This window comes from Carassius auratus, chromosome 12 (assembly GCF_003368295.1).
Source record: "Carassius auratus strain Wakin chromosome 12, ASM336829v1, whole genome shotgun sequence".
Classification (NCBI taxonomy): Eukaryota; Metazoa; Chordata; class Actinopteri; order Cypriniformes; family Cyprinidae; genus Carassius; species Carassius auratus.
In genome coordinates this window covers 6637593-6706024 of record NC_039254.1, presented here as the reverse complement: position 1 = coordinate 6706024, position 68432 = coordinate 6637593, and the positions used below count along the sequence as shown (strand labels likewise).

Genomic DNA, 68432 nt, shown 5'->3' with positions numbered 1-68432 from the left:
TATTCTTTTCGGTTCATTAAAAATTAATCTTGCTGCTGCATCCACTACAAAAGTGACAAAAGATATTCATACAAGAGAGAGCAGGAGACACTGACAGATGCTCACATGCTTACAAAGAAATTCCAGAAGACATTCCTTCCAAAACTTTTCAAAAAAGTCTGTTATAGTTTTCTTTTTCTGAATGTCTATATTAGAATGCTGGATTAAAACACAAACACACACGCACAAAACCTTTTAATAACACTAGACAATAAATAACCTATGTATCAGGACGAAACCAAATACTGAAAGTTTTATATTAAAAACAAAGTATGTCTGTATGGATGAAGTGCAAAGTAATTTATAATTATTAAAGATTTATGTTTTTTTTTTTTAAATGAAGTAAAACTGTAAAATTTAAAAGTAAAATTTCTTCAAATATGTTTTTTTAATAAAAAATAAAATTACAGTTCAGTACAGTTGCTCTGTCCTTAAACTAAATGTAATTATCTATGAAGATTCGGGAGGAGCGCGTCAGATACTTAGCCTAATCATCACAGGTGGACCACAATCAAGTAATCAATCCCACAGTATAAATATCGCTGACTTACCTCTATCCATTGACGGTTTATCAGCATGCTGGTTCGCTTCGTCAGTCACCTTATCACAGACCCAATTTTCGTACCAACGAAGAGCGCTAAACAGGGGATTTATAAGACCCGTTGCTTTTGCCGGACCCGAGATCATTTCTACCCAGCCAAACATGGCCGTTGAGCAGCATTAAGCGTCATCGCGACAGCTGCTATCCTCGCCAAGCCACACATCGTGGCCAATAGACCGTGCAACTCCGAGCTCGTCTTGCTCGATACACGATCGTGCCGCCCGAGACCGAGCTCTCGTAGAGCGCTGGATTGCAGCAGAAAGAATCCAACCACGGCTCAGCCTTTCACCACGGCGTTCCGGCCGAGTGGCAGTGTGAGGCCGCTTCCTCTAGCGGCGCAGACTAATACATTTCCAGGCGAAGACGCTAAAAAACAGGTTCTTCTTTTTCTTCATTGGATTTTTACGGCAGTTCGCATTCAAAGTGTTGCATCTAAAAGCAGTTTTGCGGCTAAAGTTTTGTTAAACTACGTCTTGACGTAGTTCTGTCTTCTTCTAGTAGCGTTTTATGGCGGTTTCGGCAAACCAACGTAAAGGTGCATTACCGCCACCCGCTGATCCGGGGTGTGGATCCCGCATAGATTTGGACTACAGATCCACCGTTCCGTCGGATGATGATGCCACTTTTAACCACGAAGCCAAAGGCATTAGGTTAGATTATCGTAATGCCTTGTTCTCAGGCCTTCCAGCTAAATCGTTGAGCAAGCTTCAGTATTCTGCCGCACGCTTGTACTTCTCCTCGCGAACACATTACCGGTTCTTTCACAATTACACGGGCTTCCCGTAAACGTGAGAATTGATTTTAAAATTTCTATCTTAACATACTAGGCACTTCATGGGACTGCACCTGAGCATCTTTGTGAACTCATCAGTCCTTATATTCCATCACGCTCTCTTCGCTCTACTAACTCTTTCACTTCACCAGCCATAACGTGAGCTAAAGACCATGGGGCAAAGAGCCTTTTCATATTAAGCACCCAAACCTATGGAATGTAATTCTTCTGCACGTCAGAGATGCACCTATGTTGGGTCACAAGTCACATTTATTCAAGACTGTCTGTCTTTAATGAATTGTTGTATTGCTTTTGGTGTTCGTTTCTACAAATAAAATGCATTCTTATTATTATTTACTATTATTGTTACATTCGCCTTACCGCGCACGTTTAAACCTCGCCGAAATGATACAGACATAAGTTCAAAAAAAAAAAAAAAAAAACTTAAGTCTCTGTATAAAAGCGCCTGCTAAATGCTTAATTTAATTTTAAAATTTTAATTTCCATGCAAGTCTCCTGGTAGGACCAAATCATTTAGGGACCTATTTTACCATTCACTGGCGTGATCACTCAAAATTAATCTAAAACGCATCTGCCCTCGTGTTTAGATGCAGGATAGCAAGTGTGAGTAAAATTACCATCGCCTTTTAAGGACCGTAATACGAAAAAACCGGAAAGTAAATCTCTTTAGAAACCACTTGGAAGCGAATAGCACATAACTGCTGTTAACCCATTTGCTGCAAGCATCGCCAACGCCCCCAGTCTACGTTTCATTTTTACAGCACGTTAAACATCACTCTCTTACTTGATCTGGATAAACCGCGCATCAATTGAAGTCCAAAGACTTTGGCTTTTATATTTGACCAATATTTCGATAAAACATAATTCCAGTGATTAATTTTCCATCATGTCAGGAAAACTATTCCTATTCCTGAACGGTAAACGTCAAAGTGTTAGCTCATGGACAAATGTTGATCATGGATCTAGTCAGAAAGAATCATGAACAGAAACATCCTTATTTTGGGTATATAATTTCTGCCTCCATGCCAAAAATGGGGGGTGTCTGGTAAGGGGTTAACGTTACTGCTATAATCATGTCTTTCGGTACAACGCCTTAAAAAGACTAAACATGCTCAATCGTTTCCAAAAAGCCTCTGTTTCCACAGTCCATAATACAACGTGAAAACAGCGTTCCAAACGTATCCGCTCGGGAGTCCGTCTAAAGAGCCCGGAGGCCAAATGAGAGGAAAGATGCTTTTCCAACAGGAACATAATAAGGTGGACAAGGCCTGAGGAATTGTCAAATCAGGCATCAAATTGCTAAGCTGGTAACACAGTAGGCTACCCATCCATTTTTAGCTTGCCCCATCAAATATTACTAACACTTTTTACTCTTCCCACAGCCAACATCTACAGCAGCCGAAGCAAGTAGCCTTTTATGTACCTCCTCACTGCCGCAGCAGTGTCTGCTCCCGCAGAAGCCTTTCCTGTACCTCCCCACCGCCACTGCAGTGTCTGCTCCCGCAGGAGCCTTTCCTGTATCTCCCCACCGCCGCTGCAGTGTCTGCTCCCGCAGGAGCCTTTCCTGTATCTCCCCACCGCCGCTGCAGTGTCTGCTCCCGCAGGAGCCTTTCCTGTATCTCCCCACTGCCGCTGCAGTGTCTGCTCCCGCAGGAGCCTTTCCCATATCTCCCCACTGCCGCAACAGTATCTGCTCCCGCAGGAGCCTTTCCCGTTCTCCCCACTGCCGCAGCAGTGTCTGCCCCCGCAGGAGTCTTTCCTACACCTCCTCACTGCCGCGCAGTGTCTGCCCCCGCAGGAGCCTTCCTACACCTCCTCACTGCCGCGCAGTATCTGCTCCCGCAGGAGCCTTTCCTATACCTCCTCACTGCCGCGCAGTGTCTGCTCCCGCAGGAGCCTTTCCTACACCTCCTCACTGCCACGCAGTGTCTGCTCCCGCAGGAGCCTTTCCTATACCTCCACACTGCCGTAGCAGCCCCACTGCTGTAGCAGCGTCTGCTCCCGCAGGAGCCTTCCCTACACCTAAATATATATTAAAAAAAAAAAAAAAAAAATTAAATAAATAAATAAATAAAAATAAATAAATAAATACCACACATCACCTCTGCCTAAAGGCATGCAATGCATCCGAGCTTGCGGTGATAGCATCATGTATCGACAATAGCCAAGACGATATTAGGCCCATTTTCCAACCAACGTTTTTATAATAATCATTAGGCGGCCTACCTTAAATCGGCTATCAAACTGCTCCGTTATCCCATCTCAGCACTGCATTTCCCGCTCGCCCGTGCTCTCAAAGGATGATGTGAGCCCGTAGGTTAAAAAAAAAAAAAAAAAAAAAAAAATTCACTGGACAAGCGAGATGACCGTAGTGCCGACTACATGACCTAGCAGTATTTAAATATAGTACTTATACTTAATACCAGTGTATCAGTACGTCCGAAAGTATATATTTTTTGATTATTGGTGATTCCATAGGCTCTTTTCGTGCACCTGCATGGTCAAAATGGTAAATAGTAAGCTCAGAAAGTATAAAGAATCTTTCTCTTACTCCACCCATGCACGATTACATCGTCGATATGTACCATCGATCTCACGTGCTGACAATGACCACATTGCCGATACATGGCACCTATTTGGGGTACACTGGCACAGGAAATCCAATTTATTTTTGCACTCTTAATTTCGGATACTATGACTGCACCAAGATTTTTTCGGACTCATTATCGGAAGCAGCTCATTGGATTTGCTAAACAATTATTCAAGTAAGCCTCACAGCGTCTACCCTCGTAGACAAATAAATCTTTAGTATCGAACTCCCTGCCAGGCCCTGCAAGAGGGCTCCCGGTTGAACCAACCTTTGCCTTCTCCATTCAACTATCAGCAAAGCTTACTCGTTTGACATCGCAAGTATTACAATCCTGCCAGATGCTTTCCCACTTAATCAATCTTGGACTTTCCATCCGACCACCAGCGAAGCTTACCCGATTAAAATAGGCCGATTAACAAAAAAAAAAAAAAAAAAAAAAGACATTTACCTATCGAACACCAATGAGTACATTGCAGCCCAAACAATTTTCCCTTCGATGGCAAGATGTACCCATCCAATACCGCAAGTTACGCTTTCGCCGAACACTAACGAGCTCTTCGCAGATAAAACAATCTCAATTTTCCCTCCGATGGCTGGAGAGACTACCCATCTGGTGTCGCAATTTTAATAAATATAATAAATAAAAATAAAAATAAATATAGAAAATAAATAAATAAATGATAAATAAAAAGACACCGGATGCTGGCCATAGCCTCCCGACCAGATAACCTTACCTTTTTCAATCCTATGGCCGGCAAGGCTTCTCTCTTCGATGCCAAGAGCTTGAGCTCCCATCGGATGCTGACGAGAGCCTCCTGGCCAGACAACCTCACCTTTTCCATTCTGCGGCCAGCAAGGCTTACCCGTTCGTTGCCAGGAGCTCACACTCCCTTCGGACGTAGGTGAAAGCCCCCGGCTACCTGCTTTTCCATTTCTGTCTTTCGTACGGAGAAGTTTACCCGCCCAACGCATGGAGTCAAGGCTCCCATTGAACGTAGGCGAGAGCTTCCCGGCTAGACAACCTTACCTTTTCCGTCCTTTGGCCAGCGAGGCTTAACCGTTCTATCCGGGAGCTAAGCTCCTGTCGGACGAAGGTAAGAGCCTCCCGGCCGGACAACCTTTTCCGTCCTTCAGCCAGAGAGGTTTACCCGTTCGATTCCTGGAGCTAAGCTCCTATCGGACGTCGGTCCGAGCCTCCTGGCTAGACAACCTGACCTTTTCCACCCTTGGCCAGCGAGGCTTACCCGTCCGATGTGAGTGCTCCCATCGGACGCCGGCGACAGCCTCCTGGCCAGCCAACCACGACCCTACTGTGTGTTTCAGGTTACTAACCTACAAGCAAGCTGCTTAAATGCTGCAAGTACCTAACACACAATAAACTCTCCTTCCTTCCTATGGTCACCAAGGCTAAACCGTCTCTTGCCAGGAGTAGCAAACTCCCTTAAACGCCGACGACAGCCTAACGACCACGCAAACTTACCTTTTCCAACCTACGGCCTGCGAGGCTCACCCAGTTTGTCCCCGCCGGACGTTGGCAAGAGCCTCCTGGCCACCTATCGTTACCTTTTCTGTCCGCCATCCGGAGAGGCTTACCCGTTCGATGCGCGTGCTCCCTTCGGATGCCGGCGAGAGCCTCCCGGTTAGACAACCTTACCTTTTCCTTTTCTATGGTCAGCGAGGCTTACCCGTTCGATGTGTGTGCTCCCTTCGGACGCTGGCGAGAGCCTCCTGGTCAGACTTGCTTTACGTTTCCACCCTACGGTCGGCGAGGCTTACCCGTTCGATGTGTGTGCTCCCTTCGAACGTCGGCAACAGTCTCTCGGCCACACAACTTACCTTTCCATTTGACGGTAGGCGAGGCTTAACCGTCCGACGCCACGAGTCTCGTCCTCTCGCCAAATCCTGCAAAAAAAAAAAAAAAAAAGCTACCCTCAGCTACTCTCACATCTTTTAACCCCGTCTGGCGAGGCTTACCCGTTCGATGTTCTGAGTTTGAGGCCCCATCGGATGCTGCGAGAGTCCTCCCAGTCGGGTTTTCCTTTCCAACCCTCCCCGTCCGCCGAGGCTTACCCGTCTGTCGCGTGCGCTCCCTTCAGACGTCTGGCGAGAGTCTCCCGGACGGGCCTATGCTTGCCAGCCGCAAGTGAATCTCATCCAGCCGATGCCGTGAGTCGGGATCTCCCTTCGGATGTTGCCAGAGTCCTCCTTGTCGGCTGGCCCAAAAGCTTTTTATCTGCCTAACCGAGAGGACCCAGACGTCCGTCATCCTGAGTCTCAATCTCCTGTCGGAGGCTTCATGGGCCCTCTCGGTCAGCGTTAGGCCCTTCACCCACTGAATAGCAGGGGCTATCAGCCAGTAGGGCCCGTACGCCGACACCGTGACCTATTCCGGTCGAGGCAACTCGGGTCCTCCCGGTCGGGCACCACAACCACGCCGCTCCTCCTCATCGGCCGGCAGGGCTCACCGATCCAACGCCAAAAAACTCCAGTTGAGCATCGGCCCGAGCCCTACCGACCGGGCGCCAACAACCACGTAGTTCACTAGCTGCAGCTGGTAGGGCCTACTCTCTCAACGCCCAAGTTGCTCCCTCCGGAGTACGTAGGCCCTTCCAGCCTGCCAGCGAGATAACTTCTCAGAAACCAAATCAGCCCCCGCCAGTACTCTGCTTTTTGGGGGGCATTCTTTAAACTGGCGGCTGTCCTCCTGTACATTTGCCTTTTTGGGGGGTACTCTAGCTTCGGGCAATTCCCGAGCTCGGAGCCCTTCCCCGGACAGCACGCCAAATACGCATACCATACCTCAGCTAATTATATGTAAGCGTGAACTAGTGAAATGTAATTATCTATGAAGATTCGGGAGGAGCGCGTCAGATACTTAGCCTAATCATCACAGGTGGACCACAATCAAGTAATCAATCCCACAGTATAAATATCGCTGACTTACCTCTATCCATTGACGGTTTATCAGCATCCCTCCTCCACCCCATCTCCTCACTTCAAGTTCACTTTACAATATACGGGGAAGGGGGGGTACTCTAGCTTCGGGCAATTCCCGAGCTCGGAGCCCTTCCCCGGACAGCACGCCAAATACGCATACCATACCTCAGCTAATTATATGTAAGCGTGAACTAGTGAATTTGCTACTAATATTGCTGCCCATCATAGAGAGTTATATACACAAGTATTATCTGACAGTTGTTTTTAATTTAAAAGCTAGATCATGCTCTTACAAGCCTTCTATTTAATTGTATAAATGTTTAATTCTCTTGCTTGTGCTGTGTGACAGAATGGTGTAAACGCCTATTCCCCAGAATTTTTTAAGAGATGGTGTCCAATATCAGGCAAACATTTGAGCTACTACAAATAGGGAATAAAGCATCTCTCAATAATAGATGATCAAAACACTTGGCTGAGTCTGTATGACAACTGATCGGACCAAAGAGAGATTTCTTTTCAAATATTTTCAAAGGCTACAACACTCCTATAAGTAGTCATAAATTTACTAGACAGACGTACAGTTATGAGTCATGTCATGAATCCCGTTCTCATGTTCTTAATTCTATCACTCCTTTTTTTATATATTACTTCAATTAGGCACTGAATAAATTTAGTATTGAATGTATGTGAACATAAAAAACTTCTGCACTACCTGATAGAATTTAACTTTTTTCAAATATATAGACTTGTTCAAATTTATATCTTGTTTGTAGTTTACAATTATTGCCCAACACGTCATGCTAAGCAATTTAAGACACATTTCAAACTTATGCAATCACAAACTTAAAACAAACACAGCATAATTTGGCTATTATTGTAATGCATACACCGAACATTACATTGTCATTTAATTCATACTATTACTTTTTATAAGAATCACATAAAAAAATAAAAAAAAATATTCCCTAAACTGAAACACACAGAATGAGAATACGCTTCAAAAATGAAGAAAAGGATGGTTTGTGCGAAAAAAGTTTTACTGAGAAGAGTGTAGTGTGGAGTTACAAAGTATAATAATTAGTGTTCTCATTCACGATCATGTATGATTCTACAAAAATATATTCTAGACCCACCCCCAAAGAAAACGCTAAAAGCATTTCAGGAGACAGTACCAAAATATTTCCTTGGATCAGAAAATACAGCCCTCCGTAAAAGGAACCCAGCATTCAAAACGGGGTATGAATTTTCATATACACATATATTAAAACATTTGACTACAATATTTTAAAATTACATTCCTAAATTACATCATTCATTATTGGCATAACAGAAATGCTTTACATTAAAAACAAAATAAAAACCTAGCCCCTCAGAAAGCTGTACACCCTAGAAACTACAGCATATGAACTACACAGTAGTGTCCAAGTACCTATAAGAACTTTGTCTAGTCACTGTTCTCATTGGTGTGGACGGGGAAAGGCAACACTACTTGTTCTGGAATACTCAGTAGGGTTTAAAATGTGGATGTGGCTTATTAGCATCTAGTGCTAATGTTGCCTTGTCGTCCTACCCTAATTACACAGCTAATGGTGTCTTTATCCAGCTATAATAGACCATCTATGGAAATTTTGAGGTTCTCAATCTGACAGAAAAGAAAAATCATGCATTTAAAATAGTTAAAAACAAGATTGGCAGTCTATCAAACGCCACTGCAGTGAACTGTGCAGATGCAGATGCAGATGCAGTGAATGGCGGTTGGTCAGCATGTAATGGGTTTAGTGGAGATACAGTGTTTGGTCGTAGCAGGCACAGATGGTGGTCCCTCGCTCTCCTCTCTCTGGGAGTAGAAGCTCTTGAGTGGGAGGTTATCTCTCCAGGGCAAGGCTTTCTCATGGTTCAGTAGTGGTTCTAGCAGTAGTGTTCAGATCGGAAGCAAGTCTGGAATGAAGAGCGCATCCAGAATCATTCAGGCACTGGGAATTAAAGGCTCAATCTGTGGACACAGCAGCAAGCAGAGAGGCAAAATAAACATATAACAACTGGTTACATTTTGGATGACCATTTCAATTAAGTATTAGAAATAATTATGACATGGCATGTGTCAGTTACAAGTGTAGTGCACAAAGTAATAGATTCACTTAAATAGAAAATGATTTTCTCATACATAACGCACAACATGGTAGAATACAATTAACAACACTGTAAAAATCAACAATAAAATTTTTTCTTGGCTATTTACACAGATTTAACATCAAATTCTCTTTTCAGTATCATTTACATTCACACTAATGTAACCCAGCTGATCCAAATAAACAAGAGTCCAAAATCATTTTCCAAGAGGAGTTACATTTATTAACTATTATTATTATTGCCGTCTCTAAGAGAAATTCTAGTGATATCGTGATCTACTCATCTACTCCGTCTTTAAAAATATTTTTTAGACAATTTTCCATTCACACTGTAGGCTATGGAACCCAGTCTTTTATGTATCAATTATGTCACCCAGATCTTATATTAAATTATTATTATATTATCATATGCAAAGTATTATTGTTATTTTATTGACAAAAATATATATATTTTTAAAGACAGGGGAGAATAGAACATTTCTTTGAGACAGTTACAATAATAAATAATAAAGACAGTAATAATAATAATAAAACATTTCTTTGCATGTGATAATGACCTGTTCCAACCGAAGAAATGTAAAATATGCCGGAAGACATACAGGAAGATCTGCATTATAAACACTGCTAAAACGCCCTTCTTTGAAACTTGATCACCGTTCTCTCAAATACTTGCTGGTTACCATATTATTATTCAAATGCAGAATACCAATTTATGCTAATCGGGAACAGAAAATAATTACCTCCATTGCTTAGCACATTGCTTGCTTTTGGCTTCGTCTTGAGATTGTTCTCTAGGAACGTCCTTTAAACAAACAATTGGCAGATTATTCAAACCGTACGGGTTTTAATGCATATTAATAAACATTCAATTAAACCTGCTCACGTTTGATCTCCTTCTAGAGACTTCTGGATCTCCTGAAGCACTCCTGTGTTAAAGCAAGATGTGAATCAAACAAATACACAAAGACTTTCCCACAAATTCTATTCAGACACTATAAAAGCTAATCCAGCAAACACTGTCCTCAGTGGAAAATCTAGTTCTTCTGTTCATAAACAACAAATCAAGACTTTTCCACAGGTATTAATACAACAACATTATTGTGCAGGCAAATGGGAGTGTTACAGATCATGCACACATGACTGCACAGATAACTGAAAACATACAGCATGTTTAGATTATTGGTTCAGGGCATTTGCATGTCATCTGCATGTCACACATCCACAGCAAGCAGAGATACAAACAATCTGACACTGCTCTTTACTTCTAAACTACTCTGTCTAACTGCTGATCCTCGTGTACTCACTCTCATCGTTGAGCAAAGCATGCTCCATTACTTGTCTAGCAGAATTCTCTGGAACACACAAGCACATTGATCAGTCAGGCCAAAGCTTGCAAACACTCAGGAGTTATGAATACAATTCATAATTGATGCAACTGGCAAGCCACATTATTTATAAACCGTAATGTATTCATTTATATTTCGAATTCAGATTTAATTTTTTATATTTTTAGTTTTAGTTTCCTTGAAAAGTGATTTGTAAAAAAAATTCTTAGTTTTTTTTTTTTTTTTTGTACAAAAATAACAAAATTAAAATTGATATAATATAAGGAAACACTGCCTTGCACCTGATAAACTTCTAACTTTAGAATACTTGATCGTGATTGGTCAGTTTGTCTAATCATGTGCAAAACTCAAAATTATGAGTTCACTTAAAAGCTGAATTATAATTAGTGCCGTCAAACAATTCACCACATCCAAAATAAGTTTCTTTTTAGAGTATATTTTTGTATATATAAAAACACAAATGCATGTATATTTAAAAGAAAAAATATACATGTATAAATAAATTTAATTTTATATATAATGATATTAGATTTTTCTTATATACACGTGTGTGTGCGCCCATTTATATATACAGAATACATTTACACACATAATTTCTCACAAACACACATACAAACATTTATTTTGGATGTAATTAATCATGATTAATTGTTTGACCGCACTAATTATAATGTAAGATACCAGTATGTTTTTGGGGCTGATAATATATACAACTTTTGTTTTTACCAAAATTCCAAGTATTAATGTGGCCTTGTGTCATCAATTACGGATTGTGTCCGTAAGTACAGACTAAAGTCTTTTGCATGAGTGACTTCAAAGCAGCACTAAAGAACATGCATTTTTTAGTATTGGATGCTTAGTTTGCACAATTCACACAGATTTGGAAAAAGCACACTGAATCTCACCATATCCTTCACTCTCCCTTTTTACATTTCTAGAAAGACAGAACAAAGAAACATCAATATAGAAACACTTGTGTCAATCCTTAACAACAGGAAAGGAATAAGGGATTCTGAACTATAACACAACTACACACACACACACACACCTGTGTTCAGTAGGTAGTCCATCTGGCTGGTCCCTGTGGACGGGACTCGATGGGTTCTTGGGCCTCATCTGGAGTGGAGCCTCAACCAGACAGCGCGGCTCCACCACCCAGCGGGTGGAGAGAGAAAACCGCTCAAACTCAGAAGGGGACATCAGATAAAATCCTGAAAGATGACCAGACTAAGAGTTTGAGAGGAGATTCATGTTTAAATGCACTGTGTAAAAGTGAGCATTTCCTACCTTGGCCGTATTTGGTGAACACACAGGATGCGATTCCACTGACGTCTTCTCTTCGTATGCAAGGATAGTGGACCATCATTTTGATGGAAGGCAAAGAGATGACGTGTAGCTCCCCCTGATTGGTCAGCACCACCAGGCTGCTCTCTAACTGTTCATCGGTCCGAGAGCCAAACCAAGCCACACCCACACGGCGAACACGAGAGCCGTCCACCGCTGTCAGCTTCAGCTTTGATTTACTGCTCACTTTAGGCAGAGTAAACAGCTGTGTACACACAAATACAATAAGACACAATCTATGTCGGCAATGGAGGAAGAATAAGTAGTGTGGTGTAAATTCTCACCTTAAATTGCTCCTCTGACACAACCAATAGATGATGGGAACCGTGCATTTCAGGACTGCGCGCCAAATCATGGGCCACCTCCAGAGGCTCGGGCAGAGGGGCACCCTTGCCATCCAAGACCACCAAACCCACGACTGGAGCACGATGCATCAACTGAATCTCTTTAGCTGGTAATAGAGAAGCACTTTTTTATAGAAGATCTGTTTATGTAAACATTCAACTTTTTATATAATGGGTTTTGTGCATACTATGGTTCAAAACTTTGGGGTCAATACAATTTATGCGCACCAAGGCAAAATGTATTTGACCAAAAACACAGGAAAATAGTAATATTGAGAAATAAAATAAATAAATAAAATAGCCGTTTCTCTATTTCAGTATATTTTAAAATGTAATTTATTCCTGTGATGGCAAAGCTGAATTTTCAGCTGCATTTACAGTCTTACGTGTCACATGATCCATCAGAAACATTTTAATATGCTGATTGTGCTGGTTAATATGTTGTGGAATCCAGGATTTTTGGATAAATGGAGAGTTCAAAGGAATATATATATATATTTCCTGTGTCACAGGAAAACCGTAATACTGAGAAATACTTTTTACAAAAAAAAAAGTTTTTCGATTTTAAATTTTTTAAATGTAATTTATTCCAGTGATGGCAAAGATGAATTTACTGTATTTAGTGTCAAATAATCCATCAGAAACATTCTAATATGATAACTGTGCTGATTAATATTTTGTGGAAACTCATACTTTGATAAATAGAGAGATAAAAAGAACATGACTTATTTAAAATAAGAAGGTATTAATAATATAAAGCATTTAAAGTATTTATTTCTTAAAAAAATATTTTTAACAATAGTATTAGTGAATATTTGTGGGTATAAAAAAAAAAACCTCAATATGCAAGAATTCACACTTTACTGTAACCCTTTACTGTGGTATAATTACTAACACAAAGTCGTAATGTGGTTTATTCCTTTTCCAAACACAAGCAACAATGTTATTCATAAAGAAACCAATGTTCAATAGATACATTTATTAATTGATTTATTAAAATCTTTGTCTTTGTCCATCTGCATATATATATATATATATATATATATATATATATATATATATATATATATATATATATATATATATATATATATATATATATATATATATATATATATATATATATATATATATATATATATATATATATTATAATTTTCCATTTACCTGCATGAGCCACCACTGGATCCTCCGCCCTTCGTTCCAATGATGGGACACGGAGGACATACGCAAAAACAGCTCCACCATTGGTTCCTGCCCACAGCGAGGGCGTACTGTGAGAACCTGAGAGAGGGAGAAAGATCATGAAGGTCTTCTGCTAGTCACACACTTGCCATGTGAGAGGACACAGTAATAATGGGAAACATCATAACCCTATATTTAAGGATTAGAAACATTGCGGTACTCACTATCACTAACGAATGTATCTGCAAAGTAGAGTGTCCTGACGAGGCCTGTGAAGGAGTCATCAGAGGAACGGGCTTCAATCTTTCTCTGTACAGGTGCCAGCTCCATCTCCTGCAGAGCTTCGGCCTCCAGCCTGGCGTTGATCTCTTGCAGCTGCAGAAACATTGCTGATATTCACCACCCTTTTTAACAACTCTGAATTATGCAATGCTAACCGTAGCTGAAATAACGGCATGCATGAAGTCTGTTAATTTGTCGGGTGAATGACTGCAGCATTAGAGAAAAAGAGAGCTGAGACCTTAGCTGCGTTGTTAGTGTGGTGTTTTCGCATGGAAACCCGGCTGCGGCGAATCCTGCGGAAGGACTGCCGCAAGGACTTCTTGATGGACTTAACGCGTGAGAGCGGTCCCTCCATGGCCACCTGGTCACTGGGATTTAGGGTGCACCTGCAAATGGACAGCAAACAACTATTAGCATGCTCAAAGTCTGCAGGGAAAAAAACACAACTAATAGAATTTATGTTTGAAATAATCTTAACAGAGTCTTGATCCAAACAATTTAAATGTAAAGTTTGGGTTCAGAAATAAAAGGCTTAAAATTATTTGAATATGGACAATTTTGCTACAACATAAAAAAGTAAGATTTACATTCTTTTAAATTGATTGATATCAAGTCAAAAGGTTGCAATTTTCAAAACCCTATTATTTTTATTTAGATTTTTTTTATTAATACTTTTATTAATAAAATGCATTTAGATGATCAAAAGTGTTATTAAAAGACAATGTAACAAAAGACTTAAATGTTATTTGAACTTTGTTCATCAAACCTGGAAATTTTTTTTATCACAGCATTCATAAAAATATTAAGCCATTTTCACTGATAATAATAATAAGAAATTTAATAGATATATTAAAAGAGAAAACTTATTTTAAATTTGTGATATTAAAAAATATATATATATTTTGATCAAATGTAGCATCGGTGGGCATAGGAGACTTTTATATAAAAAAAATTAAAAAAAATAAAAAAAAATAAAAAAAACACCTTAAACCAAACCTTACTGAACAAACTTTTGAATAGTTTTATTTTTGGTCAATAAAAAAAAAAAAACAGTTTTTACTACTTTTCTATTAATTTAAAAGTGCAAAACATTACATTTGACCCGCATCACATAAGAAATATAAATAAAACAATATGGTTTAATTATTAACGTTTAATATACATTATTTAAATAAAAAGCCAGTCCATCATATGATAAGTGAGTCAGACGGCTGTTTTTCCATATTTATCATATTTTTTTTCATAGTTATTCCCCTTTTATCATGATAAAAGTACACCATGGTGACTAACACTGTAGCTATAATAAAGACTTCTCTTTTTCAAGGGAACGTTTCTTTAATTAGACTATTGTGCTGAACATCATGAACACTCATCATCAGTCTGAACCAAATAAAACAACATAAGTTTGAAGTTATCTTACAGGTTATTCCCTAATGTTCATTTGTGGTAAGTCTGCTTTTTTTTAATAGTTACAAATCAGTCTTTTGAACTGATAAAACTGGAATGCTATTTAAAATGTTGTTCTTCTCACTTGACCAAGATGTTGTTCCTCTGGTGGTAGTCATAGAAACCAAAGCCATGGCTGGTCCCGAAGGCCACCAGTTTCCACTCTGAATGGAGAGCGATTGCTGTGACCACAGCGGGCGGCTGGCACTGCACTAGAGCGAAGGGCTGGAAGCCTGGAGGGAACAGCACCGGCTCCTCCCGCACGTCTAGACGCGCCTGGCCCTTCCAGCGGAAGCCCTCCTGACCCTGCAGCAGGTCCACCACTGTAGCCTCCACCGTCTGCTCAGCAGCCTCGTCATTCAGCTCCAAAACCAGAATCTGAGAGGGAGGAAGACAAAGAGAAATGATTGTGACAGTCACTGTTCATACATGTCCTTACAGCAACATTCACATTTCAGTGGTTCGGTCAAAGGACAAGATCCTGAAGAGTGGTTTTCACCAAGCTCATTTCCATATGTGAAGTGGACTGTTAATAATCAGTTAAGTGCTTCAGTCAAGTTCTCTCTCGTGATTAATTATCAACAGCCAGTACAAATTCTGAGAACTGGGTGAACTGGAAAATAGATCAGATCTTCAGCACAAGGAAGTCAGAATAAATTCTATAAATAAAGTCTGCTCTCTCTCCCTTGCGCATATTAATCAATTGACACGATGGGTGTCGATGTTTAAATCATTTTAAATGAGAATGTAAGTGTGCTCACCCCATTTTTGTTTGTAAGAAAAAATTTGATTAGATTTCATATCGCAATATATATCACAGATAAAATATAAAAATGTCATTTTTTCCCAATATCGTGCAGCCCTAGTTTCATTTATTTTTTTCTTAGCAAGGATTCGTTCAAGTGATCAAAATGGACTAAAATGACATTTGTAATGTTAAGAATGATTTTGATTTTAAATAAATGTGAATCTTCTAAAACTTTAGTGTTTTCAACATTGACTACGTTTACAAGCTGTTAAAATTCGGGTTATGGTCGGGTTAAGGTCACTATCAGTCGCCAATATCGCGATGTAAATGGCGACGCACGGTTAGCGTCTGGACGTAAGACGCAATATGCGTCATTTCCGATTCTTCTTCCTGTATCCAAAGACTCAAAAGACCAAGATTCCTTGCGAACAGAACATGCGCAGAACACACATTTTGATGGGGATATGCCAAAACGCGTTTACAAGACCAAATATTTGGGTTAGAAAAGGGGTACCCCAGGTATAATATCCCGGTTTTTAAAAACCGGGATATGAGCATATCCGGGTTTTTGCCGGTGTTTACATGGCCGTGCGCGACCGGGTTATTGCTAATATCCCGGTTTTGAACGGGTTATTGGCTGCATGTAAACGTAGTCAGTGATTAAATGCTTCTTGAGCACCAATTAGGCATATTATAATGATTTCTGATTAATCATTTTACACTGAAGACTGGAGTTATGATGCTGAAAATTCAGCTTTGATGTAACAGGAATGAAGTGCGTGTTAAGCTATATTTAATGAGTAAGAATTTCACATTATTACTGTTTTTACAGTGTATAAATGCAGCCATGTTGCAGATGTAGTAGTTTATGTAACCACTGAACAAAAGGTAACATTTGAATATTGTTTTCTTTAATGATGTATATCTTCCCTTAAACTCCCCCATTAAAACGCACTTGTCCTGCAGTTCCAGCCACTGTGAGATATCCGCTGTATTTACACAGGTGGATCTTCTGAATGCCAAGCCGAGGGTCGTCGCTATACGGGTCAAAGCAGCCCACCTGATATTTATAAAAACAATAAATACACAGAATCAAATGCCTGATGAAATCATTAAACAACTGTGCCAAGTAGTGTGAGTGATAATCCTTCTAGAAGTAAGTGTCAGTCAAACCAGACCTTGCGGAACGGAGGCCACTCTCCCTCACTGCCCTGGTTCATGTTGTCATTTGGGTCGGCGTCTGTGAGGAAGACTCCCGCTGTGCTGAGCTTGTACATGGGGTAAAGACAGACCCCTGAGGCATCCCAGAAACGCACAGTGCCATCTTCATGCCTTTCAAAACAAAGGAGGATACAAAATATTTAAAGTGAAAGGTAAGTTCCATTTTAATCATCAATTCCTCATTCCCTACATGCAAATCCATTACAGCATCTTAACACAACATTCTTCCTTGTTATTTACACGATTTTCATGAAAAGGGAAAAACCCAGCAGCAAACATTTTAAAAAGGGTCCAAGTACCAACAGGTTGTTTCAAAGCTATGAACAACTAGCTTGGAAGAAAATAAAAGTAGAATTACTGGAATAATACTCAGCTTTTAAAAATTAAAATAATCCAACAGGCAAAATAAGAACAAATATCTGAACTTTCCAGTTTTTATTATCTGATACAAGTGATGTGAGCGACTGAAAACAGACACAAACTGTCTAAGAGAAAAGCTTACCAACTTCCCAAAAAAAAAAAAAAAAAAAGTCATTTTGTTTTACTCATTTTATATTATTTATTTATTTATTTATATATTTATACGCGCTGAGTGAGCGAGCAGTTCATGCACGGTACGCGGTGGCCAATGCGTTTAACAGACCAGAAATAGAAGATCCTCCAAAAACCAACAGGTCTGGTGTTTGGGTGCACTTTGGATTCCCTGTAAGCCATGGTGATGGTAAGAGAGTGGTGGATAAAAAAACAACGGTATGTTGCATCTACATGACAATAAGGTACACCAGCGGGGAAAAAATAATAAAAAAAAAAAAAAACACCAGCGGGAATACTTGAAACTTGTCAACTCATTTATGCCGACATCACCTTAGTGTGTCAGTATCTGGGAAAAGACGAAAAAAAAGGAGCCGCAGCATTTAGGCAGACATTTCCAACTGATTCAAACAGGGTAAAAGACTACATTTACGTTACATTTATGTTATAGCCGCGGATATGAGACCTTACTATTTACCATTCATTCTATCATCACCATTATAGCTTACAGGGAATCCAAAGTGCACCCAAACACCAGACCTGTTGGTTATTGGAGGATCTTCTTTTTCTGGTCTGTTAAACGCATTAGCCATTTTGCAACAAGCCTTCAGTGCGTACTGAGTGAGCGAGCGCACTCTGTAGTGGAAAACGCAGGTTTTAAGAACATGCTTAATGTAATTGAGCCCCGTTACAATATTCCTTCACGAGCCCATTTCAGCCAGACCGTAATTCCTGCTTTGTTCCAAAAAACATAAGCCCTATAGAGAACCAGTTGAGTAAAAACACACTCAATATAAAGAGTTATAGAGTTCCATATAAAAAGTTACATCTTTGTATTTGTTCATTACTATTAAAACAATATAACATTCTTTTTTTTTTCTTTATAAGAAGCTGTTTTTGTTTTATACAGTATGCTGCTAAGAAAACACCATAAAAGATGGGTAAAGAATAGCTCCATCATTGTTCAATGTAAAAAAGTTTTAATAAATAAAACATTTTTTAAAAATCAAGGATATTTATCTGCCAATTTTTTCATTTTGCTGCATCTAAAACGTACCGAACCGTGACACCAGTGTATCGTATCGAACCGTGAATTTTGTGAACCGTTACACCCCTAATATACACAGTTTCCACAAAAATATTAGACAGAACAGCAGTTTTCACTGATAATAATTATAAGAACAACTTTATCCAGAGCAGAAAATCAGCCTATTAGAATGATTACTCAAAGGATTATGTGAAGGCTGGAGTAAAGGCACACCAAGATCAATAGCATTAGCTTACACAGGTCTACTTACCCTGTCAGGAGCAAGTCTCTCTGGGGAGGGTCTGGGGCAAGATTCTGGCCTCCATTTATAGGCCAAGGCTACAAAAAGACAGGATTTACAAGAATCTAGAATTGAATGGCTCAATAAAAGTGAAAAGTGATTAAGAACAGTGTTTAGAGACATCTATGGTGCTGCCACACAGAATCAACACTTGACACAGTTGTTGAAGTCTTCTGAAGCCAACTGTAGTTAACATTTAACCCAGCAACTGGCGGTTGAAGTGAGCACTCTCTTTCTGGTAAATGGTTTTATTGGGCAACATGTGATCTGTGCTAAATATTTCTGTATTTGTGTGTGCATATGGTTTCGAACCTTCTTGGAGTAGTGTGTATTCTGCTGGGCTCCCGCAGCTTGCACTCTCTCCCACAGTTTGAGCGGGATGGAGGAGACGTGGTGCGAGCAGGTGATGGCTGAACAGTGTAATGGCACCAGGTAGGGCGTCTGGATGACGGGCCACCCCTCAGTCTGCAGATCCACCACAATCAGCTCCTCCTCCACCAAAACCACAAGAGCGCTCGGCTCACCTGTGACACAGACACACAGTTAAGACCACTCAGAGGAAGTGAACCTATAGTAGCGCAGATAAAATGTGATTTAGAAACATGTAAATGAACCAAAACCGTGTGTTTGGGAGCATCTCTCTTTACCTCGGTTGTCCTCTCCCTCGCGAATGACAAAGAAGTCGATAATGCGTGAGGTGAAGTCCAGCGCCTCGTGGGTTTTGCTGTGGATGACTGAGATGCAGTGTCTGTCCCCGTAACTGGCCCTCGGCATCCCTCCGCTGAAGATGAGGAAAGGGGGACTTGGGACGGGGAAAGGACAAAAGACATTACTTTGGATAAGGAATAGTTTACTAAATGAAAAACTCTCCTTGGCTCTTCCAAAACTTTCCAAATCAGCGGTTTCAAATATTGTAAAGAAAAAGAGAATAAAGCAACATTATGATAAAACCGGATAGAGATTATCAGTAAAAGAAAAATCATTACTGTGGAGCGGAACATATGAACGTCTATGGAAGGTTTAAATATTAACCACATGGACAGTGTGAGTCATGGTGAAGCACTATGGGTTAGTGACACCACAAGCAAACACACCCGTCTCAACATCAGCGAGTGAACACTCACAGTATTGTCTTATAAAGAATATACTCACCCTTGTTTTGATGGCAGCTGTATAACTTTGGATATGGCCTTGCAGGGGAAGGAACCTGTGTGAAGATATTGTTCATTAAAGGAATTAAAGAAAGACAGCTCACTATTAATATATTTTACAAGTGGATAACAGAGGCTTTGTTCCAAAACCTAGTGAGCTTACAATTAAGCAAACATTTTAGGCATAATATTAAGCAACAACGTTATTCCACTTTTTTTTTTACAGTTAGGATACTATGAAGGCAGGAGACTTCAAGGCTTCTCATTAGACCAGAGCTTGAATTTCCCTACTTCCCTATTCGTCATCACTAGTCGTCATATTTGTAAATGGAAACGGACAGAGATATGGCAACCATTGTAGGTCATATTACAGATCCAATATGGTGGAAATACACTACCATTCATAAGTTTGATATCAGTAAAAAAAAATTTCAAAAACATTAAGAAATTTTATATTATATTATACATACATATATATAAAACTGACCCCAAACTTGCATAGAGTAATGTAGTACACCCGCATGTGACTCTTCTATTATAGAACATTTTATTGACAGTTCTTCATTAAATATAGTATGTAAGGCAGATATAGAAAATTTCAGCTACAGCATAGGTTCTGGAACATGTTTACTGTTGTAACAGAAAACACAAGTGACAAGCGAGGTCTCACCATACGGCGTCTCCTGTTTCTCAGGCTCCGTCTGCGGATCCTCACCGGTCACCGTCCACTGGCAGTAGCTCCCATCACTATGAGAACTGAGTATGTTCCTACCGTCCTCCATCCACCAAACACTCTCTAGTTGCTGCAGAGGACACAAAAATAAACCATTACAAGCCACCTCTTAGAAGTGATAAAGATTACAATTGTACTGTTACTTCCGCTACAGCAGGGTTTCCATAATCCATAATCCTATATTGTAGAAACAATTTTCTGTAAAGCTTTTTTGCAACAATTTCTATCCTGAAAGGGCTATACGAATAAACTTGGATTGAACTGAACTGAATAAAGAAGCTATAGCACTGCAAGTACACGGTACCTGTGAGCCTAGAAAGTGTTGGATGGGACGCTGTCGGTCCAGATCCCACAGTACCATCAGGCCTCGGCTGTAGCCAATCAGCACCTGCCGTGGGTTGAGTGGGTTCTCATGCAGAGTCTCCACACACTCCAGGTTCCTGCGGCCAACATAATCCTCTGGAATTCTGGAAAAAGTAGCGGTGAACCGTTCAGCGATCACAAAGCGTGACTGCAACAATCGCCTCTGACATGTGAAACTCTTGCATAATACCATTCCACTGAAACTATTTAAAGAATGTACATTCTATGTGTAAAATAATTAGGAGATTATAGAGCTGAGGTTAAATCTATTAAATATGTGCGTTTTCAGTTTGTCGTCTTTAAATTGTGTTCATATGCAAAATGACCAAACCTTGTATTTTGCTAGATTTTGTAACGGGTGTTTTGGGCATGAATTCATAATTCAGGTCATCATGATGTCTGACCTGTTCTGTACATCCTCCACGCTGATGTTGTTCTCCTCCAGCTCTCTGAAGCCGGGCACTTCCACAACAAACACGTGTCCTCCCTCAGTGCCCAGCAGCAGCAGCTCACCCGATGAGTGTGCCAGGACCGCCGTGACCCGCGTCACACTGGGAGGGGCACTGTCAATGTTTCACATCAGACTCGAGTCAAAATGATGCTAGTGATTTCTTTTTTACTACTATCCCACTTAAATTTATATTAGACACTGGATTTAAACTGTATGCTGGCATATTTTTAGTTTATCTACATTGTTTTTACTTTTCTGATATAATGCATTATTAAAAGTTTTTACCCATGCCTTTATAAGGCATATAATGTATTTTTATGTATTTTTATCAACAATCATTATCAATTACATTACCAATAAACACTAAAACATGAATATTTTAATTATAACATCTTATAATTGGTTTCATGTTTTATAAATCTTTTATTCTCTCACAATATTTAATTATAATTATTTTTAGGCATAAATACAAGACTACATAATGTAAAATAATTAGGATTACAAATTTCATACACATGTGGCACCACCAAAACATATCTGATGCTTAATATTCTGCCATGTGAAGTGATTAGACAAATGAGATTTCTTTGTGGGCTGTGCTACCAAAATCCAATACTGCATCTGAATTTGCATACTTCCATACTATATAGGGGGGCAAAAAAACAGTATGTGTGAATTTACAGTATAGGATTTATGAAAGGCAGTGAAGCCATGCAATTGATGCTGGTATGTCACATGACAATGGTAACATGATGAATTTAGTACACCTGGATTACAATCATACTAGAAGTACATACTACGAGCATATGTGATTTCAGATGCAGACTAGGAGATCAAAATACCCTGTCACTTGTTGCTGGATAATAACAGAAGTATGAGCAATAATAGCCATTCATGGGAGGAAAGAATATGACATCATAGGCTGCAAAAAAAGCTACTTTGAATCATGGAAGTCAGCTGACTGCATGTGTACATCTATGTATGGATTCAGAGCACAAGTGAGTATCAGTCAAGTCTGGGTCAGTGTGAGTCAGTGCTCACGTCTCATTCGCTGGGTGTGAGTGCATGAGCATCCCAGCAGGTTAAAAAGATCTTCAAGCATGATAATATTAGACTGAGGTGTGTGTTCCTGACTCACCCAGGTGGACCAGAGAGAGTGAAACGTCCGATCTCAAGCAACTCGGACATGCTGTTATGTGCCCGAAGCGTCCACATGTGCAGACTGTTGTCATCCAGTAATGTTACCAACTCCACCTGCAATTAATAAATAAATAAACACACACACAAAAAAAAAAATGCAAAAAATACAAATAAACATCTATTCTTGTAATTAAAAAGAAAATATAATTAAATGTATTTAATTCACAGTGGATTATACAAAAACTGAAAAATAAATAAATAAATATATATATAATTTTGTTGAAACGATGTATACAGCTAATGATGATATAAAATAAACTCCACTGTATAATATTTTTCTGATACCCCCCCCCCCCATTTTAATCTCTGCATATTAAAAAGTTGCTTTGTGTTATACATTTTTGTAATAAACAACCTCACCCAAAACCACTGATGATTCACTGAATCCCGGAGCCCAAAGATTAAATTAGATGGAAATTAAAAGACAAAAAATTGAATATAAAGCCATACCTGGTTTGGCAGGAAGTGCACCTGTGTAACCGCTGCATTCTCGTCGTGAAGTCCCATGAACTCCACACCTGGAGCTCCATACCTGGAAACTGGTTAAGGAAACCATTTACACGCCACCCTGCTTTTTTAAATAAAATATCTTGAATTGCAAATAACTATTAAATACCAGACACACAATGTTATCCACATACCAGTTACTCATTTCTATTTCCTTTTCTGTAAATGACTAACAGAGAAAATTACGCAATAGTATGGGAAAAAATGTATCAGCGCTACGCACTAATATAAACTGTTCCGCCTTTCAAAGTACCTGCATGATGGGTGTGTACCACTGAGCCACTAGAACAACCCTGAGATGAGCTACAGGAAATCTCAGGACATTATTATCATTTCACATTGTAGTCACTCTGCCCTCAGGATTCAGAGACAGGGGAATGGAATGTGATACTCAAGAGTTACGTTATACACAAATCAAATAACCCATAAATGTGGAAATGTCTTCTGGTTGTTGAAGGATACAGTTTGATTGCTCCTAATCTGGTACCGATGGCCAGGAGCTGCAGGCTGGGGCTGAAACCCAGAGCACTGGGCTGATGGGGGAAGCCATGCTCTACCGTCTAAAGCAGAGGGGGGAGAAATGAGAGTGAGAAATGCTACATCATATACAATGGCTCTGCTATACGCTGGTTACATGTGCAGTTCACATTTTAAAAATATCATAGTCATGCCGTTTTAAACTCTAATCCAAAATGGAACATGTACAATTATGCTGCTTTTAAAGATGCCTCATTTTGGGCATATTATAAGGCAGCATGATTGCATGCACCCTTCACAGGGAAGGCAAAAACATTCTAAACTGTAGGGCTGCATGATTAGCCAAAAATTCACACCAAAATTGCATTAAGGTTTAGTGCAATTATCAAATCAGAAAGGCTGGGGTTTAATTATTAAAATAAATCCATGCACTGCACGTTCAGAGTGAACCGTGAAACTGTGTTCTTTTACATGAAAAAACAACTCATGATCCAGTGTTTTCAGTTTCTCTGATCATCTCCGTTTAGTAAATGCTGCTCCACATGAACTCTGCTCTGAGTTTGGGTCACTTGTAACAAGCATTTGGGCACACAACTTGCACCAACCACCTTAACATACTTGTAACAAGCAGCGCTTATAAACTAGCTGTTGTCCATAAAAGAGAAGCGTTAAGGCATTCCTTGCAGTTTTCTGCCAATATGAAAGCTTAAATGGTTTAACATTTAAAAAAGAAGAAATAAATCCAGTTGTAATATAATTTACAATTGTTAATATTATTTTCCTAAATACTCTTCTTTTTTTTTTCTTTTTTTTCATTGAAATGGGCAATACTGAAATATTAAACATTTTGACCAAATTATCCAGTTCTATCAAAATGGCAAGGAAAGAACTAGAACCGCTGACAAAAAAAAAATACATAAAATACAAGAAATTCCAAAAAAGATCATACATTTGTTTAGTAATTATAAAATCAAATACAGTCAACAAGAGAGCTCCTTTACAAATAGCACAAAACCAGTATTGTGTATGTGTAACAGCCAAGCAAAAATCCAACAGAAGATGTGGAATTGATCACCTTGTTGAACTGATAGAGATCCTGTATGTGCTTGTCCCTTTGAGACTCATGCCCATGACGCCTGAACCTCTTCATCGTCCCTGGAAGTGCAGGGACCTCGCGCTGCCCTCTCGCACGGTTCCTCCTCAGCCACCTGACAAGAGACGAGGGGTACAGGGTTAATAATCACTGGCTTTTCAGACAAAAATAAAACCATTAAATGTAAATACATTACACCAATGAATAGTGATGACAACGAAAAGGAATAATCAAGACTTAAAGTCACAGTTCATCCGTAGTTTACTGCTCTTAACAGCCATGGTCACCATTCATATTCATTGTATGGAAAAGAGCATTATCCAGCTTCTTTTGTGTTTCATGCAACAAATTCAGTCAGGTCAGGAATCACATAAGGGTGAACTTATTTTATTTTTGGGTGAACTATGCCTTTAAAAATGCACAAGTTGAAGCAATGTAAAGGGTGCACAACTCAAACTGACTTTGCAAAGGGTTACTATTCCGCACAACAACAAAAAAACCCACAATGGATCTGATAGCATCAGGAATTCCAAGGAAGGAGTTGTGGATTGTCTGACTGAAACTACCCCCCGATTCCTCTCTTTGGCTCTCTCTGCCCAGCCCCCACGGGGAGACCGAGGATCTCTGCAGTCCTGACTGAAGCAGCTTTTGTTCAGAGATGAACGCTATTACAGTCCTCTCGTCATCTGAGCAAACAGCACCTGATGAAAACACCTGTTGCTCTGGGGAAGCTGAATCAGAAAGAGCCTCTTTCAAATGGACAGAGAAAGGAGGGGTGCTACTGGCTTTTCATTAAAGAGACCACTCAGAGTATAACAATACAGAATAACCTGTGAATGGACGGCAGTTTCTCTCACCCGAAGCTTCAAACAGTTTACATTTGTTGTGAGTGGAAACAAAGCTGCCATTGGCTATTTTGCTCCTTAAAAACAATTTTGCTACGGCAACCGATGCAAGCATACTAATTATTATAATTCATGTTTGTTAACTGAAATTGACATATTAAACTTCAGCACATAACTTCAAAACACAAAACATCGTTTTAGCTACAGACATTAATTATACCTCAAATCATGTAGCTTGTTGATAGAGTGTTGTGAGACAATAAATTGGGTAAAAAAAATAAAAAAATAATAAATCCAAAAACTCCAAGCCAAAAGACTTTTTAGGTTAGATAAGGTTCAATTATTGGCTAATATAAATTTTAATGGCACAATACACTACTATTCAAACTCTGGCGTCTGTATTTTATTTTATAAAAAAAAAAAAGCATACTTTCAAAAAATAATTAATAATAATAATAATAATAAATTTTTATCCAAGTGATACTGAAAGATATTCATAATGTTTTGTTTTTATTTTTACATAAATGTCTTTTCTATTGAAAGAAACCTAGAAATCTGTCATGTTTTCCAAAAATATATTAAGTCATTTTAAAAAATTTATAAATGTTTCTTGAACACCAAACCAGCTGAAAATTCAGCTTTGCCATCAGAAGAATGAATTACATTAACAGATATTTTAAATTGTAATGATATTTCACAATAGTACGGTTTTGGCAGTAATTTTGATCAAATATAAGCAGACTTCATGAGCAGAAACTATATTAAAAAATATAATAATAAACATCCTAACCCCAATTTACTGAACTATAGTCTGCTTGTACAATACCCATAAAAACTACACAATTATGGTTACCATGGTACATGTTAAAAAGGGAAGTGGTCCTAACGTTCTACATGCAAATGTTTGCATACATAAAACACATCGATACAGCATCAGCAGCTAAGAAAAATTCTGCAAGGAAAAAGTGAGGCTACAAGGATGCAGCCAAGAAAAACAAGAAGAAAACAAACATTGAGTCAGAGTCTTCAATATTGATTATTGACAATAAGAACTGCATTCAGAGTGACATATCCAGGTAACATTAACGTCACATCACACAAGAACTCCACTGAGAGCATGTCTAGACAAGAATGCCCTCATAATTTAATCACATTTTCTCCAGGCTGATCACATCAGCATATCAACAGCAAAAGGGAACTTTTTCACAGCCACAGTTTTTAAAAGCATAACCTTCCCAGTGACTCAATTGCCCCACTCAGCTCAGACACATATTTCAACGATTATTGCCATTATTAGCCAAGAACATTTAGTCATCAAGCATGTGGCTATAAACACTTCTAGAGAAGGAAAAGAGCTCTTGTTTCCTTATTTTTAAGACCAGAAATCCAAGGATTACAGGACCCCGAAGAAACCAGCCAACAAACTAAACAAAAAAGAGAGAGTCTCTGTAAAGCTTAGCTTAAGGGACAATGGTAAAGTGGGAGGTCTTCTACTTAAGAGTGAGCTTGGCTTTATGAGGGAAAACTCACAGCAGGAGAGCTGGAATGGAGTGAAGACGCGATTCATTCACAACTTAAGTAGCCAGAAAACAAAACAATCGCTGAACACCATATTGATCACTGGGATCCTTTCATAAAGCAGTTTCAGATAATTTTGCTCTCAGAGATCAGTATTATACCTCCATCCAACAAATCCCAAGTTAATTAGAGGTAGAAAAAAAACTAACCGCAGTTTGTTTTGAATCCTGCTGGGAGGAATTATGGCGGAGGTGCATGTGAGGACATTGATGTGGGAGTAGCGGCTCTAGCTCGTCTAAATTAGAGGTAGGAGGCCTGTGTGAAGAACTGATAGACTTTATGAGGAGAAATGGCATGTGGAACTAACAATCCACCAAAGAAATCCTCTTCGTAATCAGCTCAACCATACAGACAGACGACAGATTGATGGCAGTGGAATATAAAATGACATGGTGCATTAACAGAGGAAGTATTGATTAAACTGCAGCTCTAAAACATGAAAACATCAGTTTGAAGCATAGAAAGAATCACCTACTGTAAATATGGCAGAATTACATAATACTAGATTTTTTTACGTAACGATTTTTAGAGTCGCCATTTTTTTTCTTTTCTTTCCAATACGCTGTCCTTTGAGTTACAGCCTACATGCCAGGTTTCAATGTGAAAATACAAATTAAAACAAATAAATGTTCATTTCAGTTTGGTCTAAGCCACAAGGTTAATGTTCAGTATTAGTATTTTATTTATTGTCTCAACTAGAGATGTTAATTTTCGATCATTTCCATGACTGAACGTCCAATTTTTCATGAATTAAAAATTCGTCCGATTTATAAATTTGTTCACTAAATTCAGTTAAATCATGGGTTATGGAACAAAATTAAAGAAACATGAACAGTTTCCACTAATTAAGTTGTAGGAATAACTGTGTCCCACAGCCCTGCAAAGCGCACGACATGAAATGATTATCTGGTGAAATTACTTCGTTACTACATTTCTATTGCTTTCCATGTTGAAAAAACGTTGTGTTGTTTCTATTTTAATGTACTTTAAAGTTTAAATCACATTAAAAGATTAATTAGTACACTGTGAATTAATGATGCATTTATATACGGTCACCGTCACTCACAGCCTCTCGCACGTGTTCTGCGCACGAGCCGCACGCAGCCCTACATTAAATCAGTTCACCGACCATCGACAGCCTTAATCGATCAATCGTTGACATCCCTACTGTCAACAACAACAATGACTATTATCATCATCACCATCATCATCGTATTATATAATAAATTATTACGATTTTGTTCTTAATATTATTAAAATAAATAATTGTATCATTTGTATTATATAATTTAGATCAAAATAATTAGGAATTAAAACTTATTTTCACAGAAAGGTTACAAACTAAGTAATAGTTACTACATCCCAATACACACCAATTTAAGGAAGACCTCACCAATAACAGGTGCTATTTTAACGACCAGTTTTATCATCCGTCAGGTGAAAATAATAATTAAAATTGAGTAGAAAGGAGGGATTTTTAAAAGTTGAGAGATAGAGAAGGACAAAAAGTGTGGGACAAGTTACACCCAGTCTTACATACGATGAGTTTGGGGTTTGGTTGAATATCCACACACCATACAAAGAGCAATTTTTTTTTAGGTCCTTGTATGGTTGTCAGAAAGCTAATTTACAAAAGGTGTTTTTTTTTTTTTTTTTTAGAGAACCAGTTCTGAAATCCCTGCAGTAAACAGTGATACTGCTGAAGAATCGATGCTTGGAGATTCCTCTGTTAAAGGTCACGGTGAGGGGTGACATCACATTACACAAACACCTCAGCATGTTTGACGACTAACTCGTTGAACTGTTACTAGCCAGGACTCGGCCTCATACCCTCCGGACGGCAGCCAAAAAACAGCACCCTATGGTCAGGAGAGGTCAACTGCTTTTTAGTTTAAAAACAGCCTGTGCAAGCCCACAGTAAATTGGAGACCAACAACACTCTCTCATTTCATGACACAGCACAACACAAACTGAGCCACGCTGCCAGAACCAAAACGTCCCACCCAACTCGACGACTGTTATTACGGGAGGCAACTATGTGCTACTCCTGAAGCCTACTTCTATTACTGGTTGCACAAAGCAATCATTAAAAGGAGAAGCAACAATTTAGGTGTTAAAGCTTCAGTTTCTGATGGCCAGCTTCAGCAGAGCAGGTTCCTCTTCTCCATGATTTCACTCCATCACAAAGAGTTCTCTGTTAAAGAACAATAAAAGGACAAGGGCTAACACAAACAGACCTGCAGCTAAAACCTAAACTCCTAGACATTATAACTGAAGTAAAAAAAAAAACGTTAAAATAATAATAATAATAATAATAATAATAATAATAATTAGACAAGCAAGGACAAATAAAATGTTAATTAAAAAAAAAAAATCATACTCCCATTCAAATGTTTCTTATTTAAAATATATTTTATTTTATTCAGCCCGCATGCATCAAATTGATAAAAATTTACAGTAAAGACTTTTAAATTATATATATATATATATATATATAAACGTTTTTCTCATTTTCTATTGTATCAAAAAATACTGGCAAAAATGCAGCACAACTGATAAAGACAAAACTTTAAGCAGCACAACTGTGATGACAATTTTTTTTTTCCTATTAAAATAATTTCTAAAGGATCATGTGACTCGAGTAATAACAGCTTTTCCATCACAGGAATAAAAAAACTATTACTTTATATTGTGATAATATTTCACACACACTACATTACTGTTTTTATTGTATTGGTGATCAAATAAATGCAGCCATGTGAGCGTGCAACACACACACACACACACACACACACACACACACTTACACATTAACAAATCATAAATAGAGGGATTTTTCACCTGTATTATCATTTGCAAAGTAAAAATTCTAATTGTAAACTATGAACAATACTAACTGTGCTGCCTCAGCAAGAACAAATTAATAAAATAGCAGTTTTAACCTGCTTTCTGTCTTTTATACCTGGAATACTTCATCAAATTCAACTAAACAGTCAGTTTGACAGCAAATCGTATCACTGGTGACATCACTACATTCTCCGCATAGCATCCCACAGGAAACAAAGATCAGAGGAGAAGGCAAGAGGTGAGAACCTGCCCTGACATGAGCGTGAACTCTCACCACAGACGCTGTCCCTCAGCGGCATAACCTGGTTTCACACAGCACGCTAAATATGTCATGCCGATCAATCTGGGAAATCGAGGAATTGAATATTCCATTTTTAGACTCGAAATGGGAAAAAGGGCACTAATGAATCAACTAAATGATCTTTGAGGTCAAGAAAAAGACAGTCAAGTACAAATAGGTCAAGCTCTGAAATAATCATCAGCTACACCCAGATTAAGTGAGAAAGCACCATGCAAACACAACGAAAACCAGTTCAACCACCACGAGATGACGAAATGGACAGAGAGAGTATTGTATTGGAAAGAGCTTTATTTTAAGATCCCATGAGTCAATGGGTTTTTTTCTTTAAAATAAACATTGACACTCATGAATCAGGGCTAAATAAAAAGAATGGCTCTTCAGTATTTTTTTTGAAGTCTCTTAGTTTAATATTTTGAAAAACATTAGAAAAAATTTTTTTGTAACATTTTGAATGACTTTACTGTCACTTTTGTTGAAATGTAACGTGTAGTTGCTGAACAAAAATATTAACTTATTTTTTTTAATATTATGACTACAAATCTTCAATGGTAGTGTACAGCAACAACATATTTTGGCTTTATTAACAATATTTAAAACTTAAGTATTTTGTTTGTTTTTGCATTTTCTTCACAATTATAGATGAAGTTTATGCGTCAGAATACCTGTAACAAATGACGCCAACATTAAAAACCCAAACATGTCAAGTCAATACTGTAATTAAAGATATCGCAGCTACTCATAAGAACAAAGTCCATAATGAGTAACTTATGACCAGCGGTATGATAACAGATGTTAGCCGTTTATTTTGTTTGAACAAAACTGTCCATCCCGGTCAGACGTCCAGCAGACAAAAGTTCATAGTGCTTAAAAAAAAAAAGAACAGCTGGAGAGGATGAGGAAGTGCTGGATGAACTTCCTCTCATTCTTATTGGTCATTGTAAAGCTGCTATCACCCACGCTAACCGTTTGTTGCAGTGGAAGTGAGAAGCCTTTGTTTACCTTCTCTTCCTCTCTGTGTAAATGTAAAAATAAGATCTTGTCTTTGGCTATGGGGTGTGTCCCACCACAGGATGTCAGTCCCCAGACTCAAGACTTTCCTGTCTTCTCTGAGAAGAGCCATGAAGTGCAGCATAAAAAAAAAAAAAACACGTTTACACCCAAATGTCTCAAAGTGATACATCAGAATGGTAACCGACTTAGCTGCAGTTGATACAGGACATCAATAAAAGGTAAATACTGAGACGGAGAGCCACCACACCTACAAACGTCTTCTGTAAACAGTCATCGTCTGTCTGCAGCTCTTCATTAACTGATGGCAACAAGTTCAAGTTCCCTGGACCTCAGAGACTAACAAGAAATATGAAATAATAGACATGCGAACGAGGAAGAAAATTAGTGTTCTTATAAAAGAGTTCTTATAAAACTGTTAATGAAAATTGTAATATTGTTAAATGATTTCAATTTAAAATGACAAGTAAAAAAAAAAAAAAAAAAATCTTCCTTGCTCAATGCATCCTCACTTAATAAATGTATTAATTTGATGTATAATATTATATATATATATATATATATATATATATATATATATATATATATATATATATTCATACTGACCCCAAACTTTTGAATAGTAGTGTATGCATACCTTATTTTTTTTTTTTTTTTTTTGGCAACAAGCTGAAGACATCCTGGTAGATTAAAATGTGTTTTTTGGGGGGCATTGTGTTTCACAAAAACATCCTTCTCTGACATGTATTTCAGGTCAATCCTTGTGTAAACAAGCATGACGGATTTGAAACGAAGGCTACTCGTCACATACATTTACACAATTTTAAACGTGTTATCCGAGATCACACTGTACAAATACTTTGCATTGGTTCTCCACGGGGGCAAAGCTCAATCCGGCCATACATTCCTGGCGACTTCTGAATGAAATGACCCAGGATTAATTACACTTAATGCCAACAGTCCAAACCAGAAGCCGAAGTCTGCAACAATACGTTTAATCCACAAATTAACTACGAAGGCGAATGACTCAAATTTAGTCGCTTTACAAACTAGAGAAACAGAACATCGGGAACATGGCTAAGTGTGAAGCAACATGAGAGTCTGAAAGGCGGAGGCTTTATCATTCTCGATTCTCAACCTGTTAGACCGGTAGGACAGCCATTCACCAATCTATGCCAAGGACAACCAATTCCCCAGTCCTTCCCAAAGCACTTACACTTTACACTCAAAGCCAGGAGCAACAATATAGTCTCTGATCTGAAAAAATAAAATAATAATATTTAATTCATGTATTCTAGCAAATATAACAACTTTTAAATTAGCTGGTTCTTTATGGTCTGAACTACTAATAACAGAACAATTTGGCAAGTCTCATGATGATATTTATAGGTCAAATAACTTAATTTAACAAGTGGACCGAGCCTCATGTGGAGATCATAAATAAACTGTGTGTTTGTTTTTATATATAGATTAGTTGGTGTAAAAAAAAAAAAAAAAGCGCAATATCAGTTTATAGCTGCTACACACACATATACATTTCTAACATACTTAGATTCAGTTTGGCATTTGAGTCTCTGTGGACAAAGTGGAACACCATTTTTGGTGCAATCAACAAAATAAGTTAAATGCCACTGAAACACTTGTGCAAATTAAACGTATCAGTATGAGACAGTATGTTCGTAGGAGGGACAGATATCTGTTCCACACTCGCTGACTGAAGTAACCAGAGGACTAACAATGCATTCTCTGTTCTCTCATTCAGAAAGGTGTAGTTTTATGATAGTGCGGGCAACAGTAGACAACACGGTCAGGACTAGGAGTTAGTTTCATTTTAGACTGAACGTTATTCATTAGTTAGATGGACAACCCTCAGAATGCATAAGAAGGGATTAAACATTAACACATTAATCTGCAAACAGACAGTATGCACCCCATTACAAAAACATGTTAAGTTCAAACAGAGCTGTAAATTAGAATTCACTGGTTGTGCCTCAATGCGAAGAGTGCTTCCTGGCTAGACAGCATTTGTAGGTATTATATGAATATTCGTTTGCTCACTATGTAGACAGCTTAGTACGTTTTGAGACACATCCACAGAGTCCGGTGAGTGGAAACACCTGTGGCCGGGCAGCAGTCGACGGGCCCGGGCAGGACTCACCTGATTCACCGCGGCCTGATGTCCCGGCACTGTCCACGATTCAAGCGGGTTTGCTCAATTATTCTGAGGTGAAGAGGAAAACCACACCGAGCGGTTACGAAGAGCAGGCTCGAAGTGTGTTTCCCTCGGCTTCGAGGTCTGTGTATGGACACAGTGTTTGAGGATTATCAATGAAGTGTTTCCTGCTGCGCTTGCTGCTGATTTGCGCTCTGGCTCCTCCCTGAGCAAACGCCTTCCGGGACAGTTCACAGTGCGGCCAGAAGGGGGCAGCCAGCAGACGCCTGAACTCATTAGAGCACGCTCCACTTAACATTCATCAGAAAATGCAGATTAAGCGTATTTTAACCCTTGATCTCCACATACACATTATATATATATATATATAAAATACGTCTCCTCTGCTCACCAAGTCTGCTTTTATTTAATGAGTACAGCAAAAACAGTAAAATTGTGAAATATTTTTACTATTTAAAATAAATGTTTATATTTGAAAATCTTTTAAAATGTAATTTATTACTGTGATTTTTAAAGCTGATTTTTTTAGCATCATTACTCCAGTCACATGATCCTTCAAAAGTCATTCTAATATTCTGATTTGATGCTCATTTTTTTTATATGTATCATATTGAAACAGCTGACTAAAATTATATATATATTGCCTTACAATATGTTAATAAATGAGTCACCACTGAGAATAAAGGGAAAAGAAAATGCTTAAAATAACTAAAAGTGATTCATGTTTAGTTCTTCATCTTTGCAATGCAAAACAAATTAAATTTCAATATTTTTATTTTGGAAATGTCATTATATATGTTAGGTACACACACACACATTCATATGTACTTGCTAAATTTAAACAATACATATGCTTACTGTACACTGTATTTAATCATAAAACACTCTCTATATTTAAATTTTTTTATTAAACACACATTTATGTCCTTGCTATGTGTATGCTATACTTATGCTTATTGTATATAAACACCATTATCACTATTAAGTCAATAAAAGCAAACAACTCCTTTATTAGCCAACATAAATCCTCTTGATTGAAAATGTATATATATATATGAGAGAGAGAGAGAGAGAGAGAGAGAGAGAGAGAGAGAGGGAGAGAGAGAGATTCTGATTAGTGTATACTGATTAGTTATAAAAATGTAGATCACTGTAAATTTCAGAGTTATTTGAAAGAAAAATCCCTGGTTTAGCACTGGTTTAAAACCACAGACTGAGAGCATGAGCTCCTGCTGATGGGGTAGTTGTGAAGAAAGTTGGAGATCCATGATATTTCTCCTGTAGGGAAACAGAAAAGTATTATTATCTTGGTCTTACCTTGAATTCCTGTTTAATACTCATTAGCTTAAATTCATAGACAATATGAAGAAAAGACAAGAGCAGGTACTGATCTCCAAAATCTGAAAAAATAATCATAATTCTAAAACACCCAGAATACTCAATTCAGACATTTCTTTGGATGGAATTGTCAAAAACTTATACACAGAGCATCTTAAACTTGTAAAAACCTGAATGTGTTTGACTGCTCTCTCCGTGGCATGAGCCTGAAGCAGAGTAACCGTGCATCCACCGAACCCTCCCCCTGTCATCCGACTCCCGAACACTCCATCCACCTCCAGTGCTGCCACCACCAGCTCATCCAATTCTGGACAGCTGACCTCGTAATTATCCCTAAGACAAACAATATTAACCCCAGTCCTTGAATGCATGATTAAAAGCCATGTAACTGACAGTTAACTCCACCTAATCAATAAATGAGTTAAGCAAATAACATATCAGTCACCGAAAAGCACCTCTAATCCTGGGATGTTTAAAAGGAGTTGACTTCTGTAAGTCTTCCAATATGATAATCTTGCTTCGATTATAGATGTTTACCTAAGAGAGTTGTGGCTCTCCACCATCAGCCTCCCAAACTCTTTGTAATCCCCTCTCTTCAGTGCCTCGGCAGCTTGCGCTGTGCGCTCAATCTCCTCGATCACATGACGTGCCCGACGGTACGTCACACCCTCCAATCGATCCTTGGCAGCTAAATTCAGATTTTATTATGAAATTACCTTGATTAAAGACATGCATTACGGTGTCTGTTCAAATGTTTATTTTCTTCCTACCCTCTAAATCTTGTAAAGTAGCCTCTCTTAGACTTTTCTTGTTCAAAGCGGCCGCTGCCTCCTCACATTGCTTTCGTCTGGTGGGATACTCGCTTCCTGTGAGAGAATGTCTAACGTTGGAATTTGTGATCAGGATTACAAGTCCAGGGTCAGCCAAAGGGACGGCAGTGGCCTCCAAAGACCTGAAAAGATTACATTTTAATTGTATTAAAAGCTGTTTTGATATTATATTTGCATATAGAAATTGGTAAAACTGATTATTTCTAATCTGACAGAAGAGTGCAAAATCTACTTACCTGCAGTCAATGAGCAAAGCGTGGCCCTCTTTACCCAAAACGGACACAAACTGGTCCATGATGCCACAGGGCACAGCAGCATGAGTGTGTTCAGCCTGCTGACAGGCCACTGCCTTCGCTACCTGATCCCCATCATCTGTGGAGGGCCAGAAAACATTATTTATTTGGTCAACACGAGTGCATTTATTTGATAAAAATTTTGTGAAACAGTAATATTGTGAAATTACAAATGTACAGAAAGTTGCAACATTTTAAATAACGGTTTTCTATTTTAATATGCTTTAAAATGTATTTCTGTGATGGCAAAGCTGAAATTTTAGCCATCATTACTCCAGTTTTCATTGTCACATGATCCTTGAGAAATTATTCTAATATAATGATTTCTTATTTTTATCAGTGCTGAAAAACACCTTTGCTGCATCATATTTTTGTGGATTCTTTGATAATATAAAATTCAAAACAACAAAACTTATTTGAAATAAACATCTTGCAACATTAAGACTCTGTACTGTCACTTTCGACTGTTTCAATGTATCCTTCCTCAATAAAATTATTAATTTCTTTAAAAAAATCTTAACCTCAAATATTTGAACAGTACTGTATATAATGTTTTTTAATAATAATAAATAATTTATTTTACATTGCTTTATTTTAAGAAAATAAAAAAATCTAACCAATACTACCAAAATCATTTTAAACATAAAAAAAAATCTAAATTATACAACATATGCTTATAAAATATTATTAAATAAGTAAACAATGGGTTTTTTTTATGCAGTTATATGCTGTTCTTTCCATGGTGACAGCAACTTATAGCAATAAGGGCAGAGCAGTTCTTTACTGGAAATTCAACACAATTGTTTGGAAGTTGTAAAGCTTGTTAAATTAGAAGCATAACCCATCAAATAACAACCTCAAAGCTAATGGTAGTTCTGTCCTGAACGTTTCACATGTTATCAGTCAAGCAAATGCTGTATGGAACAAATGAAGGGATTTTTACTTCTGTAATTGTTAAGCATGACAGACAGACAAAGTTCTTACCTGGACACAACTGCTGCAAGAAGGTGTACACAGCCACTTCCAGTGAAGCGGAGCTGGAGAGTCCTCCTCCTAGTGGCACACTGCTGGCTATTACAGCTCTGAAGCCAGGGATGGGACGTGCTGTGCAAACACATAGCCATTTGTGAAAGCTGATAAATGCATGAGATTAAAATATAATCCATTTGAAGTATATATTCAAGCTATATTTACTTTTAGAGTAAGACAACAGTGACAGTGCTCAGCAACTATTCTGTAAGTGTTGCAAGTATGGTATTTGGAAAATGCATTAAAAAGTTAGCCCAGAGACCAGTTCTCAGCATGGGCCCCTAGGGTCCCATTTCGTGCTAGAGGCAGACTAAATGTAAACTTCCTCATTACTTCCCTTTTTTGCCATATAGGCAAAAATAATAGCAAAAGATTACCTCTATAGTGCTGTACAACTCCCTTTACATAATTGGCCCAGTTTGGCTGCCCTCTTAAAAGTGGGGTCAGTTCATTTGGGAGATCAAAGTCCACCATCCTGGGCTCATCAGCAGCTTCGGTCAGAGTTACAACACAGCACTTCTGGCCAGAAGTTTTGCTGCCCACTATAACTGTTACCATCGGCAAGGCCTGCGATCATTCAAACAAACAATAAAACAGATTGTCAGTGCATTAATGCAGTGTGTTTTGATTTGAAAAGAACACTTGTTTGTTCCTATCATTAATCCCTATTTATAAGGAGAGATGGGAGTGTGTTGGCCACATTTGCATTATTGTTGGCCACATCTACTATCTCTACAATACAAAATATCATCAAGGATGTAAAAGGACAATCCATCGTTTCCATTGTTCAGATATCCTCTTTGCAGGGTACAGTATTTTGCATATGGACATAGAAACGTCATAAAATTGACGTAACACTGGGTCACTTTGCATTAGTGCAGGTAAGGATGATTCATTTACAGGTATCGGTTCTTTCGGACAGTCTGATTCAAATTACTGGATCAAAATAAGAATAATGGAGCGTAGGCTATTTTATGTCACGACGTAATAACTTCAAAACATTTTTAAAAGTATAATAAATTAAATATAATTTTGCTTTACACTATAGAATAATTAAATCAATCTACTTAACTCAATATCTTGACAAAAAAAGCTTCATGTTATATGTTTCAACAAGATGCTATTTTTTTAAACCAGCTTTTTCAAATGTGTGCGGGTGTTGATAAGTCGTAAAAATAGTTAGTATTTAGTAACTAATAGTATTAGTCAGTAACTACTACTGATTCGAGAACTGTTAACAAAAAGTGCCATTACCATTGGGAGGACAAATCCTTCATTATAATCTGTGTGTTCTCCGATTAAATTCACACGTCCTGGGGCACAAACTGCAACATTTGCATCGTCCCCGTGAAACGTTTCCCGGTACACACGACGAGCTTCAGAAACTAAATCTGCAACATTTGTAATTGGACAAATGTTGGCCATTGTATCGCAGTAGAGATACTTCACAAAAAAGTAATTCTAAGTGTTCGACAGATTCCCAGTAGCTGCAGACATGCAGCTTAAATCCCCGAGCGAATAATTAATAGCGCTCAATAAAGAAAATGGAATAAAATAGTTTTAATCCATGGAGTTTATGTAGAGGAACAGAAACTAGTAATTCAGGCTCAGACACTTCCTACATATACAAGAGTCCTGATTGGTGCAAGAAGTCACATGACACGTTTCGCTGCAGCGTGTCAAGGTCCTGCTCGAGTCTGGAACAAACAGCAAATATCAATGAAATGTCATTACAAACTTGTTTTTATAGATCGAATTATAACAAGTGCATAGACACACACACACACAAAGATTTTAGGTTATAAAAATTCAAAGCATTGCATTATGAAAGCTCTGTTTTAAGACATTCACAGAGGGTGATGTTGTTTATGAATAAATTATTTTTATTGTATTAGACCTCATATTAGTCACTTATATTTATAAATAAAATACATTTTAATAATTAATACAAAAAAAATGTACTGTACACACATACTTTTCAAACTATTTAACCATTTTGGGTGGCTAAATTGCATCTAAGATTCCTGTGGGAAATACAAAGCCAGTGTAAATTGTAAGTGCAAGACTAAATTATTTGGCTCTATTGGATCTTTATTTCCGTGCTGTGTGTGACCAGGGTTTAAATGTAATTGCTATTCGACTTTAGTATATAAAGTATATTAAGGCAGACAGATTGAATAGCTAAAAAACATAACATTGACTCAACTGTCAGAAATCAAAATACACAGAGATAATTTAGATAAGCAGAAGATACAAATCCTTCAAAATAATTTATTAACACTTTACACAGCCTCCTTTAAATAGCTTATTTGACACTTTTCTCCTACAGTAACAATGACAAACAAACAGAAACAAATCACATTTAATTTTTGGACATTATCCATAAAATGTAGTTACATTGATGAAATGTATGGCAGGATCTCTACAAATGCAGCTTTAAGGTCCAGTATTTAAACCGTCTTTAAATCATCAAATACTGGTTTATAACTCCTACAGGAAAACTTTTGAAAACAAAAATATGTTGGACTTAAGTGCATATAAAACATAAGTGGATCTACAAAACTTTGCATACAACTCTCTACAAGATCTAAAAATACTTAATATGAACATTCATTCAGTGGCATTTACTCAGTAGCAAAAATGCAGTAAACACCATAACATTACATTTTCATGTATTAATCATACAAAGAATGAATTCCCTGAGCTACTGATCATTTCCTTCTCCATCTGTGGTATGTTTTAACGCTGCTGCCCCCTTAATTGTCTTTGAGGTCTTGGCTTTGGCAGGTTTGGGAGCTTTCTCACTTTTTTCTTTGAGTTCTGTCTCCTCTATTTCCTCCGTGCCGTTATTCTTGTCCACTTTCACCTTCCGAAGCTTCTGCTTTCCCTTCACAGGCGCAGAGAAGGTAAGCGAGGCTTTATTAAATTCTAAAGGAAAGATCCCAACATCCCCGTCAAAGCGGTTCTTGGCCACCTGAAGGGACCTTCGGCCTGGACACGTCACCAACTTCTTCTCCTGAAGGATGAGCACATTATCTGCCTCCTGACTGGCCTGATAAAGGGAAATTATGCATTATAGACTTTTTATAGATAGATACATAACATTTTCTTATAGATAGAATATAATTTGTATCTCAAGTTAACAGCTGAGGAATAAACGTGCACACAGCCTGTATCTACCAACCTTGGCTGTGCCAAAGATGGATGCTGTCTGCAGTTCTTTATCATCCTCTTCTTTCCGAGGGTGGATAATTAAAGTCACATGACAACAGCTGTTTGTGGCAAACTTCCTGAAGGCTCCAATGATGTGGTCTTGTACAGCAAACCTGTGGGGGGAAAAATATCAATAATAATTTTAAATTTGTAAAACATCCAGTTATCTGACTATATCTCACAAACAATAATAACTAAGAACTACTATGCTCACTATTACCGAGAACTAGAAATTATTATTGACTACAGAATTTCAATGTCTAATCTAGATTTTATAATTTTATACTTTCCAATCCTGGAAATCACAGTTTTGAAAAGATCCAATATTTTTTCAGGACCATAGAAACTCTGTAAAATAAATAGCATATTAAAATTGTTGCCTTACTTGTCCAAAGACAGGTTCTCTTGACCCATCATAAACTGCAGGTTGTCAATGATCACATGACTGATGTCATACAGGTAAACGGCATGCTGCATGGTATCCAAAACCGTCCTGTGCAGGGTGCAAAAGTGCCGTTCATATTTAAAGATCATGAGAAAAACCTGGTCCTCTCCTTTGCAACATTCAAAGCCATACTTGCAATACAGTATCTATTACAATCAAGCAATTTATTAGATTTTATAAAAGGAATGGCAATGATTTACTTGATGTTCTGCTGTCCATGGAAGGTCATGAAGTAGAGGGGCAGGTCCTCAAACTTGTCAGCCCACATGTCATATTGATCCAGGTTCTCCTCCAGCCTTTGCTTGGCAAACTGGGTCAGCATAATTTTGGCGAGACGCACATTGCTGATTTCAAAGCTGCCCCATAATGTGTTGACACCCTGCATGCATAAATCTAAGGCAAACTCACTGATGAAGGTGGTCTTTCCACTGCCTGTTGGACCTGTATTTACAAACACATGCATGAGAAGAAATACAAATATTCTATTCTATTCTATTTAATATTTATGCACATTATATAATAATAATGTTATTATTACTATTTTAATTACATTTTTATTATTATTTAAGATTTATTTGTTTTATATATTAAAGAATTAAATTAATAAAAACCGCTATATGGTGTGTGTGTATTTATATATATATATATATATATATATATATATATATATATATATATATATATATATATATATATATATATAGTACAGTAAAGTACAGAAAACTTTTGCATAAGGCAAAGTTCTGCTCTATATAGCTGTGTTGGCTATACCTGTAAAAACTGTCAGCTCCCCCTTGCGATGACCTTTAAGGATCCGATTAAGCTCAGGGAATCGAGACCACTGTATTCCAGCCACCTGCTCCACATTAGCCAGTTCCCCATACACATCCTCCCTGAGCTGCTTGAAGGACACAATGGACTTGTGGGCAGCAGGGATTGAAGCCTTGACAATCCGAGCCAAGTTCCTGCCCTGGGCCAGTGCCTCACTGGGGCATGGCTGAAAGTCCCCTGGTCGGATAAGAGAACAGCGCTTCAGTCCAAGTTTCCTGGAGAATATTTTTGAGGCTTCCCAGGAGCGCATATCTCCCCCCAGCCACAGTGTGACTTTCTTGAATTGCTCCAGATAAGGCAGGAGGAATGGAGGCAGACAGCTTACACCTCGTGGCAAGGCCAAAGACGGAAGACCGGTAGCCTGATTCACTGCCATGCTGTCTACCTCACGTCCCGTGAGCACAACCTCACTGTCCTTCCGTCCTATCAAAGGCAGGCCGAAGAGGTTGTGGTAGCTGGAGATTTTTGGAACCGTAGCTTCAGTGTAGACAACCTGTCCGTCACCTTTCACGGCAGCAGAAAGCAGCTTAACACCACGAAGGCCCGAATCATGTCCACTAAACCAAGGGAACACCAAACTCTTGGTGGGCTTGAAGAACCTGACCCCAAATTTCTTCAGTGTGGCGTTGGTGAGTTTACCAATCTGAAACATGGTTTTAATGAGCTGCACTTCCTCATCCAGGAGGTCGGAAAACGGCACAGAGCTGCTCCATATTCTTTGCACCTCCTTCATCTCCATCTCTCTTTCTTCCTGCTCCTCCATGCTCTCAGGAAACCCCAGCAGCACGTTAGGACTGATGGAGGTCTGATTCTCATTCAGCATCACCTCAATGCAATCCTGGAGGTCCTCCCAGCTCCCCTCCACTAAAGTCTCCTTACACAGAAACTGTCCGGTGGTTTTATCAATGAACAGTGAGTAATTCTCTTTTCCAGACCCTTCAGTTGCTGGTTCCATAAAAATACTAGGAGCATGTAAGCAGCTGTAGCCATCGTAAAAAGGGATATCTTTGGAACGAAGATACTGCTTTATATCAGTCACGGTGAGGGGCTGGGCAGGAAAATCGATGACAGACTTTGCATCTTTTCTTAATGTTCTGCAGAAATATAAAGCAACAGCAGGTCTTATTCGGTTTTCAAAACAATACCAAATTGGTGCCCTAAAAGAACGCTGTAGGACTGGATTGAGGCAGGGCTGGTAAAATGATAGATATCTCCAGGGAGGAAGATGAGAGGGTTTACTTGGAATACAGCCTGCCTTCTGCAAGAGACAGCCGACCCCCCTGAAAAGCCTGCTCCTCCACATCTGCTGGTAATTCAGGACATCAGACCTGCAATGATCGCAGAAAATTTGCACAATTACAATATGCAGTTTAAAAATGCGACTTGATCAGAACGTGTCATAAATATGGGTCATTTGTGTTATGATCTATCTTTTGAACTTTTAAAAGTAAACATACTGTAAACATAAAATACAATAAGAATAACTTAATTGTTAATTATATTTCAGGATGAAGACTTACTTGATCGATAATCACTATTTAGAAAAAGCATGTTAAAATGTATCAAATATTTTAAATTACGCTTTCTTAGGAACATTTATTTGGACATCTCTCACTCACCACTTTATTCCATTGCAATACATGTTTAGCTCCCCACAACAAAATGATGCACCTTCTCAAAATCAAAGTAATAAAATGATTTGCCTTTTACCTTTTCTGTTATATTATGGTTTAAAAAAGTATTTAAATATATTAAATTGCAAAAGACAATATATTAAGTTGTTTATGTTGGGGACATGAAAATGTAGTGCGTAACAGTGTGGCATAAATGACTTAACTACGTTAACATTAATAGCGCCACTTAATACATTATATAAATATTAGTAGATCAAATAGTCGAAAATGCTATTTATATACATTCATATAAGAATGTGCATGAACTACTGATGTATTATAAAGCTTGCTACGGATTCATTAATAAATGTAAATATAAAGCGTCACCAGAAAAAATAACTGTAACATCATATTGTCCTATGCATGACCCTTAACACTCAAATATACTGCACGTGTATCTGTAAAATTAAAAAAACTACTGAAGAAAAACGGTGGCGGAAAATATGTATAAGAAACATATATACCGTAAACATTTGAAATAACATACTGTAAACATACAAAAACTTACTAATCTGCAAGAAGCGCGTCAAACTGTTATCATGTGCACGTCCTACAGAACACGAGGTCCGCACTCCAAAATACTTCCGTGTGAAACACAAAACTCTTGTCGTAGTCAGTCAAGACAAAGATAATTAAATTATGTAGCCTCAGATTGTAATACGAATATATTCATATATAATTACGCTGCATCATGTTTAAATTTCATGTAACAATGCAATTGGGAACTTTCTGATTGTTACAAAACTGTATTGCAGTTACTTCTAATGCGTAGCTTCTATTTCCACCCGGACGACAATTTGTGACGTACATGACATTACACATGTCTTCTGACGATTGTCCTCTACATCTAATCATTAAAAGTGCGTCATTGTACTCTAATCTATACTGACAGCATTTAAAGAGTGTGGTGAATTGAATGTAGGATCTCTGAAAAGGTGAAGATGACTGCTCGAGGAACACCGAGTCGTTTTTTACAGAGCGTTCTTCACAATGGAGTGGGCCGCTATGTTTGTCAGCTGAAGCGAATATCTCTGATCTTCTCGAAGAAAGGCCAGGGCTCTTTAGGAGTCAGGTATGGGTTTACATCATCTGTGCTGATCATGTGTAATTAAACACTATATATATATATATATATATATATATATATATATATATTACATAGACTATTTACTGTGCATGGAGAACCAGGAATTTATTATCATTTGTTGTATTTTATTATTATTTGTTAGTTTAATATCACATATTATGTAAAAAGAAATATTAAAATGGATTAAAATACTTATAGTTTTTTTTTTTTTTTTTTTTTTTAAATAAATTATTTTGCAATGAAAAGGTGAAAGCTTTTTTAAATTTGATTGGGCTTAGGATGAGTTTTAGTGCAGCTGGTGTTAAATTAAGTTTGTGGTAGATTAAGTACGATGTTTCAGTGAGAACATTTGACATTGTGCATTATTTGTGTTTTGCTTATTGTAAATCATTTAGTCACTTAAAATCACTTCTATTCCTCCAGGGATTTCATTGAAGAAGGGGTGGTGGACTTTGCCAAGAATAATCCAGGAACTGTGGTTTATATCTCCCCTCAGTCCTGCAGAATTCCAAAGATAGTAGCTGAGTATTGTAAGCCTGACCTTGTTGTTTCCTGCAGTATTACTAAAGGTTTATGATTTGAAGTTATAAATGTAAAAAAAAAAAAAAAAACTATATGCTTACTGTAGTTATTTGATCTGTGCAGTGAATGGTAATGTGAAGGAGGAGACAGTCACCAACAAAACATCACAGGAAATTGTAGAACTTATAACCAAGCTGTCCAACCAGTCAGGCCTGGACATCATCCGCATTCGTAAACCCTTCCACACAGACAGTCCCAGTATCCAGGGCCAGTGGCACCCCTTCACAAATCGACCCCTCAGCATCCATCCAGTCGGCCCACAGACAAAATAAGGACTTTGCATTGTATTTATTCTCTGCTTGATGTTCTGACCTATTGAAGAAGACCTGAACTTCTGCCACAGCACCAAATCAACATAAATACAACGTTTTCAGTAGTGACCTGTTATTAGACATTTAAAATCAAGTTGTTTCTGTTTGATGAATTATGACAAATTATTTGTTGCTTGGTAAAGTTATATAACAATGAAATTTTGCTTGAATAAGATTAACTGCTTTTCACATTTATGTTGGCCCTTTAAAAGATGAGAAATACAAAGCTTTCTTTGGGAAATAAAATTCTGAACTGAAAATATGACTCCATATGATTTTTTCCTCACTTGTTTGGAATTTTGTTACCCAAATACCCCTGCACTAATAAATCTTGATATCTCGGAAAACTACTTTGTTACTAAGAACTTTGTTAGTAAGGTATTGTAGCAGCTGCAGTTATTATAGTAAACAAAACATGGTAACACTTTATTTTAAGCTGTTTTTGTTACATGTTATATGTACTTACTATTATAATAACAATAAATTCTGCATAATTGCATGCAAGTAACCCAAACCATAATTCTAATCCTAACCATATGTGACCCTGGACTACAAAACCAATAAAAAAGGTCAAAAAGATGATTAAATAAGCTTTCATCTGATGTTTGGTTTGTTATGATAGGACAATATTTGGCTGAGATACAACTATTTGGAAAATGTGGAATCTGAGGGTGCAAAAAAAAGATCAAAATATTGAGAAAATTGGGAAAATTAATTCTTAGCAATGCATATTACTAATCAAAAATTACGTTTTGATATGTTTACAGTGGGTACTTTACAAAATATCTTAATGGAACATGATCTTTACTTAATATCCTAATGATTTTTGGCATAAAATAAAAATAAATAATTTTGACCCATTCAATGTATTTTTGGTTATTACTACAAATATACCTGTGCTACTTATGACTGATTTTGCAGGGTCACATTTAGTAAGAACATATAGTTAACTAATATTACTCAGTACTTAAATGTATAATTATACCATAACAAAGATACCTTAAAATAAAGTGTAACCAAAAATTTAAATAAAACTAATAATAAAAAAAAAAATCAGCTAGTTGCCAGGGAAACATTTCTAATTAGATTTTTGTTTCATTTGTACTAAACAAATGATTAAAACATGCATAGTAGTACTCTAGTTATATTAAAATAACAGGAAAAAAAACCAGGAAATAATATTATTGCAAGACTATAACCACATATTTATACGTTTCATATTTTTGTGGTTTACCAAATGTAATGATTTGACAATAAATGATCTCCTCGTTGGCTGATTTTTATTCTTAATATTAGGGCAGAAGTGTCCCCCTCAATATCTCTGGTGGTTACAGTCCTGTTGATTCCAGCAGCTGAGAAACTGACATGAATTGTGTGCGTTTAATCTACAGTGACAGCGACACAAAGCTTTTCTCACTCCCACACATCACTGGCAAAGAAGCAATAAACACAGTATGCCACAGACCTCGATCAGGTTGGGGGCGGGAACATTAGAATATGTTGGCTGTAATCATGTATTAACGGTTTGGCACTTCATTTAAAAAAACGGCAAACTAAACTCTGTAAACAAAATGTTAGTGACAACTACGAATGACACAACATGACTAGCTGCTTTCTTCTGGCTGTCGTTTGAACATCAATGTGGAACAACTGAGCTTCCACAGAGATGAACCGGTTAGTAACCCAGCAAGATAACCCGAGGCTGAGCATTTAATCAATGTAAGCCATGCTTTAATGAATTAGTTCACAAGAGAGATGTATATTTATTGTGTCCCATTTATTACAAGCAGATGAGACCAGTACTCCGATCACATCTTTTTCCCCAGTGGAAACTAGCTTGACCTATTATGTGGATTAAAGAAAGTTCTAAATTAAGAGCGGTGTTGCTAAGTAACAGATACTTTGGGGACATACCAACAGGCCTGATACAGATGGGGATCTGGTTAAAATCTCCTACTGTGACACAAAATTAGGTTCAGGTTAGTCAGAGGTTTCTTTTTAGAGGACTTGCATGCAAACTGATCTTGAACCTTTGGGGTGCACAAGATACAGAAGCAGTAGCAATTATAATAAATACTTTAATAGGATGTAAACATCAGATATCATTTTGTAAATATAAGCTCTAAAACAGTGAAACGATATATCCACGGATACAGAGTGTGGCTGACATGTAAGCATAGCAAAAACCTTGGGAAAATATGAAGTGCAAAACGTTGTGCGATTATAAGGCAGTGGATGTTCACAAACACAATGACAGCAGACCCTCTAATATTTTCATCATGATGAATCACAGTTTATGACTAGAAGTACACCATATGCATACAGCACTTAGTCGACATGAAATCAAAATGATTTACTCTCCACATGTTAATATTGTGAACAATTCACACTATTCCAAAGAAAAATGTCTGTCTAGGTAGTCGTTCATGTGCTCATCAAGGATGCATTTATTTGGTCGAAAATACAGTAAATACAGTACTATTGTGAAATTGTATTACTCTTTATAACTATTTTTTTATATATTAATCTATTTTAAAATGTAATTTATCCCTGTGAGAGCAAAGCTACATTTTCAGCATCATTACTCCAGTGTTCAGTGTCCTTCAGAAATTATTCTGATTTGCTGATCAAGAAACATTTCTTATTGTCATAATTTGGCAAAAGTTATGTTATTCTTATATATATATATATAAGGATAATTATTTATATAAATAGACATCTTTTGTAGCATTTTAAATGCCTTTACTGTCACTTTAAAAAAAGCAAACGCATCCTTGCTGAATAAAAGTATTAATTTCTATAAAAACGGACCTTAAATATTTGATCAGCAGTACCCTGTTTAAATTAGTCTTGTATAATGTATTTATAACAGAGGACCAAAAAGGCAGAATCTTATTTTTACTGATGCTCATAAGCAGCGCAAATACGTCTCATGGAAGACTGATCAGAAATGTTCTGTGGATCTTCAGACAAGTGGTTGAAGTGCATGGATGGAAAATAACACCTGAATGAAAGAAAAAGTGAGAGAAGGTGAACAAGAGTCGAGCTGAAGCACATAGAGTCAGTGTGACAGCACACGTGTATCCAAGCTTCACGACAAGCACATCATGTCTCTCCCTACTCTTTCTGCTGCTCTGAGAAAAGACTCTCTGCATCTTGATTGAGTCCTTGCTAAGCAGCGCTGTTCCTGTCAGCAACACTGAGTAACACGAGCTCAAGCGCGAGCTGGGAAAGCCACTAGGGAGAAACGACAAGAGCTGACTCAACACGGCTCTGTGTAACACTGTTTACAAACCAGAACAAAACCAGGGACACAATACACACAGCAGAAATAAGATATGCAGCCGTATAGATATTAGGCCTGTCCGTTTAAACATAAGCTAATTAATTACAATATGCTGATTACTGAATCAAATAAATGTCAGTTACTCCGTTGCTGAGAAAAGCCCCCCAATTAAAAATTATTCAATTATTATAATAGCAAATCAGTGATTACACATTGTGATTTTATTGTCATATAAATTGTCTTTTATTGTGTGAATTTGGATTAGGGGGAATTATTAATTGTGTCAAAAATGTTATTCATAAACAGTTCACTACTGTTCAAGTTTGGGGTCAGCAAGATATTTAATTAAAAAATAAATAATAATAAATCCGTTATTTTGAACTTTTGATTAATTAAAGAATCCTGCAAAAATATGTATTATTTACTATTATTTAGTATTACTGTTTCCATAAAAATATTATGAAATATTTCTTGAACACCAAATTATGATGACACAATGATGCTGAAAATTCAGTTTTGCTTTTCCAGGAATAAACTGGATTTGAAAATATACTATAATAAAAAACAGTTATTTTAAAAAGTTGTAATATTTCACAATATTATTATTTTTGCTGTATTTTAGATCAAATTAATGCAGCCGTGGTGAGCATAAGAAATTCACCCCAAACATCTGAGCTGTAGTGAATAATTTTTTTTTTTATTAATTTTAATAAATTACAATAATAAACTGACAGCCCTAATATAAATACATTTATTTCTGGAGTTTGAAATGGTCACCTGTTGTCATGCATTCAAAATTACTAAATGCAAACTCACCAAACTTCTAAAGTTTTTGGGATTTTACTTCCCTTTGTGAGCATCTCTTCCTTCATTTAAATATAAAAAGGATATTCTGTCAAAGCTGGACAGCATTTGACAGGGAAATTGTGTATCAGAGAGAGCGTTTCTTCCATTTTTGAGATCTATTCACTCTTTCTGACGCACTGCCAAAGAGAAACCCAACTCATCCCTGAAGGAGGCGTTGAATTCTACAGCCGAGTGGCTCTGAAAATGACCGCCTCTGTATCTGTAGATGTCAACGATTCATGTGCTAACACTCACTGCTCCTACAATCTGACTGCAATCTAGTGTGAAATTGCGTTGTTAAAAAGTCCAATGCTCAAGAACACTCATGAAATGTTGCCAAAAGGCTTGAAAACCAAACTCTTTCTGAATGATTATTAATCGAGCAAAGCAGTTCCGACTTATTATACTTTGATAATAAAATGATTGTTATTTACATCAGGTGCAATTAGGCAAAAACAAAAAAATCTGTAAACGTCTGCATTTGCACAATAATTCCACATTAATTATGTACAAATATGCATTGCTTTGCTGAGAAAGTCTTTGGACAGTGTTCTCAAGTCTCTTACTTCTCCTTTAAAACAAAACAACATAACCAAATTCAGTCTCGGACGTTCTCAATTGAATCCATCTTGTGATTTATACACTCCGAGGTCCACAGTCTAGGTGTCTTTAGCTACATCTGATGTAAAGTCGACCAATATGTTCACAAATATATTTTTCACAAGACGATTCTCAATGGCGCCAAACCAAACAAGTTTAAGTTGAACATCGAGATCACAAAGAACTTCACAACACACAGTTCTCTTGGCTCTTGTACAAAATGTAAGCCTCCACACCACAAGGGGGCGATATAGCAGTTGTGCGAGATCATGCTACACTGAGCTCTCATCTGGTTGGATGTCCAACTGTGTGTGTTTCCTCTTTTCTAGAATCCTGTTGAGCTCCTCGGTGAAAGAGTGGTAAAGCGGAGACGTCATTTCCGAGTCCGTCTGCCCCAGGAGTACGTAGCTATTCCCGTTCATCTTTCTCAGCACGCTAGGCAGCGTGGCTGACAGTCCGTTGGCGTACTCTGATTCGGGCAGGGGCGGCGGCATAGGAAGTGGTGGCGCGGGCGGAGGTTCCTTACTAGGTGTGGTCTGGATGTCTGCTGGAATCATCTGCAGAAACTCTCCGTCCATCGACAACGCTCTGCTACGGCCCTCCGCTCTGCCATTGCAGTGGCTGGAGATGGTTTTGAGCTCAAAGTGCGAGCTTCTTTTTCTTTCGGTTGCTGTGGTTATGGACAGTGCTTGCTGGGAGTACTTTCTGGAACTGGGAGAGTTGTGTGCACCACAGAAGCTAACATACAGGAGGACCACTGTAAGAACCAGGCAAAGCCCGCCGAGAACAGCCACCAGAGAGATATACATGGCCTCCATGTGTCTGTAGGTCTGTAACTCCGGTCTCGAAGGCAACAGAGCCGGTGGAGGCGACAGAAGCTGCTCCGCAGGAACACTGGAAGGACTCAGAGTTGGCGCAGTTGTGGTGGTAAAGAAGTTTTCAGGTAAAGCCGTCGGGCTTCCTGAGAGATGCGATGCAGGGGGCAGAACGGGTTGGACTTGTACCATATAGCTGCGAACGGGAATCCAGACGCCGTTCTCTACTGCGTAACAGCGGTAGTGTCCACTTTGCTGGTTTTGAGCGCCAATGATGAGGAGGCCGTCAGTGCCAGTGCGGTAGCCGAAGTCTACGCCGTAACCTAGCAGCTCCCGACCGTTCAGCGTCCAGCGAGGGGTGGCCAGGTTAGAACGGATCTCACACTGTAACAGAACATCATCTCCTGCCATCACTGCACGAGTCCGGTGCATGACGAAACCTGACAAAATGCAAGACATTATTAGTCTACGTTTGAAAGTCACCTGACTAGGCTGCTCAGAAGTTATTCACATGCAAACACACCATCGCTTGTAATGTTAGTACAGCCTCTGCTTCCCATCTGGACGTCCTGGATGAGACTGGACCTACGGGAAACAGAGGTGCACTTATTAAAGCCATTCATCGAAGCGTGCAGAAGATAATGTGAATGTGTTTTGGACATTGTGTCTGAAAATTAACACCAGGAGACTAGTGAAAGCAAAAATTTACTTTAGCAAAAAAAAATTCACTTTATTCACCAGTTGGCTGTTAACTTTATTAGGAATTCTTACATTATGTGGTTTGAATCACATTGTAAGAACAATAGTCTGACTTTCACTGATGGTGATACTTTTATTTATTGGAGATTTAAGACACCTAAAGTTGAAAATTTCTCAATATTGCCCATTTGTGTATTTCTATTTAAGACTGGCTCATAATTGTGACTCAATGACTTCATCTACATCCACTGACATAAGAACAAATATATTTGTAAAAAAATTATGCAAAATAAGTTTAATATAAAATAAATATTTAAGAAATATTACATATAGTGCTATCAAAAGATTTATGGTGATTAATCGCATCCAAAATAAAAAAAATTTGTTTACATAATAAATGTGTATGTATTGTATATATTTATTATGTATATATAAATACACACAAATACATGTATATATGTATGAAAAATATGTTACGTTTATATATTAAATATATTTATATATGATATAATTTATAATAATATTAATATATTAGTTTTTATTTACATTATGTATGTGTACTCTGTATATTTATTACGTATATATAAATACACACACATACAGTATATATTTTTTTTAATTTTCCATGTATATATTTACTTTCATATAATTAATAATATACATTAATATTTTAAATTTATAAACTTAAAATTTGTCTTAAATATATACATGCATGGGTGTGTATTTATATATACATAATAAATATACACAGTACACACACATATATTATGTAAACAAAAACTTTTAGTTTTTTAGATTAATCGTGACTGATCATTTGACAGCACTAACTCTATATGTTAAAAAAAATCTAAAATTAAAAATATGTATATAAAATATATTTACAACATTTTAGGAATGCACTTTATTAAATATACTATATTAACAATTCTGAAAATATTTTCATATTTCACTGATTTTATTAATACTACTTTGTAAAAAATAACAAAAACATAACTACAACTAAAATATGTATATATGCTAGTTAATTTTGAAATAAGAACATCACAGCATAAAATATATCCAATAAAGATAATAAAAAATTTTTTTTTTTAAATCTACAATAGAAAAAATATATACTATTTGAAAAAAATAAATAAAAAATAAGCAGAGATCATATCCAATATCAGCCAATAAAATGTAATAATGGTTTCCGATATTGTTTCATTACATTGTGCATCCCTTTTCCTTAAATCACCCATCACTGGCAGAAAAATGACTTTTGGACTGTGGTAACAGTATGTGTAAATGTCTAAAATTAAAAACACCAGATGTCTGCTTTTACCTGTTAGCATAAGCCGCTATTTCAGCACACGCTCTACCATCCCAGCCACAGAATGGATCTCGTGCAAACACACAGTCATGACAGGAGGTGTAGCGCTCACAGGATGACAGGGGTACCTGCACCACTCCAGAGGCGGCGCTCACATAGATGCTCTTCTGTTGAACAAAAATACAGCATAAGATTTCTTTGGGATCCATTAGCATTTGTATTATACACTTGGATTTAATGCTGGTTTTTAATGTTTAATACTGTAGGTGCATCATGGGCTACCTGTTTTTGTGATATCACCATGTTATTGATTGGTTGTTTCTCCTCAAAAAGCTGAAGCTCCTCGATGATGTGAACACGGTCTCTGATCTTCACAGCCCTGTGTAACCAGCCCTCATCTGGAGAGAAGCACAAAAACCAAATTTCAAGGCTATGAAACCTAATAAAAGATTTCAAAATATAAAAAATACTAAGTTTACAACAGTTTTCAATTTTAAATGAATGGTTTTCTTCTGAACTTTCCATTCATCACAGTATTCTTAAAAAAAATTATCACAGCTCCCATAAAAAAAAAAATCTGTTTTGGATCACAGAAATATATTTCATTTTAAAATATATTTAAATAGATAATAGTTTTTTTAAATTATTTTAATAATATTTCAAATAGTTTTTACTGTATTTTTGTTCAAACAAATGGAGCTTTGGTGAGCATATGAGACAAATTCTTAACATTAAATCTTACCATCTTCATATCACAATCCAAAATCAATCAAAATTATCTCTTCAAACTCAATATCAAATCATTAACTAATAAAGGAAATGGACCCTTACCTGTTCCAATGAAGAGCATGTCATAGACACGTCCATCCAAGCCCACAACCTGTTTTACAGCGATCTTAGTGTAGTCTGCCCCCCTATGGAGCAACACGGGACGTCCTCCCACAGGCTGGATCTGTCTGGACATTAAAGCATGTCTCTGAGTGAAATTCAGTACGTTGTCAGGGAGATCCCGGGAGGAATTTATGAGCAGGGCCCGATGCTGATCGGTTATACACTGAAGAGAAACAAGGCCACTGTTACATAACATTCTTCAGAAGAGTGAAAATAGAAACAATGCAATAAAAGTCCCAAAGAGCTGGTCTACTTCTACATTACAGATACTAGAAGGCAACAGTTTATAGGACTGCTTTGATTTAGTGCATCTCACCGAGCCAGGCCTCGGTTCTGGAACTTTCCCAGTGTATTCCCTCCATTTGGTGTCCTGTAGTTCCATGTACGGCCCGTCAAAAGCTGTCTGGACATCTTTGAGTGAATAGTGACACACTGCAGACATCTTAACATTTCTCCTGGCAGTGAGAAAGAGAATGACATAAGAATGATGAGAAGTAGGTTTTCGTTTATAGTCAGAAAGAAAATGTGAGTAATTTTTATTGATCACAGCACATGGTGGAATTTTAAATGCCATTTTCTTTTCACTACATTTATAATAATGATAGTAGGAACAGTTTTATTTTGTTCCAATTATGTTACATTCATTGAACCTGTATCCTTATGGAGAAAAGTAGAGCTTATAAAGCACACAAAAACAAACCCATTGCATTTTTCTTCTTTTCAGCTGAGGGACATAACTCTAACATTAAAAAAAAAATGTTATTACTCCCTTCAGGCTGATAAAAGGGTTTGCCGAATCAGTGCTCGGTCCTGTTTACTACCCGGAAACTGGTTTGATGGGAGAATTTGGTCACCAACTAGTCTGTAGACATTTAAAAGACAATTTAATGTAGCATGACTCTGCATACTCTCTCTCTCTCTCTCTCTCTCTCTCTCTCTATCCCGATTCTGCCAATTCAAATATTGGCCCAGGGCCCTGTGTACTATTGTGAGTGTCCCTGCTATAGCGAGAAAAACACATGGGAATATTTAGAGATGGCTCTCATGCTAAAATCCTTTAGTCATAAAAAATGTTGAGAATGAAGATAACAGGGTCACATGCTAGAGGATTAATGCTACTTCAGTTCACATCTCATTTAATGAGACTGCAGCACCCCCTCTCACTGTAAAACATTTCAACCCACTAAAACTGAAGGCTATTGTTTAACTGCAGCCTTAAATTAAATCTATCTATCTATCTATCTATCTATCTATCTATCTATCTATCTATCTATCTATCTATCTATCTATCTATCTATCTATCTATCTATCTATCTATCTATCTATCTATCTATCTATCTATCTATCCCTTGCCTTCCTAGATCAATCCTAGATTACATTTCTATTTGATTTATTTTAAATTATATTTCACTACATTCAAGTTCAAATTGCAATTCTGCACCCTGTTTGTTACCATTATTCAAATTCAGCAACTGAATTGGAATTTAAAAGGCATTCACAACTCAATTCTGAATGGTACACAGCCTTTTGCAGGTTCACAAATTCAATCTCAATGATTTTTCTCACCACTCGAGTCCAAAAACACCATACAAGACACTGTCGTGTACGCTGCTTCCCTCGACGACAAAAACGCTGCGGAGCACGTTGAAATAAAGCTCATAATCAGGAATGGCGCACACCAGTCTGGCCTTGAGAAAGGACGTCCACTTCCTCTGAAGAGACCTCTGCCCTCCAATGTCCCCCTGTGAACGGAAAACGAAAACAAAGCAACTGATACGAAAATCTAAGCAAATTACATATAAAATTATGGCTCATATTTATTAACTCAATAGTGTAGTAGGAATAACACGATATACATAATATGCGTATAGTCTGAAGTTCTTTTAACTCCTCAGGAACATGAGTCACACTAAAGTAGCTGTAAAAATATTAACAAATAATGAACACAATATAGCCCCATCTTACAATCTAATGGGATGTGACATAATTGAGTTTAAATGATAAATTACAATTATATAGCTTTGCATCACACCACCCCTGTCAACTTTCAAATCTGAGGTATACTGAGAAGGAAAAAAATATTATCTGGGGAATTTCTACCAAACCACCCCATGGCTTTTTGCATAATGCACATATTCCCTTGAGAGTAGTTCACTTGCATCAAGCACTTGAAATGACACAGTTGTGGGCACAAAAAGCTGTCCTAAATGTGCAAACAGCGTTCTGCTCAAAAACATGCTCCATCTGACTTTAGTAGTTACATGAGGACCTTCAGGCTAATTGTGGTGTCAGTTCACATTCAGGCGAGGGGAAGAAAGACCAGAACGGAGGACGGCTCAAATTTAAGAGTAAAGAAAATAGAGCCTTTTGTACAGCTTCTCCATAACAAAAGTTATTAGCGATGTTGTCACATGATCTAAGTATCAGATATGTGTTTCACTGAAAATGATAGAATGTCCTTCTTTTTATTTCTAAAAATGTACACTGTATATACATACAAAATATAGGGATATATAGTATGTATGTATAGACAAACAATGTCAAATTTGAAATGTAGAGAAACAGATTACAAAGGAAAAAACGGAGCTAATGTACAATGTTACATAATGTATGCTCATGATGGCTGAGGAAGACATCTGGGGCAAAATAATCATTTCCCTCCTGCTCTTTATTGCAATTATCACAGCAAGGCATGCTTTGTTAATTTGACAGGAAATATTTTCTTAATTAATATGGAATGGATTTATGATGTGTAAACACTGAAAAGCAATATTCAGAGTAGCTTACATATAATTGCTATTTAGACTTTATTTGTGAAAAACACATTTCTTCGACATAAATTTTTTTAAGGGTCATAGCATGGTGATTTATAGGGACACTTAGTATTAATAGTTTGTTGCTGTACTTAATTAGTAATTCGATTAACTTTTATTGTTGTTTTGTGCACTAATCTCTATAAGGGTGATTACTGTTCCCCTTGGTGAACCTGCTTAATTAAAAGAATTTCTCACCCACTGAACACAAGTCAACAGAAGATTTTTAATGTATAGCAAGTAAGGGTTGGCTAGATTTTTAAGATTTTTTCTTTTTTCTTGATTGAACTTACAACAAAACTTTTGTTTATTGGGGTGAGACAATTAAAATGCTAACAAAGTTTATCACGACTACTACTAATTTTATTTAGTGAACCTAAAGGCTGTGAACTACTTACTAAAACCTTTAGAATTTTTTTCAGTGACGGTCAAGACATTTACAAGATTAGTAATGCTATTTCAAATAATACCGTTAATGTTTCCATGTGACACTGAAGACACTGGAGTAATGGCTGCTGAAAATTCAGATTTGCAATTACTGGAATAAATTACATTTTATAATACATTGAAAAATAGCAAATCACAATTCTACTGTGATTTTCACCATTCAGTCTTGGTGAACATAAGAGGCTTCTTTCAAAAACATTAAAAAATACAACCACAAACTTCTGAACAGTAGTCTATAAGCATGGATGTGTACATGTGTGTGATCGGCCATATAGGTGTGTGTGTGTGTGTGAGTGTGCATGCAGTGTGGCCTACTTTGGACTGGAGCTTCTTTCTCTCCTAACTCAGTACGTCAAACAGTAAGGGACCTGACCTGCTTCACAGAGCCGTTAAGTCTTAGCTGCAGAGTGAAAGCAGGTGTGAAATAAATGAAGATATAACGGTGAGGGGAAAATGCTGGGTGGTTTATCCGATCAAAATGAAGACACTAAATGAGATGAGAGTAATGCAGGTGGGAGAGCATGTGTGGGAGAAGGAAAGCGAATGAGAGAGATAGTTTGGGTAGTGGGGCTCTATCTGCCCGGCAACAGTGGCAAACCGTAGAAACTCCAGGAATGTGTGGCGACATGAGGTCAGGCTGCCACTGTCATAATTTTAGCTTATTTGAATTGTCCTTAGGAGTGAAAATGTCTTGTTAATGCAAATTTGAATACCAGATTTGAAAAATACAAATCTGTTCCTCTTCAAAATATATCTCAAACATTACCTTACACACACGGGCCACCCTGGCCACATTGGTCTGGCTGGAGTAAGCTGTCGGTTCTATGTTCCTCTCCGTGAAGAAGAAGTAGAGTTTATCATCATCCCCGATTGAGCTGTTGATGCTCTCTCGGAGTAACGCTGAGCCGACAAAATTTGACTCTACGAGAAAGCACAACAGCATTAACTGCTGCCCACACCACAATGGACCAATTATGGGCCTTACAGATCTTATTGTGTGTCTGGGAAGTACAATGTTTATTGATTAAAATAGCGTGACTCTTTTGGGATCTTGCGTTTTAACTGAATCAAAACATTTTGCCTAAAAGTAGTGAATTGTTAGTGATGCTTACTAAGGCAGGAGTGCTATTACTTTTTTGATTCTTTGAGTAAAAAATGGCTATGACTTTTTGACCATCAAATAGCAATGTGTTAAAAACCACAAGTAAAAAAGCACATTAGTAACCATTCTTATTCTTCTTTTCCAAAACATTTTCAACTAACCCAGCAGCCAACTTGTTGGGGAATCTTCTGTCCGTAAATTGGGGAAGGGAAAGTTGCGTCGTATATCAGGGATGTTACGAAACTCATATTGGGAGGCAGAGTACATCTCACCATCTGAAACAGCAAATCTTATAGGTCACACTAGATGAAACCTGCAAGTTATGGAATAAGCTTATGAATCCAAGTCATTTACCTGTTATGAAACCAGTGTAGCCCTTTGTAGGGTCATAAGGACATTTCTCCTTTCCCTCCTCAAAACGCACAAAGGTAAAGCGTGCCACATCCTGAGCAAAACATGAAGATTTATAAGCACCATGCTCAATCTTTTGCTAGAATATAAAACATTTATGATCAAAATTTCTTTGCAATATGAAGTTCAGAATGAGAGAGGTAAACATCTCACTATGTAAGCACAGCGTGGTCTGAAGGCATGCGTCCCGCAGGTGTACAGGTGAGAGTCATTGTATCTGTCCAGGAACCGCACATGATTGTAGCATTCAGTCTGTGATAAAAAAAGGAAAGAATTTATTATATATATCTTTATATTTCAAAAACAAAAACAAACAAAAAACGCAGACTGCTGTGTAGAAAACCAATAGCCAATAGTCAAAAATGTTTATTATTGTTTAAGAGTCCTATTTTGATGCCCCTCATCAGAATACTCCATTTGAACAGTCGTGGCGGATTGTAGATTCGGGAGTAAAATGCCCACTGGTATGATTGGCTAACAGATGTTTGACAGCCTGCGTCCTTCACATATGGCCGCTGCTGTGATTTAGGTTAAAATGCATAAATACTCAGTACATATCAAACTGAACAAACAGATCCAGCAATAGTAACCACGTAATAAAACAGTTACTCATACTTGTGTGGTGCGACATTACTGTCAGATCCAATATAGCTGGCACAGCATCATCTTTTAGTTTCAATGTTTCTGAAAATCTTGTCAAATTGTGCCCTTGTTTGTAAATGAATCCGCAGTGAAATGAAGTGAACAAAGGACCAAGTTGTGACTGACACAGTCTGGATCTTCATTTAAAAAAAAGTAAATTCACTCTTTCCTAACGTTGGAATCAGAAGGAAGGCAATGCAAAGACTGTTTTTCCACAACTTGGCGCTATAAGGCACCTTGTTGTCTTCAGAGCCATATTTATGGTTTGAATTTTGCACAGATCTGCATTCGCCCCTCTTTTTATTTGAATCAGTGCATGAATCAGTGGGTGGGGCTAAACCGGCAGTGATTTTTGATTTCTCATTTCAGCTAGTTGCAAAGGCAACATATCAAAAGAAACTTTGTGATTCTTATTATTTATATCGGTAAAACCGTTTACCGGTACTTTTAGATTCCAGTTTATGCTCTCATAAAGCAGCATTTTTGGATTATATTGGATAATATTTTCCTCTCACTCTCACTTCTTTACACTAAAACCACCATCAGTTTTGCTTTTGTCAAGAAAATCAATGTTCATCTTGTTTTGTGTCAAATGTGCACAAGAACCTTTGAGTATGTCACATATGGTTTCCTAGATGTTATCTACAGTATGTATCACAAAAAAGTATACCTCTTCATTCTTTAGATGTGGTTTACCATTTATATATCCATTTGGAAGAAACATTTATCCAAAACAGCTTAAAAGTGAATTCAGGCTAATCAATTTTTCCAGTATTTGTTCCTTGGGAATCATTCACATGACATTGAGTTGAGCTGTGGGATTTATGGGAGGATATCCTACACATCGAGAATGGCAATACCTGATTGTTCTTTCCTTTGCTCAGGCACTGCCTCTTCTGTTCTGCAGATGCTGCCCATTCAAGCTGTTATACAGACATGAACAACAACTATGATCAGCCCAGCTGCATTAGAAAGAGGAATGAAACATATTGAAAATATTGTGACTCACAGAAACAGAGATACTGGTGTCAGAGATGTTAGAGGTGTCCAGTTTGTAAATGGCCTCTCTGGCCCCAACATACAACAACCCTGGTCCATCCTCCAGTAACAGAGAACTGTAGTTCACTGCAGCTCCACGGAAATGATTACAACCCAGCAGCCCTGCGAATGGAGAAAGAGACCCCAGTTAGAAAAACAGGGACAAACATGACTAAATCGTGTCAACAACATAGAGACCCACTCATAGCTCTACACTCATTTGTCTATTATTGGAACTATTTGAACAGGGATGAACAGATGGAGAGCTAAATCATTATCAGCAAGCTATGAATAAACTGAATGGCTATAAAGAAAACATGACCATGAAAACAGAATAATAAAGCTTCATTCAGCAGCATGAGAAAGTATGGAATGAACTGCATTAATGTGACATAGCTTGGCCACAAACTAAGATCAGACTTCACTGTAAAAAAAATGACAGTATGCTGGCACAATAAAAAGAGTCAGAGAAAGCAAAAAAGGTGCAGTAAAAAGTACTGATTTAACACTTCCTGTTTTCATGTGCAATCATAAAGTGTCTTTCTGAGACATTGACATATTGGGTGGTTTGCTTCCTCAAATTAGGGCATAAAGTAAACCCAGACACATTCTGAAGAATAAAGGACTTGCACTGCGTGCTGAGATTTCCTGCCACATACTGAGAGATGGGTGGGCTATGCTGATGAGACTTGGCAGTATTAGGCCAAATATCAACCATGGTACCCCTCAAAATGCCCCTTTCTTACCTCTCAAAACTCCCATCCCCCCAAACCACAGTGCTAAAGTCAGCATCAGCAACACTCTACAGTAAATCCAGCATGCAAGCATGGGAATACCAAGGTATTTGGGACTAGAAATTTAAAGAGAATTGTGCCCCATCATATTTTCCATTATATTTTTTTTAAACAAAGTACAAAAAGAAAAAATTGTTTAAAGACTTAACACCGGAATAGCATACCAAAATACTCAGAGAGATGCCGCTACTAAATCATCGCACAAAACAAATAGTGTGACTAGTATATTCCTGATTACAGAATGAATAGCACTGATTGGTGAATCAAAAGCATACAGAGAGTCTCTTTCAAGGAAAATCTGATTTTTGCAGCATCTATGAATGCTTTTTATTTGAAAGGGGAAATCCTGAAATCTCAAAAAACTGCTTGCCATACTTACATTTAGAGAATATTCAAATTAGCAACAAACTCTTAAATAATTGTCCCATAAATGTTGTTTCTTATGCTTAAATAGCATTAAAAAAAGCTTCTATTTTAAGTTGGTCCAGCGAACGCACTTGTGCAGCCCTAAGTTTCTGTTTCTATAACAACCATAGCCTCTAACAGCAACTGCATGACATGATGACTATTCACAGCTGATTGGCTCTTTTTCTGTAAGGCGTCACTTTTTCCACCATATTGCCAGTAGCACTTTTTCCCATTCATAATAACATGAGTGCACTGTTTTGGTATATCTACAGTTTCTAATACAGAGCAACCAGTGTTTTCATTTCCAAATGAATGACTCTTATGAGACGATTCTTCTTAATGAACCAAAACCATATATTTATCAAAGCATACAGTGCAACCAGTGTGGTCCAGTTTCCAACTATAGCTTTCCAACTAACTCGGACTTACATAATATAGTTACAGACTGGTAATTTATATAACATTGCATGAAGATGCACATTATGAGCTATGATCATTAATACTAGTAACTTTTAAAACAGCACAACAAGCAGTACTCGTCTAGTGTCTGAGCTAGCATGAAAATAAGTGACAGTATAAACCAAAAAGTTAAGGTCATGAGGCTCTAAACTGTCAATCAAGGAAAGGTCGGAACAGACCTACGGGTCTGTGCATGGGGATGGCCAGAGGCTAAAATTACTCATAACAGGAAAGAAAATATTAAGTTATGCAAACACGATTCAAGACTTCAGGCTAAGTGACGACATTCTGTGTGTGTTGTTTAATCCTTGTGTCTCACTGTGTAGATAGAGAAAGATAGTGACTGTAACACACACACAGTGATGAGTGCAGATCTGACGATAAACCGAGGATCACACAAAAGCCTTTGAGCTCAAAGCACACTATGTGTCCTTGGACCATGTACACACACAGCCACTTACACACACACACACACATCCACAGAAATACCACTACTACTTTTATAATCACTTATCAGAACTTAGGTTAAGCAAAAAAGCAGAAATTTTAATATACATTTCCAGCAATAATTAGAAAGCCTTATATTATGAACATTTGACACGTTTGTCTCTGGAATATTTGATTTTGGTCAAATATATTTTAGCTTGTTTTCATATGAAGAACTTGATGCTGATTGTACTGCTTTTTATTTTTGAGATGGATTTCTTTGATTAGAAGTGCTATACAAATAAGATAATCTTAGGCTTAAAAAAACTAATTTACTCTAGGATAAACATACACACTATGTATAAATAAAATACATTTTCATCTGTCTAATTATTTGCAGCACTGCATGATCACAATTTCTAATAATTCATACCATAACGGCTAATAAGGGTTTATGAAAAATAGCCCTCTGGTCTGCTAGTGCCCTTCCACACCAGCCTATAAAAACAGACCGACTCTGTGCATCACTGAGGGAACAAATCCATGAGCAGAGTCAACACAGCGCCCAAGGCCTCCTGTTGTATTCTTGCAGTGTGTGTGGTTTGTTTACTGTTCCCTAGAATGAACACTGGAACCAAGTTTCACCACACAACCATCGTGCCAAGCTGGTAATATGCAAATTGCACATGCAATGTCTGTATGAACTTGCATTCTTCTTATATTCAAGTATAATTGAACAATGAAGATATGACATATGAAAAAATGACAGTGTGTGGGTGGCTGTGTTTGGCTCAAGGACACACTACAAGGGTTAAGTGTTGTAGCTCTCACCTCATGCTACAAACACATGCATCTTTGTAGCATCTGTGTATGTGTGTGTGTGTGTGTGTGACTTGACTGTTGACTCACTCCAACCATGGTCCAAACAAACTTGGGCGGGCAGCCGCGGTGCTCATGTGTCCAATCCGAATTGTGTTTGCTAGGGGGCTAGCGCTGACTAAATAAAAACTGACACTGGGTGAGAACAGTCAGCTTCAGACGTGATCAACATTACACAACCGCAGTCATGCTTCGTTATATTAAATATATCTAATCTTATTAGTAATTTCACAGTACCACTACATACCGCTTATTATAACAGAGATCTGCATTGTACTGTGTACCAAATAAAGTAATATAAGCACAGATCTTTCTTCGGAAACTTGAGTTTATATTTGAAAACATTAAAGTCCACTATACTTGATTAAATGACTTTACATTTATAGATGTTTTTCGTCTCAATTCATTGAAAGTGAGATAATATAGATCTGTTTCAGTAATCTTTTGATAAACACTCTGTTCAAAAAAGCAAGTAATGGTCATTGATTGGTTCCAATCCTTGGCAGAGAATTGATCAGAGTGGGCGGGGCTATCAGAGGAGATACGATACCTCAAAATAAAATTGAGAATAATAACAGAATGCAGGGATTTTGAGATGAGTTTTAAAATGTTGGCAATTTTTCAACAGTTGCTGCATCCAAATATGCTAACTTCCATGGCCAAAAACAGTACGTATGTCCAAGTACATAGTATGCAGAAAAACATCAGGTGAAAAGTACATAATTTACCTACTACTTCCACTAACATTCTGTAGTTTGCATTCAGTGGATACTTTACCAACCCATGATGCCAGGGAAGAGGAGTTGTGAATGGCTGTGAAGCGACACAACTGACGCTGGTAAGTGTGTCTGAATTTAATTAATACTAACTTACTAACTTACTAACTAGGGGTGTAACGAGATCTCGTGGCACGCAAGATCTGACTGTTCTCCCCGAGAACGCGTTGATATCCTCCCAGATCTTTCAATATATTTGCATTACACTTGCCCTTTCACCAGTGGTGGTATTGGTTAAAGATATTTTATGTTCACTCAGGCAAGTGGACTCATGATAAGTGGGAAATTACACAGTTTAGTCTTTATCCAGTCATAAAAACAGAATTCACAGCTTTACGCGGAATCTCATGGAATTTTTCCAACTTTAAATAATTAATCATTTAAAAGTAAAGACAGATCATTACACTTAATTCAAATCACGATATGTACCTATAAATATATAGCTGCTAAATTAAATTTAAATATGAATCCTGCGTGTTCTGCGTGTCTCTGTTAATGAATGGCGCAGACACGAGTTTCATTACTACACAGAAGCATGCCTGATGCTTGTGGTGATTTTCAGCATCTGCGTCTCTCTAAATGAGGATGGAAACACAGGAACAACGTCTCCAAAACTGCTCTGAGAGTGACTTCATGAGCATTTTACCGTTTGATTTGAGTAAAACTAGCATCACTTACACAGAATTGTAAAGGTATTGGCGGCAACCCGTCAAAATAAGAGTCCGGTCACGTTACTATTTTTCAGTAAAATGTACATAGCCAGCTATGTAATCTACTGCTATGCAGTTACTTCTACTACTACAAAAATGAAACACAACATTTTTCCGTGGTTTAATTTTAAAAGTAAATCCCCTTTGTTGGTAAAAATTAATTTTTCAATAATTAAATGATTAAATGACAGTTAAATGTGAAAATGTATATGTTTCATGATCAATTAGACATGCTTTTTAATTGATACAATTTTATTTAACTATTAAAAATGAGTTGAGAAAAATTAAAACTGAAAAAAGCAATAAAGAAAAATCAAAATCGAAATTAATTGTGAAAAAAAAAAATAATAATAATAATTTAGGAAAAATTAAATGGATTTCATAGGGCCCTAATTATCCCTCAGCCTTGCTGCCCCCCAGTTTGGGTACCACTGCTTTATTACTTTAAATACATACATTAATCATGTTAATTATATATACTTTTTTTTTTATTAAAGTGGAAATCAGTTTACAAAATAATAAACTTGAATGAGTGGTTCACTTCCACTTTAAAGGGATATTTGTGTTGTTTATTTTTATTTATACTATTTAAAATTTTTGTGCAATTAATTTTCAGTTGAGTTTGTGGCAAAGCCTTCTGCAGTGTTTACATAGTGATTATTACGTATTACATGTTTAATTTCAAAAAGTTGATTTCAAAATGTTGCTGGTTTTCTATTCCTCCCTGTATATTTCCTCATTGATGATTTCTTAAAAAAAAAAAAAAATCTTGTCTTGTCTCTCGTGAACCCAGTCTTGTGTCCAGTCTCGTCTCGTAAGATAAGTGTCTCGTCACCCCTAATACTAACCAATTCTGTCTTATTAAGAACATATTCTTTTAAAGGTTACCAAGTTAGTTTCAATTCAAATATTGTACTAACAAGACAGTATGCAGTTTCAGACATAGCTAGTGTCTTAAAAAAAGTGAAACATCTAGTGTTAGCATGCTAATTAACAGTAGTAAAACAAAATAATATAAGAAAAACATCTAGATAAAAATAGCCGATTAGTCAACCATCGTGACTCATAGTTATGACGTAATACGTAAAATACAAAAAGAACTTCAAAGAAGGAGACAGATGTTTTTAAATGTTGTTTCTTGTCAGGGAAATTTGTTTTTCGGTTGGAAAGGAAATCAAAACTGGTTTGAAAAACGACCAGGGAAGCATATGTGTGGGGAAAAAACAAAAACAAGTAATTCTTTCCCAGAACAAAAAATCCATCTCAGACACACTGAACCCTTTTTGCATAATGTAAAATGTAATCTGTAGCATAGTGCCAATGTAAGCAACCCCAAATGTGTGTATTATTATTGATGTTATTTCTGTATTAAAAGAAAGAAGTAGATGGCACCGCTCAAATCCTGTCACCAAGACAACAGCAACCCCCACGCAGATAAAACCCCCTCCGTCAGAGGGCTGGATTCCGTGGTTTTGGTTTATCCTGCCTACCTTTTATGAATCCCAGAGGAAAGCGTTTACTCTCAAAGCATGTTTAAAACAAACAGTGAATGTTAGATGTGTATTTTAAGTCCCTTTTCTGTAAACCTCAGGGTTTTCAAGAAATATTACCTTTCTACTCGAACAGTAAATATAGATCTAGCTTTTTTCCACAGCAGTTGCCTCGACTGAAATCTGTCCTGACCTTACACGATAACTCACATACTGTGATTTTGTTTAGAAAACTTTCAACAGAAACACACCTTCTGACCAACGAATTTCCAAGACTGCTTTAGTTGTTTGCAATAGCTGGATAAGGATTTATTTTATAGAGATTATTCTCACAAAGGATTAAATATATATATAAAACATACACATGTTTTAGAAAGAAACAAATGCTTTTATTCTGCAATGGTGCATTAAATTATATAATAAAATTTAAATTAATAAAAAATAATCTATAATAATATTGATTTTTTTAAATATAATATTATATTAAAAATAGTTCCATTGCTGTTAAAATAGAAAACAGCTCATTTAAATTAAAAGGTATTCTTTATGTATGTGTGTGTGTGTGTTTTAACTTATCTATTTTAACAAATTAATTAATTAAAATTACTGTACATGGAACATCTTAAGTTATTATACATTCAATATACAGCCATGCAGCAGACAGATACAAAAATCTCTAAAGACCCTAGATGCACTTTTCTCCTTGTCCTGCTACCCCAGATGAATTACACATGTATACATATTTCATTTCAGAGTTACTTCAGGTCTGCTAAGCAGTACTAAAACCCTCGAGAAAACACACCATGTACTCAAACCCACTACAGCAAACCATTACAACAAGTCAGCACCTTATGTTACACCCACAAAATTATCTCTTCTTGAATTCAACATTGTAGCTCTCTCCCCGAATATACATATTGTAAGACAAAAGCTTGATTTAGCGGAGATTCAACACCCTTACATACATGTCTGTACACTCCTACTTCTCTTCTTCTGTATGCTCTAGCTCTGTCTCTCATCCCAAGAGAGCCTAAATATAGGTCAAGGACTAGAGTCAACCAGGGCAAGGAAAAAAATACAATAATGAATGCAAATTAAAATGAAAAGATCTGCAGTGTCTGAGCACAAATGAACCGTATGAGCCATTATGCAGCAGCAAACTTTAGCAACACTTCAGTTTAAGCACCTGAGTGGGTAAAGATGTCATAACCTTCTCAATCATTTTACAAGTATGTCAATTATCTTACATGCAATTAAGCAAAAAAAAAAAAATGCTTTCCATTTCAAATTCTCATCATCATGGCTAAATTCCACCTGAAAATGTGAACACTGGCTCTATGGTGCTAGCAAAACATTGCTCTATTTGTTCGAGCATCCTGACCAGCCAGAAATAGTGGCTGGCTTAAACCATGGTGTGAGTCTGTGGTGATAAATACACATTTATCTTCATCAGTGCAGTCAGAGGGCAAATCTACTCTTATGAGAACATTCAGCTTTAGAAAAAGCTTGGGCTTTATTCCAAATTGCAGACATTATTCATCAATGACGGCTATTAATGTTCAACTACAGTTATTGGGAACCCATTTGGTGCACAAAGCATAAAGACAACAAGCTTTGACAGATTTAGGAGCATCGGTGAGGTCTGGTGCTGATAAAGACCGGTTTAATGAGTTTGTTCAGGCCTCTCAAGGTTTTCACACAAACCGTTTTACTAGTTACTGACTTCTTTGAAACACCACACACACCTTTGGCATGTAGTAGCCACTATATCTCAAGGATACAGTTTAAAACCGATTTTTTGCTGAATAAGAGTTCAGCATTTATATGAAATAGAATGCTTTTGTAACATTGTAAATGTCTTCTGTCACTTTTGATAAATTTAAAGCATCCTTGCCAAATTAAAGTGTTAATTTCTTTCCAAAAAAAGACACATACCTGTACACGATCAAATTGTCACACACTGAGAGCCCACGTGGTAGTCCAGGCTAACCTCACAGAAGTGAATGTGACCTAACCTTACTTTATATTCTCACGGCATCTGCTGTGTGAATCTTATGAACTGGGCCAGGACAAGTGAGAAGGGCTGTTTAATAATATCCAGAGAACTTCCATAGCCTCCAGCACTACAGGCAAAGTAGTGCCAAACACGCCAGTGAATGAAGCGAATATACCTGATACTTTAATGACTATGGAAAATAAGTAGGCTAAATTGTAAAGTTAATGCTCTCATGATGTGAAATTCAATGTATAAAACTTAAACAAATCATATTTTAGGATAAAATAATAAGCTGTTAGACCATACCAGTTGCATACTATGTAACACTACAATCAGAATATTAAGTAATTATATGATATGAGAAATTGAAAA

At 37.3% G+C, this 68432-nt stretch overlaps 5 protein-coding genes across 7 annotated transcripts; 1 reads left to right on the top strand and 4 right to left on the bottom strand.

Moving 5' to 3' along the window:
* Positions 1-7979: 7979 nt before the first annotated feature.
* On the bottom strand, positions 7980-33764 carry LOC113111635 (lethal(2) giant larvae protein homolog 2). Of its 2 annotated transcripts, XM_026276579.1 has the most exons (26): positions 33577-33764; positions 24822-24954; positions 23732-23829; positions 23213-23294; positions 22701-22816; positions 21516-21674; positions 21053-21215; positions 20686-20818; positions 20017-20071; positions 19512-19666; positions 19177-19388; positions 18835-18902; positions 16963-17116; positions 16740-16844; positions 15122-15414; positions 13829-13976; positions 13533-13683; positions 13291-13407; positions 12064-12230; positions 11723-11984; positions 11484-11646; positions 11341-11369; positions 10394-10441; positions 9973-10015; positions 9830-9891; positions 7980-8953 (listed from the first exon to the last, which is right to left on the bottom strand). In XM_026276579.1, exons 2-26 carry the CDS (start codon positions 24894-24896, stop codon positions 8949-8951), a joined length of 3063 nt encoding a protein of 1020 aa, XP_026132364.1. In that variant the 5' UTR covers positions 24897-24954; positions 33577-33764; the 3' UTR covers positions 7980-8948. The 2 variants fall into 2 exon arrangements, with proteins under 2 accessions (XP_026132364.1, XP_026132365.1); XM_026276580.1 differs by lacking the exon at positions 10394-10441.
* A 600-nt stretch (positions 33765-34364) lies between these two features.
* On the bottom strand, positions 34365-38719 carry LOC113111634 (galactokinase-like). 2 transcript variants are annotated; one of them, XM_026276578.1, is made up of 9 exons: positions 38336-38719; positions 37459-37648; positions 37037-37156; positions 35996-36131; positions 35700-35881; positions 35467-35617; positions 35100-35262; positions 34767-34869; positions 34365-34733 (listed from the first exon to the last, which is right to left on the bottom strand). In XM_026276578.1, the coding sequence occupies exons 1-8, from the start codon at positions 38504-38506 to the stop codon at positions 34792-34794; spliced, it is 1191 nt and encodes a 396-aa protein (XP_026132363.1). In that variant the 5' UTR covers positions 38507-38719; the 3' UTR covers positions 34365-34733; positions 34767-34791. The 2 variants fall into 2 exon arrangements, with proteins under 2 accessions (XP_026132363.1, XP_026132362.1); XM_026276577.1 differs by having other exon boundaries at positions 34365-34869.
* Positions 38720-39340: 621 nt separating this feature from the next.
* LOC113111633 (twinkle protein, mitochondrial-like) lies at positions 39341-43825 on the bottom strand. The gene is made up of 6 exons (XM_026276576.1): positions 43752-43825; positions 41511-42898; positions 40940-41180; positions 40680-40787; positions 40266-40407; positions 39341-40133 (listed from the first exon to the last, which is right to left on the bottom strand). The coding sequence occupies exons 2-6, from the start codon at positions 42871-42873 to the stop codon at positions 39786-39788; spliced, it is 2202 nt and encodes a 733-aa protein (XP_026132361.1). The 5' UTR covers positions 42874-42898; positions 43752-43825; the 3' UTR covers positions 39341-39785.
* A 207-nt stretch (positions 43826-44032) lies between these two features.
* LOC113111632 (39S ribosomal protein L43, mitochondrial) lies at positions 44033-45650 on the top strand. Its single transcript, XM_026276575.1, has 3 exons — positions 44033-44315; positions 44754-44860; positions 44976-45650. Exons 1-3 carry the CDS (start codon positions 44185-44187, stop codon positions 45182-45184), a joined length of 447 nt encoding a protein of 148 aa, XP_026132360.1. The 5' UTR covers positions 44033-44184; the 3' UTR covers positions 45185-45650.
* Positions 45651-47771: 2121 nt separating this feature from the next.
* Positions 47772-60884, bottom strand: LOC113112167 (semaphorin-4G-like). Its single transcript, XM_026277616.1, has 14 exons — positions 60869-60884; positions 60094-60245; positions 59945-60007; positions 58596-58694; positions 58386-58476; positions 58193-58306; positions 57696-57850; positions 55236-55411; positions 53986-54124; positions 53610-53832; positions 53061-53176; positions 52791-52945; positions 51294-51355; positions 47772-51210 (listed from the first exon to the last, which is right to left on the bottom strand). Exons 1-14 carry the CDS (start codon positions 60882-60884, stop codon positions 50228-50230), a joined length of 2544 nt encoding a protein of 847 aa, XP_026133401.1. The 3' UTR covers positions 47772-50227.
* Between the last annotated feature and the right edge of the window lie 7548 nt (positions 60885-68432).

Bases quoted from the DNA above. Each gene is read 5' to 3' on its own strand.
- LOC113111635 (XM_026276579.1), bottom strand. From the start codon at position 24,896: ATGAAGAGGTTCAGGCGTCATGGGCATGAGTCTCAAAGGGACAAGCAC. The intron at 23,830-24,821 runs GTGATCAATTCC...CCTCTGCTTTAG, and splicing joins ATCTCTATCAGTTCAACAAG to ACGGTAGAGCATGGCTTCCC. The intron at 20,072-20,685 runs GTGAGACCTCGC...ATCTTCACACAG, and splicing joins GAAACAGGAGACGCCGTATG to GTTCCTTCCCCTGCAAGGCC.
- LOC113112167 (XM_026277616.1), bottom strand. The intron at 60,008-60,093 runs GTGAGTCACAAT...TCTGTATAACAG, and splicing joins ACACCAGTATCTCTGTTTCT to CTTGAATGGGCAGCATCTGC. The intron at 55,412-57,695 runs GTAATGTTTGAG...TTCCGTTCACAG, and splicing joins GGGTGGCCCGTGTGTGTAAG to GGGGACATTGGAGGGCAGAG.
- LOC113111633 (XM_026276576.1), bottom strand. From the start codon at position 42,873: ATGTGGAGGAGCAGGCTTTTCAGGGGGGTCGGCTGTCTCTTGCAGAAG. The intron at 40,408-40,679 runs GTAAGGCAACAA...TTCCCCCCACAG, and splicing joins GAGAACCTGTCTTTGGACAA to GTTTGCTGTACAAGACCACA. The intron at 40,134-40,265 runs GTTGGTAGATAC...TCCCTTTATCAG, and splicing joins CCATCTTTGGCACAGCCAAG to GCCAGTCAGGAGGCAGATAA.
- LOC113111632 (XM_026276575.1), top strand. From the start codon at position 44,185: ATGACTGCTCGAGGAACACCGAGTCGTTTTTTACAGAGCGTTCTTCAC. The intron at 44,316-44,753 runs GTATGGGTTTAC...CTATTCCTCCAG, and splicing joins CAGGGCTCTTTAGGAGTCAG to GGATTTCATTGAAGAAGGGG. The intron at 44,861-44,975 runs GTAAGCCTGACC...TGATCTGTGCAG, and splicing joins AAAGATAGTAGCTGAGTATT to TGAATGGTAATGTGAAGGAG.
- LOC113111634 (XM_026276577.1), bottom strand. From the start codon at position 38,506: ATGGCCAACATTTGTCCAATTACAAATGTTGCAGATTTAGTTTCTGAA. The intron at 36,132-37,036 runs GTAAGAACTTTG...GGCCCTCCACAG, and splicing joins CTTGCAGCAGTTGTGTCCAG to ATGATGGGGATCAGGTAGCG. The intron at 35,618-35,699 runs GTAGGAAGAAAA...ATCTGAATTTAG, and splicing joins TACTTTACAAGATTTAGAGG to CTGCCAAGGATCGATTGGAG.